General features: G+C 42.5%; 1 protein-coding gene across 1 annotated transcript; it reads left to right on the forward strand.

The window, feature by feature from the left end:
- The first annotated feature begins 8,685 nt into the window (after nucleotides 1-8,685).
- Nucleotides 8,686-34,770, forward strand: LOC146425394 (sorting nexin-2-like). The gene is made up of 8 exons (XM_085041510.1): nucleotides 8,686-8,699; nucleotides 9,427-9,502; nucleotides 10,771-10,884; nucleotides 11,118-11,211; nucleotides 25,070-25,275; nucleotides 30,499-30,642; nucleotides 33,464-33,535; nucleotides 34,304-34,770. The coding sequence occupies exons 1-8, from the start codon at nucleotides 8,686-8,688 to the stop codon at nucleotides 34,352-34,354; spliced, it is 771 nt and encodes a 256-aa protein (XP_084897636.1). The 3' UTR covers nucleotides 34,355-34,770.
- Nucleotides 34,771-72,089: the final 37,319 nt, after the last annotated feature.

Below are 72,089 nucleotides of genomic sequence, written 5' to 3' on the forward strand. Positions count from 1 at the left end.
GAGCCAGCGAAAGAAAGAACTCTAAATCCACCAGGTTTGTCTGCAGTGAGGAGGTGACCAAACCCCCATCTGTTTTCCTGAGCTGCTGCCTGGACTTCTTTTCCTCCCCCCACCCGAGACAAAGGCCGTCCACCATCTTGTCCCTTCTCTCCACATGGCAAAGGGTTTTTTTTTCCTTCCCCTGGCATTTTGGGGTTTGTTTGTTCTGCTGTGGGTGAGTGCATGTGTGTGGGTAAGGTTCTGAAGGTTCAATATCTAACAGTTATTAATTTTTTTTCCCATGTCATGCGGGCACTTTGTCAAATAAACAGTTGGGTTTTCGGGGGTTTTTTGTTTTGGGTTTTTTTTTTTCACTTTCACTGACCCAATATTCATTTCATATCAGAGGGAAGGGATTGCTAAAACCCCTTTTCTTAGAGGAAACACTCATTCCAGAGTGTTTTCTCCCAAAACTTGTCTAAACTGAGACAAAAGGGTTAACAGTAAACACAAAACTACAAAGATTAACAAGAGTACAATTGTGTGTAACATCAAATTCAAAGCTCCAGTTTCTGTTGGTGACCATCCAAGTAGAGTTTCACACCAGTGACATTCTCCACTTTCTTCACTCTTTCTAGGACACGGTATATCTCATCTGTGTCAGGATAGATGGCAATTAGGGTTCTTTGTCCTTTTTTTAAAACTCATTTTAACAATTGACACAGGGCTTCCTGTTGCCACAGTTTGCTTACAAATGTGAGATTGATTCCAATAGGGGTAGGTAATAAATGTTGATACAATGTATAGTTAGATTGTAACAGTTGCTTGGTAGTGACAGGTGCTGAATGCTTAATGACATCCCATAATTTCACTAAAATTGAAAATACAGATATTTGCATATCTACAGTGGTGTTGTCTATGAATAGAAAATAACAAAGGGTTCTGTCCTGCTTTAACCCCAGCTGGCAACTAAGCATCACATAGCTACTCACTCACTCTCCCCTGGTAGGATGGGGGAGAGAATCTGAAGAGTAAAAGGGAGAAAACTCATGGGTTGAAATAAAGATAGTTTAATAGGTAAAGCAGAAGCCACACACACATCAAAGCAAAACAAGGAATTCATTCACTGCTTCCCATGGACAGGCAGGTGTTCAACCAGCTTCAAGAAAGCAGGACTCCATCATGCCTAATGGTGACTTGGGAAGACAAACACTATAACTCCGAATATGCCCCCTTCCTTCTTCTTCCCCCAGCTTTATATGATGAGCATGACATCATATTGTATGGAATTTTCCTTTGGTCCACCAGGATCAACTGTCTTGGCTGTGTCCCCTCCCAACTTCTTGTGCATCCCCAACCTACTCACTGGTGGGGGTGGTGTGAGAAGCAGAAAAGGCCTTGGCTCTGTGTAAGCCCTGCTCAGCAATAAGGAAAACATCTCTCTATTATCAATACTGTTTCAAGCACAAATCCAAAACATAGCCCCATACTAGGTACTGTGAAGAAAATTAACTCTGTCCCAGTCAAAACCAGCACATTCTCTCATACAAACACATCCATTTCCAACATATACCAGTGCAGTTTAAGGGCTTCATCAGGATGTATTTCAAAATAACAAACAATTTGTTCCAATGTCAAGACAAATGTCTTGGGCCTTAATGGTGTTGCTTTCACAAATAAATCCTTGTTGTTTCTGTACAGCACATGTCAACATCATCAGTGTGACGTTTGTTCCCATTTTGTTGGTCCCATACTCTCTGTCCTAACAGTTATAGTTCCATGGTGATTTAATCCTAGTGCAAGGATTGGGTATATAGTATATATCAAAGCATTCTGTATTTATAAAAACAAAACCTATGGCTTTACTTTTGGTAGGGTCATAAGTGAAGTTGATTAGATACCACTAAGACTGGTAATCCTTTTCAAATTGAGTTGCATTTTCCCAAATTAACTTTTGAATCTTAGTGGGTAATGTGCCCTCATTGCCTTCCTTTATAATTGCTGCTCTAGTTGATTACACCCATAAGTGAGCTTGCATGTAGTAACACGGTCCGGGAGGGTGGCACAGGCCGGCTCCCCCCCGGACCGGGTCTCTGGTTCATGTAAATCCCACCGGATCCGGGGCGGGCGGCCCCCGAGGTTCTGCGGCATGGCGGCAGTCTTCCAACTACGTCAATTCAAGCAGGAAATTAGTGAGACTAGGAAAGAACTGGACTTCATCTCTGTTCTGGCAGATTGGTTTATTTGGGGTAACGGGGAAAAGGGGGTTGCAGGGGAGGAGAAGGGGGGAGGAAAGGCAGGGACGGGATAAGGGGTGCCAGCCCAGAGATGCAAAGACCCTGAGGTGATCTGGACATCGCCTTATAAAGGGAAACGAAGGGGAGGGACTGTCTCCCCCAGAGCCAGTCCCGGGGAGTCTGAAGGGAAGACAGGCATAGGGAACCCACCAATAGATTTCGGGGTACAGCAGAGCATACTTCAAATGAACCAATGGTATACAAAGCAGAGGGACAAAGGAGCACATGGAATCCTAAAATCCCACGCTGCTACACTTGCATACAGGTAAGAGCTAGAGAAACATTCTTCTGGGCGATGGTGTCTACAACTAGTTGGTGATTTTTCTCATTCATTCTTTCCCATTTAGGCAATATATCAGCTAACAGCCATTGACTAGTTTCTAGTGCCAGCAAAGATCCTAACAGATGTTCCAATTTATACAAATCACTTGTTTCCAAGCTTAATTTGTTTGCCAAAACTTCACCATCTATGCTGTTTAATACAGCTAATCCTCTTCCCAGGATGCCAATCACATCTCTCCTTGCTCGTTTTGGAGAGGTGAGGGTTTGCCCATGCAACCATGCCAACCACCCTGTACAGGATGCATTTAGGAATGGTGAGCGGGTGGGTTTAATTGCAGAGATATTAACCTGCATTGATAGTTCCACTTTGAGGGACCATGATAGATTAAACAGCACTTGTTGCTACTCTGTGTATTTAATAGCATGGGGTCCAACTTCAGAAATCTATTGGGGATAAGGTTTCAACAGTCTTATCAGGGGTCTCAGAGATAGTTGGATGCATTGTGGGCAGATTGTTCTTTTTTTCCTATCTGATTCGCCATTTTAATAGTTAAAAGGGTGTTCCTGTTTGTGTAGTCTAATAAAGATGGTTCTGCATTGTGAGATAAAAAAGTGACAGTTCCCTTCCACCTTTTCAGATTTTAGCCACTAACTGTATTGTTGACTAATGCTTGTTTTTGTTGATTTTTTTTTTGTATTCCCCAATATTCCTGTATTTCCAACAATCTTAAACATATGATTTAGAAATTACTGCAGTTACCATATTAATTAGTACAAATAAAATAATTGTGAGCTGTCTTTGTTTGAAAGACAGGTGTCTGTTAAGGAAGATGGGAACCTCCCTTAGAATAGAGAATATGACCCCCCTTCCCTCCAAATTATTATAACTTTGAAATCAAGGGCTTTCAGGCAAAGATATGGGAAAAGGAATAACAGGTCTTTACTAGTATCTATAATGAGGCAAACAAGCAACAACAACAGTAGCAACAACAAACAAAACCAGAAACCCAGTGGCAGCCTGCTCTGAGCTGCCACACACCCTTCCCTTTGGTGCAGTTATGGTCACAGCCAGCAGGTGAGCTGTTGAGCTCCCGGCCGGGCAGGGCAGGTGCGATGACTCCCGCGCAGCTGCAGGGGGCGCTGTGGCGCGAGGTCTGGTGAGCCTCCCTCAGCCAGTAATGGCGGACGAGCTGGATGGTGGAGCAGACTGCAGCAGGAAACGTCAGAGCATCAGGCTGGAACAGCAGGTCTGACTCACCCGGCACAGCAAGCAAGAGGTGGTAGAAACTCTGCAGCTGTGGCAGGAGCTGCGGTGTGTCCCCGCAGGCGGGAGGTGCGGGGCCACAATGTAGCAGAAAACAACCCGAGTCAGTGGCAGGAAAGCCACAGGGCTAGGGAGCCATAGCCAGACTCTTCCGTAGGGGGAAGGGTCCTGGGTTTCCCCTGAGGCACCCGAGTGGATGGTAAAGGTCCTCCCCAGTCAAATTTGGTGTTAATAAGGTCCCAGTTCAAACGGCTGCTCTTACACAAAAGCTCACCCAGTAAGGAAGAAATGCAGATGCTGGGCTCTGGCGGTCACAGAGAACCCTCTCGCAGCAAAGCAGGAGCTTGGCTGTCCCCTCCGATGCCCAGCGCTGAAGTGAAGCTACCAGCAGCAAGGTGCTCTCCTCCCCTCTCCCCACCCTGGCTACATCTTTTGTCTCTCTTAATTACCCGATCGTTATTGTTCCCTAGCAAGAGAATGGGGAAAAATTCCCAAACCTCCAACATGAGCTTCCACCCCATGCATTGGACTTGTCGATGTATAAACTGGATCTGATTCATATTGGAGATTATTATTAGTCTTGTGGCAAGGATAAGTATTCTTCATGTTTGACCATCTTCAAGGAAGGCGTTTTGATAGTGTCACCGGTAGTGTTCCTAGAAAGGGAAATAAAAATAACGCAAGTCTCATCAGGGAGACTCTGGACTGGATACCCTTTCCAGTGAGTGCCTAGGGTATATCCACCCAGAGCTAATATGATGTTTAGCTCCACTGTTGTCTTTTGTTTTGTACAGTGCTTGCCAAATGGCAGCAGCAGCTTGTCCAACAATTCAGCTAGAGCTGCATGAGCTATAGTGGGTGAATGTTTATAGCCATGAGGAAGTCTGTTAAAAGTAAATTGCATCCTATCATAGGTAAAAGCAAATCTTTCCTTATCTTCCTCCTGTAGCAACACCATAAAGAGCATATCTTTTACATCTAGTACTGCCATCGAGGGGTGAGCAGCTGCCTGAAGGGTGACAGTTAATGTAGCAATGTTCAGGATGGCAGTCATGAGAGTGTTGCCAAAATTTTGGTAAAATAAAAAAAACTCCTTAACACCAATGAAGCATTAACAAGTGGACATTCCTTATTCAGCTGGGTGCATGAGGGGATAGCTCCTCCTAAAGTCACGCATGCTGAGTACAGGAAAGTTTCTGTTTTTATACTGTATTTTACATACGTATTCATTGATTTTCCTAGAATAAACATACATATGATAATAATTTCCCCAAAACCATTAACATCTGAGTCAAGCGGTATTACAGAAAAAGACATCCTTAAGGTTGAGCACTCTGAACCATTTGTATTCCCCTTTCAGTGCTGTCAAGAGTATGTATGGATTAGCTACTATTAGATGAATATCAGGTACTTTTTATTAATGGCCCTTAAATCTTGTACTGTCGCTGTTGGTCTGCTAGCAGAGTGAAGAGTTGAGACCTTTCGTGTGCATGAAAAGATCTGATTTTATTATTTATTTAACACTTTATATAGACATCAGAGGGCCGTTCGGATTGGACCAATTTAATCTTTCCCCAGGGACTGATTGGTCTAGGCATGAACCACCTGTATCCAAAAGGCCGTTTCAATAACATAAAAACTTTATTTATAAAAACATAGAAGAAGAAAAGTTCCCATGGGAAAGGATCTGTGTTGCCACATTGTACTAATTTATATTCCCCATTTTGCTTTTTAACTGGTAATATAGGGGTGTTATATTCTGATTCACACTCTTTCAATAACCCGTATTCTAAAAAATTTTCTATAAGCTTCTCCAACTTTTTCCTTGCCTCCCACTTAAAAGGATATTGTTTTTGCTTTACCGGTCTGGCTTCAGGTTTGAGAGTAATCCTCACTGGTTTGGCCACCTTTGATCATCCAGGCAGCTCAGTTGCCCATGCCAGTGGGGTTACAGCGTTCTCTACGTCCTCTGGCATTTCTTCCACCTCATTTAATTCCTGTAACATAAATATCTTTGCCTTGACGGATTTTGATTCTGGTATTTGAATTTGTATTTCCCCATCCCAGAAAGTTATTTGAGCATCCAATTTTCCTAATAAATCTCTCCCTAACAAGGGGATTGGGCATTCAGGCATATACAAATTGGTGTGTCCTCCACTGTTTTCTTAATTTAAATAGTAATGGTTGTAAAAAAGGCTTGTTCTCTTTCCTCCCTGTCATACCCATAACACTTATGGGTTCTGTACGTATTCAGTACTGAATAAGTTGCTCCTGTATCAATTAAAAAAGTTTACCTTTTCTTTCCCTAGCAATAATGCCACCAATTGTTATAATATTCAACCAATTGTTTCCAAGTGGGGGGGTCCTGAGTCCTAATTATTGTTTCAAATACTTTAGCAACTCTATTTGGATCTTCCCTATAAACTCCTGTGGCCTTTCTCCATGACATTAAATCCACTATTAAAAATGGGGTTACTGGACCATGATTTCTGACTGCCTGCTGGGGGGGAGCCATATGAACTTCCCTGGCATCTCCCCCAAAATTTCCTTTCTGCCTTCTAGTGCATCCCGCAATCAGACTAAAATCCTCTGATCCCCTAAAACATTCTCTCCATTCCAGTCCACTTTCCCACAACCTACTCATAGTTCTAAACATATTTCCCAGCGATTCATCATTCCACTCCCCCATTCTTTGCCACAGAGTAACCATCAGCTCTAAATCCTCCTCCTCCTCCTCTCACTCGCACTTTAAAAACTTCTGTCCTATGCTGCATGCAGAACATCATCTCTTCAACCCTTTCCCTTTCTTTTAATTTTCAAATGTTAAAATTATTGGATCTTGTGGGGTCCTCCCATATTCCTTTTGCCACTCTGGATGATTTCCTAGGGTGAAAAACAAGTCAACACAAGGAACTTCGTCCCACTTATTCTCCCTTCTACAAAACAACATTAATTGCAATATGGTGTACTGTGATGTTCCATTCTTATGCCACTTCTCTTGATCTTCCAATGTGTAAAGTGGCCACCACTGATTACAATATTTTATATGTTTTTCTTGTGTAAGGGGATCACCCCAAATTTGTTTCTGATGTTTCAAGATACATTCCAGCGGTGACACCTGTGATACCTCGTTTGAGGTTTTGTTTCACATTATAACCAATTACCATTTAGGAGCTCCTTGAAGGGACTCTAACTCCTTTGAAGGGACTCTAACCCTTCCCTGTTCCCACCTTAGGTACCTTTGAACTGAACCCTGCCGTAGCTTTTGCTGCCCCTTACAGGCAGGTTAACAGTTATCACCTTTAAAGAAAAGAATGCCATTATCTTACTAGGGGTCTTGCTCCGATTTCCTTTGGACTGGCCATCAAAGGTTCTCTCCAAGAATCCCTCAGTGATGGCTCAGATCTGTTGAAATTCAGGAGTATGTTTCACCTGGTTTGCCAAAACTGTTACTAAAATTTTGATAAAATAAAAAAAACTCCTTAACACCAAAGTAGCATTAAGAAGCAGGCATTCTTTATTCAGCTGGATGCATGGGGGGATAGCTCCTTCTGTTGCCAAATGTCTGAAATATTGGAATATGACTCTCCAACACTGAAGCTGTGTTAAATTGATGCCTTTTTCTGGTCCTAAAATCACAAGTCAGACACAGTTAGGTGATAAAATGCAGTTACCTTTATAAAGGATCCTTTCTGGTGCACAACACGCCGAGATACACACTGAAAATGTGCCAAAAATGTGCCCCGTGACATAAAGCGGGCACAATTTTATAAGTTTAGCAAATTAGCATAACTGACAAGAATCCCCAATTAGAGACACAGGTGATGAGGTAATTCCCCCCTTGGTTTGACCCTCTTCTGAAACCTCCCTTTAGATACTAACTAAAATTTGTTTATGAGAAAGTATCTCAAGAAGCTGGTTTAACCTTGGTTCTCAGAGGAAGCAAGATTAGGATTGGGGCCTTTAGGAATGTGTTTAGTCTTTCTGTCTAACAGAGTTGGTGAAATGCTAGCTACGAATCTATGTAGTTATACAATAATAGGCTACAGAGCTACAAATATATATGAAGAATATATAAAAGCAAAAAGGCAAAAATCAGTTTGGCATCAAAAGAGGGCATCATTTATTCAGGCCTGAGGTGCATGAAGGAGATTCTAACCCCATGTGGATGCATGATTCTACAAGTGTGTTGCTTATATACAATTGCTACATGCATATTACAATTTACTCATTACCATAAATCCCACCCCAAGTTCCCAGAGATTCAGTCCTTTGTTTTGTCTATCATGGCATTATTGAGCCAGATGTCTTCTTATCTTCCAACTGTCCTTGCTGAAAGCAGCTTTTGCATGCCTTGTTTATCTGCTAAAAGTTTCACAGGAATAGTAAAAATTGAATTAACCCTTTTGGTATCATGGGGAAAGTGGGCAAAACAGCAATTTGCCTTGTTTTTTTTTAATTCATTGAAGTTTATGCCTTAGAATAGTGAACTTATGTACTACAAGCCCGACAGGTGTCTTCAAGCATACCTGTACTTGTCTCCAGTGAAAATGTTGGTTATCACCCTGGCAGTAAGTGCTATTCTCTAGTAGCCAAGTTCAAAAGAAAAAGCGCTTTGCCATGTCAACTAGTACTTGCTATTGACTATCAGAACAAGCAAGGAAAAGTTGAGCAATCTAATGTATGAAATAATTTCACCGCAACTCTTAGCTTCTTTAGGAATAAAACTAAGGATCTGGTGGCCATATCTAATGGAAGATGGAGACAATACATTGTGTTTACAATATTGATGTACTCAAACTTTCAGTTAAGTCCCAGTCCATATAACTTTCTAGGACAGTTTCCAAGCAATTTGTGCCTGTAATGGGGCAGTTTTGGTACTTTACAGCTGAGGCTTGAGCAAAACTAAAGCTCTGCAAAAAATACAAATACTGTTAATTATGTTCTGTTAGCACATCTTAATTGGCAATATTGAATACATTCCCATGCTCCCATGGTATTTTGAGGTATTAAGTTTCTGTAAAGCATTCTTGAAAATGTCAGACACTTTCTGTTAATACATAATATTAAAATCAGTTATGACAAACTTGCAGCAGTTTTTAGTGAATGAAAACTTTAGAAATTTCCCTCTTCAACTCATATTTGTACAATCAATGGTTTTTAGATCCAAGCAGAAATGCAAAAAATTGCAAAAAGATAGACTTGCACTAATTTAACTTCTGGGTGGATGAGTCCTGTAGAACTAATATAGGTAGAAGGCTGTCTAGCCAACGAAGAAATAGTTCATTTAAATTGGTTGTTGTTAGAACAGGAAGCCTTCACCGAGGTGTTAAAAATTTCAAGTATATTATTTTAATACTGTGCAACATAGATTTATGGCAGATTATGACACCTTAAGTTTCATATAAACAAACTGGGTTAGAAACCACTGACAGCAACTTGTTTTTAGAGACAACTACAACTGTTCAAACCCCATTAAATAATGAAAAAAGGTTACATGCTGCCTGCATTGTACCCATTCTTTAGCTAAAGGACACTTTCTAATGCTGTCAGGCACATGAAATCCATTTTGTTATCTAATATTTGAACTTTTTTAAATCATAGGTATCTACAAAGAACAGTAAAACACCCTACCTTGTTGCAAGATCCAGATTTAAGGCTATTCTTGGAAAGTTCTGAGGTATTTACAGTCTTTTAAGTTCTCTATTTGTTTCCAGATGTGGTAATGTACAAAGTAATGCACTCTTTGTATTGAGACCTATTCTCCTAAATTCATATGAAATCAAATTAGATTCTACCCTTCACGGGACAGAATGACAAAAGGGTACTCAGGTAATTGTGTACAAAGCCTACTGCCTCTGCCTCTGATAAATCTTAGGTTAGTAGTGACCAAAAGCTATCTGTTGTTCAATGACTTCTGCCAAGTGAGCTGATCTTTCTGGTTCTGAGTGAAGCTCATCATACACAGAATAAAAATCCATAATCAGTGCTACTGAGGGTTAATTAAGATAATGAATTAAACCGGCTTGGAAACAGTTCTTGCCTCTAGGAGTCAAGCTTGAAGTTTATTGGCATAACGCAAACAGGCATGCAGTACTGCTGGCCACGCTAGATGTTTTGAGGACTTTAGTCACCAATGCTATCAATCTGGCACCTTTCACAAAAATAAATATATTGTGGAACAGATTGTCTGTTATGTCTCCAAAAATATGCCTATAAATGTGCATAGTTGATTTGCTGTAATAGTGGATTGTCTTTTGGTCAATGTCAATATCTTAGCCATGCTAATAAGTCACAGAGGCCTCATTACTGACAGAAACATCATTGATAGATAACTTAAAAGTGTCAGTGCTGCTGACACAAAGTATCAGATATGAAGGGTAAATGGCCTAATATATTTAGACTAATGTTAAAAAGGAATAATATAAATTTCAAGTTTGCTAACTTTTTCATGAGGATTTCTAGGTACCTCAAAAATGCACAGTTCTCTCAATACTCATGAGGTAGGTTTTGAAACCTGGCCTATATTTAAAAGCAAAAAGACATCAACTTTCTATGAACTGTACACAGTGTGAATTGTGCATTATAATGAAGTGGTTTACAGAACTTCTGTATGTAATTATAAATCTAAGCTTTTCTGTTTCTGTAGTGGCAGTTTGTTCTTTGTAGTATATAGTTTACTAGTTATGGCCTTTGGCTAGTTCATAACTTCTGACAAGTAGGTTGTTTGTTCCATTTAATTGTAAAGGTGTAGAAGTAAAGTAAATAGTCTGTATTATTAAGTTCTCCTCTGAGAATGTAAAAATAGTAAAACCGAGAAATTGGATTCCACTATATTGTAACACATAGGAGTAAAGAAAATAGTTTATCCTTTTCTCCCCCTTGTACCCAGTTAAACCTCTAGCCTTTTAACCAGTCTGTTTGCCCTTATTTGTCATTCATTTCCAGTTGCCTAGAGCGGTTAACACCCAGGCTCTGAGTGGAGCAGGAATATTGAGGATGGTAAACAAGGCTGCTGATGCTGTCAATAAAATGACAATTAAGATGGATGAATCAGATACAGTAAGAGCTCATTTTTTTTACTTGAATAATGAATGAATCAAATTAGTGAAGCTCAACAATTGCATTTTAAAGCTGTAAACATAGAAAATAAGATAGTAATCTGCTTTATTCGCTTGGATTCTTAGCTGTATCAGTTGACCATCCTAGCAATAAATGAATCATTTGCTTCTTTAAAACAAGGAATGCTGTTGGTAATCTAAATTATAATGCTAGACTTTTTCCTCTTTTGTCAGTGGTTTGAAGAAAAACAAGAGCAATTTGAGAATCTGGATCAGCAACTTAGGAAACTTCATGCCAATATTGAAGCATTAGTCTGCCACAAAAAAGGTAGCTTGACTTTTATGTGACTGCATGAGTTTAAGTGCTTAGAGCTTTAGAAAATGCTAATGAAACAGGAGCTTAGTATGTTAAAACTCTTAACTAGCAAGTAGTTTTGCAGTAAATTTTAATGCAAAAGTCTTCTAACACTACATTTTTGTTTAAACTGTTCTAGCATTTCTGGTTTATCTGTATATCTGGTTTTAATATTAATTTTATAAAAAATATATATCATACCTTCCATTGAACTTGAAAGTTGCTGCATTGATTAGCATGGGGTTGTTTTCTTGCAGATATTTAATAGCATAACTAGCAAGTTATATGCTACAGTAGGCATTGATAAATGTATCTAGATCACATGGTGTCACCTGCAACCAAGGGGACAGACGTTCTTTTAGGGATCTTTGCCTGAAAGATGACAGCACTAAGTCATAGTTACAATTGAAGACTTATTTTACTTAACAGGATTTTATGATTAGTATAGAATATAATTTATAATCAGAATAATACAAGATTTTTATAAGCAGAATCAGTGTAGTACAATTTTATAAGTAGCATAGTGTTACAAAAAAAATGGTAAAAAGAAAAACTCCTTGATGCCAATGTAGCATTAAGAAGCAGGCATTCTTTATTCAGACGGATGCACAAGGGGATATCTCCTCTGAAATATCGTGCATGCTGAATACAGGAAAGTTCCTGTTTATATACTGTATTTTACATACATATTCATTGATTTTCCCAGAATAAACATACATATGATAATCATCTCCCTGAAATCATTAACATATTGTCCCTCCCCTTTACGCATGCATTCTTCTGTCCTGGGGGTCTGTTTGGTGGTCCGTGGTGGTCAGCGACCCCAAAGTCATACTTGACCATCCAGTGAACTGGTAAAAGTTGGAACAACTGGGCTGGTTGCTTTCCAGTTCTTCTTACACGATGGGCATTGTGCAGTTCCATGGGCCAGTGGGTTTTGAAGAATAAGAATTGTGTTATCTCACCAGGTGTAGACAATTTTTCATCTGGCAACAGTAGTACAGAATTTTATAGCACCACTTAGCTTATGGTTTCTAATCACCTGGATCCTCTGCAGATCAGGTCATATCTTAATACTTGGTTTACTGTATCAACATAACAATCATAATCTAGATTTGAAAAACATATAAAAGAACATGTGTCACTCAGTCCTCGGAGGAGGCAGGTGACAGTGGAGGCACCCCTGGCCACTGGGAGGTCACAGGTCTCACTGTCCATCAGCAGTTCTGGTCCAAGTTCCCACTTAGGACTTGTAACTGCTCTATTATGCTTCCCTATTCCATGATGGAGTCATCAACAACACGTGGTTATCTGGGGCATTCAAGGCCAGTAAGAAAGGGAGTAGTTAGCCTGGCACCCAAGAATCTTGAGGCCAATAGGGAGGGAAAGAAGAAATCTGTTTGATTCATCCACTTAGTTTACAGGACCTTCAGGGCTTGATAATGAGGGGAAAGGGGACTAATACGTGACCAGGTTGGTCACAGAGAATATCTGTTTGCCTTATAAAATCACATTAGTTATACTAACTATATTACCAGGGGTCAGGAGCAGGGGGTACCAGTCACACCCCACCCCCTGACACCATCACAAACAGGGAAGGATGCAAGTGATGGTGGCACCATCACCTCTTGCCCAGGACCTGCAACTTAGTAATTGGGTCATAAAGAGGACTCCACAGCAGTAATGTGCCACTTGTTTTCTGAAGGCTGTTCATTTGAGGAGGGAGGAGAGTATAAAACATTAATTTTTAGTAACCAATATGCAGAAAGATGTAAAGCAAGATATAATACAAAATAACATAATTCCAACAGCCATAGTAAGAGCTAATATTAACAGAACATGACAGGCCCATGCTCTGAAGTCAGGTAACCAAGACCACAGCCAAAACCAGGCACGTGATAGACCTTCTGACAAGGGTTATTCAAGTTATTTGGTGAAAGGTATGAACTTGTCTTTGAATTATGTTTATATGATATTTGATTTGTTTAGATTCATTAGTATAAAAACAAGTGGTGTTTGGCAGTACACATACACCTCCTTGGGATGCTAGAAGATAGTCTATGGCCTAAGGGTTTTGAATAGCTAATTGTGATATAGGTGTAAATAGTTGTTTTTACCAGGGGTTTAATCACAAAATGCTTATGGCATACAGGCTAATGGTTGTATAAAAAGGGAATAGTTAAATTTTTGGTTTGAAATGCACAGGAAAGAAGATGTGCTATGGTACAAGTAGTCCCTTCCTGAAGTTGTAGGGTCCGGAGGGGTCCAGCCGCCTTAGTCCTAATGGCTACCGGGGCTTCGGGAGACCTCGGAGGCCTCACCTGGGCCCAAGCTCTCAGCCCTCCCGGCTGTTCAGCTCTGTCCCAGAGGCGGCTACGGTCAGCCTCAGTGTTCCCAGGCTCGCTCCTTGGAGCGGCAGGGACCACGCGGCGGAGGCGGGTGCCCACCGGGCAGGAACGCCGTGGAGTCGCTGGTCGCTTCCCGTGATAAAGAAAGTACGACGAGCTGAGAGTCGCCAGTGTGCAGTTTATTAAAGGAGAAGCGGCGCGGGGGAGGCACACTGGGGGCTCTCGGGTGGGGCGGTCCACGCAGCTACCGGGTGCAGAGCCCCGCGGGGCTGGGGTCGCGACCACACCACGCCGAGAGAACAAAGGGAGGGGGTTTTTAGGGGGAAATACGGGGTTTCCCGGGGAGGAACAACAGGGGCGGAGCCAACGGGGCTCCGGGACAACATGAGGGACAAGCAGGGGAGCAAATGAAATATAACTAGGGAGGGGATTACAAACAACTCATGGGGGAAGCCCGGCAACAGAACATTCTAGTGAGGGCAAGCAGCGGGGGCGGTGACAGGGGCGGGGAAGCGAACTTTAAACCAATAAACTTAGGAAAAACTTTCCAGGGGAGGGAGAGAGCGGTTTACGGCCCGGCCTCCTCCGAGTCCCAGGCGATGGCATCCTCGGCAGCGTCCCCGTGGATTACGCCGACCGCCGGCCTCGGGGACTCGGGATCCGCAGCATCGGGCCGCCGCACCCCCACACCTTCCCATTTTGGTGGAAGACTTTTATACGTGTTTGTGCTACAGTGCCAGAACTATCCAGGTGCTAGAATGGTTGGCCACCAATTTGATTTCATAAGAATATCTAGGGAAATATTCCTCACACCATTGATAAGTCTTTTCACTGTCAGGATGATGAAATTTGAGTAGGCAAGTGTGGCTCGTTCAAATCGTATGAAAAGGAATTGGCAAATATAGAGCCAGTCATGTTATGCCAGTTACAGGTGGTCCAGTTGTTGTTTGTACTTAACCAACCATTACTCTGTAAAATGTAAAATGTAGAATTAGGACCAGTTAAATTATAGAATTTTGGCAAAATGTACCATTAATATTCCATGCAAGATTCCAGAGTGGTGAAATATTTAAAAGAGCAGTGTTTCATTTTTACAGAACCATGTGGTTCTTAAATTGGAGTAATTACAAACTCTGGTTCAATTACTGCATATCATCTGAAACTGGGTTTGCATCCAGCTGTAGAGCAAAATATAGTCACAAAGGCTTGTTTCTCCCACACTGAATTTATGTGTTCAGGCATTGTAATGCACCATGGGCTTTTATCATATGAATGTGCCTTTAAAAGGCTTTATAAGTTGGAGGGTTGGGAAGGAAGTATACCAATTTAGATTGATACCAAGATGTTTCAGGAACAGATTCAGCTAACCATGCGGAATTAGCATCTGAAGATTGAGGATGGTGTAAACAATACCAACAGTTTGATTCATTACCCATTTGAGATATGATGTTCATTAACTGAATGACATTATTATTGTTTCAGTCAAGAACAGCATCACCCTGAGAAAAGCAACAGGCTCACAGTGGGGGTTTTAAAGGTTTTGTTGTTTGGAAACCAGAAAAATGACCTTATTCCACTGAGCATTTGGTGGGTGTCTGTCAGTTATTTAAGCATCAGTCAGCTTCAGGTAGGGCTTTACACCATTTTTCTGTATATAAATTTAGCTCTAGAGTTAATTTCAGTAGACCATTCCATCTCTTAACCATGACATTACTTTGGGGTCTGTAGGGCAGGTGGAACACTCAGGTAACTCCATTATGTTCACACCACTCTTGTACAATTTTATTTTTTAAATGAGAGCCATTATCAGACTGCAGAGCAGAAGGCATGGGAGTGTCAGCAAACTATCCATTAAGTCCTGCCACAATGGTAAGACCATCAGCTTTCCTGCAAGGAAAAACTTTCCCTGAGCCAAATATTTTTTGAACTTCAGTAAGGATATAACATAATTTCTCAGGTGTTTGAGGGAAAGGTTTAACATAATCAATTTACCAAGTGGACAGGGGACTTATTTCCTATCCCCCATCCTTTCGGTGCTGAAAAAGGTAACAAGCATTTTTTCTTCATCAGTTGTTTCAAAAGCCTGTTTAGTTTTGCCCTGTATCCAGCTTTTGCTTCACAGAATATCCATACACATTATATTTAGGTTTCTTAGCAGCATTCACTATTGGGGGGGAGGGGGCACAGGGATGACGATGGGTGGAAAAAGGAATTTCCAGTTATACCTTAACAATTGAATAAGGAACCACTACTCCATTTAATCCATTCACTAATATTTTCTGATGTTTCCGAGGGGTGACTCCAGGACATGATTCTGCTTTAACCATGGATGATTGTGCTCCAGTATCTCTGAGGAAAACAGTTTTTAATTTATCACTTACTATGACCTCTTCCAGTTCGAATCCCTGGTCTAGTTTCCCCAACACTACTTTCTGATAGGAGACAAATAGAGATGTTTTTGCGGTTTGAAGGTGTTTCCCTGTATGGGAGGAGCACTAGGCAAAGGTGTAGATAACTTTTCCTCCTTTTCTCTTTCTTTCACTAGAAATTTTAGTTTTTGAGAGAAGAAATGTCCATAAGTTTAATATTTTAATCATCTATGTTGCAGTTTTGTCAATACTGCTCTTAATCAGATGATTTTTTAATATAAATTAAATAAATCAAAGTTTGATTTGTAGTACCTGAAAGACCATAAATGTACCTTCTGACACAGATGCATTTTGTTTAAGTATGTGGTCACCTTTTAACTCTGCCCTTTTAAAAGTACATGAAAATGTGTGGCCACATCAGTGAAGGCTCTGAGGCAATCTGCATGAACAGATGTGCTCTGAAGCTGAGGATCGTGCTGAGGGAGGGAGGGAGGTGAGCTTTCCTACCTGGTAAGACCTCGATACCAGAGCAAAGAGAGGCACCCCAACCCCTCATAGATAAGCCACCCCCAGGGAGCAGCAGTTCATGCAGGCAGGCAGGCAGAGCAGGAAGGGCGCTGAGGCGTTGCCATCTCAGTTAGCTCAGTTGGTGGTCATCACCCCCGCAAAGAGAGCTCAGGTATGGTGTACACTCGGACAAAAGTTGTTTCCTCTGCGCATACCAGAAAGGATGTGGCGACTCAGACAGAATGCCCATGAAAGCATGCAGGGGTCCAGGTCTTAGGCTGCAGGGAGTGCCGGAGCCTGGTGCTGCTCTCAGAGGGCAACAGAAAGAACAGCTGTGTGAGGTGCAATCAGGTCAATGATCTACTTAGCCTAGTGGCTGAACTGAGAGGTGAAGTAAAAAGACTAAGAAGTATTAGGGACTCTGAAGAAGAGATTGACTGGTGAAGCCTCACTCTACCAAGCCTCAGACAAACAGACCTGCCATCCACTTCACAAGAAGCAATGGATCCCCTACTCTCTTACTACTAGGCAGACAAAGGGGACCTTAGAGATGGAGGGGAGTAGAAATGGGTTTCTGCTCCAGGTGGCAGGCAAATCCCCTCCCAACCTACCTCACTTCCCCAGGTGCCCTTACACAATAAATATGAGCCCCTGGAATTTGAGGACCAGGGAAATGAGGAAGTAGATGAAGGTCCATCCAGCTTGGACAGGTGACCTAGGGCAGGACAGCCTACCTCCGGCATCATGACCTCCACAGTTAAAAAAAAAAGAAAGGTAGTAGTCATTGGTGACTCCCTTTTAAAAGGAATTGAGGGCCTGACATGCCAACTGGACCCAACCCATAGGGAGATGTGCTGCCTCCCTAGGGTCTGGGTAAGAGACATCACCTAGAAACTTCCCAGCCTGGTACAGCCCACTGACTATTACTCGCTACTGGTTTTCCAGGTGTGTACTGACCAAGTCCGAACAAGAAGGCTGCGGACAATCAAGAGGGACCTCAGGGCCTTGGGACAACTGGCCAAGGGATCTGGAGCCCAAGTTGTGTTCTCTTCTGTTCTGCCAGTTGCAGGGAATGGTGGAGCAAGAAATGGGAAAATCATGCAGATGAATACCTGGCTTTGAGACTGGTGTTACCAGCAGAATTTGGGGGGTTTTGATCATGGGTCAGTTTATATGACACTGAGCCTGCTGACAACAAATTATGTCCACCTGTCTCAAAGAGATAAAAGGATCCTGGCTCAGGACTTAGAAGGGATTGTTGAGAGAGCTTTAAACTAGGTGTGAAGGGGGACAGGGGCATGGCCAGGTTCAACAGGGATAAGGTGCGGGAGGGGGAGAACTATAGCGCACACCCAAGTAGCAAAAGAATGCTTAAGGGGGATACCTCCAGCAAGTGCAAGCAGCCAAAGACATAATCACAAGATAGGACCATGGGGAATTCCTTGCACCCTACTGGGATATTGACACAAAACCCCACTTCTATAAAGTGCCTGTACACCTATGCACGCAGCATGGGGAACAAACAGGAGGAACTAGAGATCTGTGTGCAGTCACAGGGCTTTGACCTCATTGCGATTACAGAGACATGGTGGGATAGCTCGCATAACTGGAATGTTGTCATGAAGGGTGTATTGGATTTGCATGGCCTGGTTTTGGTAGCAGGGAGGGCTACAAGGGTGGCTTCTGTGAGAAGCTGCTAAAAGCTTCCTCCACATCCAGCACAGTCAATCCCTGCCGGTTCCAAAGATGGACACACTGCTGGTCAAGGCTGGGCCAATTAGAAATGGTGGTAACCACTCTGTGATAACATATTTAAGAAGAAAGGAAAAAAAAGTTAGTGCGCAGTTGTAATTGCGGCCAGAGAAGAGCGGGGTGACAACATGTGAGAAGAACAACTATACAGACACCAAAGTCAGTGAAGAAGGTGGGGGAGGAGGTGCTCCAGGCACCAGAGCTGGAATTCCTCTACAGCCCATGGTGAAGACCATGCTGAAGCAGGATGTCCTCCTGCAACCTATGGAGGTCCATAGAGATGCAGAGATCCACCTGCAGCCTGTGAAGGAGACCCATGCCAGAGCAGGTGGATGCCTGAGAGGAGGCTGTGATCCTGTGAGAGACCCATGGAGAGAGGGGCCCATGCTGGAGCAACCTGTCCTTGAAGGACTGCACCCTGTGGAAGAGTGACCCACGCTGCAGCAGTTTGAGGAGGACTGCTGCCCGTGGCATGGACTCACGTTGGAGAAGTTCATGGAGAACTGTCTCCCATGGGAGGGACCCCACAGTGAAGCAGGGGAACAACTCCTCTCCCTGAGCAGCTGGAAAAGCTACGGGTGATGAACTGACCATAACCCCCATTCCCTGTCTTCTTGCACCGCTGAGATAGGAGGTAGAGCTGGGAAGGAGGGAGGGGTGGGGGGAAGGTGTTTTTAAAGGTTAATTTTACTTCTCATTATCCTGCTCTGATTTTGTTAGCAATAAATTCAACTCGTATTGTCGCTGTTGAGCAGCTAGCAGAGTAATGAATGCATCAGTTCTCAGTGGCAAGAAGGAATGACCTTTATTGTTTTGATTTCATCACATATATAGAGTTCTCAAAAGTCACCCAGATTGGTCAGTCAGAAGCCTTCCCCCAGGCCTGATTGGCCAGGCCTGCACTGCCCAAGTTCTGGGACACTGTTCCAAAAACATCCAAACTTTATCTTTATTTACAAAACACAAGAAAACTTCTCATGGGAAAAACTGTGCTAGCCACACGTATCTCTAATTTCAAGCCTGTTTTGCTTGTGAGAGTATTTGGTGAGTAATCTCTCCTGGTCCTTATCTCAAGTCATGAACCCTTCATTATATATTCTCTCCCCTGTCCAGCTGGGAAGAGGAGTGAGTGAGCAGCTTTCGTGGTTGCCTGGCATCTGGTCTGCATCAACCCACTACAAAGGGCTACACTGTTTAGGAATGACAGACCAGGAAGGTGTGGTGGTGGAGTTGTCCTTTATGAGGCAACACTTGGAATGTATCAAGCTCTGTCTTGGGGTAGATGACAAGCAAGTTGAGTGCTTATGGGTTAGGATAAAAGGGCAGACTAGTAAGGGTGACACTGTCATGGGTGTTTGATATAGGCCACCCAATCAGGAGGAAGAAGTGGATGAGGCCTTCTACAGGCAGCTAGAAGCAGCGTTCCAGTCATAGGCCCTGCTTCTCGTGGGGGACTTTAACTACCCTGACATCTGCTGGAGAAGCAACACAGTGAAGCACAAACAGTCCAGGAGGTTTCTGGAAACCATTGATGACAACTTCCTGTCACAGGTAGTGGAGGATCCCACAAGGAATGGTGTGCTGCTTGACCTCATACTAACAAAAAGGGAAGGCCTTGTTGGAGATGTAAAGGTTGGGGGCAGACTTGGCTGCAGTGACCATGAGGTTGTGGAGTTCAGTATCTGTCGAGGGGGAAGCAAGGCAGCAAGTAAGATTGCAACCATGGACTTCAGGAGAGTTAACTTTAGCCTCTTCAGGGATCTTCTTGAAAGAATCCCATGAGAAGAGACCCTGCAGGAAAGAGAGAGCTGCTTCAAGCACCATTTCCTCCAGGCTCAAGAACAGTGTATCCCATTGAGCAAGAAATCAGGTAAAAGGGACAAGAGATGCGTGGGTGAACAAGAAGCTCCTGTCAATACTCAAGCACAAGCAGGAAATACACAGGAGATGGAAGCCTGGACAGGTCACTTGGAGTGATTATAGAGGTTGTCAGAGTAAGTTAGAATGAGATAAGGAAGGCCAAGGCCCATCTGGAATTAAATCTGCCCAAAGATGTCAAGGACTTCAAGATGGGTTTCTTCAAATACATCAATAACAAAAGGAAAACAAAAGATTATATGGACCTGTTATTAAATGGAGGTGGGACCCTGGTAACAGAGGACGCAGAGAAGGCAGAGTTACTGAATGCCTTCTTTGCATCAGCCATCACTGACAAAACCAGCCCTCAGGGATCTCTGACCCAGGAGACCAGGGTAAAAGAATCTTGGAAGGAAGACTTTTCCTTGGTCAAGGAGGATTGTGTCAGAGAACACCTAGGCAAACTTGACATCCACAAGTCCATGAACCCTGACAGGATGCATCCAAGAGTGCTGAGCGAGCTGATGGACATCATAGCAAGGCCACTCATGATCATCTTTGGAAGGTGCCTGAGGACTGGAAGAAAAGCAAATGTCTCTCCAGTCTTCCAAAAGGGCAAGAAGGAGAACACAGGGAACAACCATCCAGTCAGCCTCACCTCAATTCCTGGAAAGGTGATGGAGCACCTCATTCTGGAGGCAATCTGTCTCCACATGGATGACAAGAATGTGAATCCATGCTGACTACTCCTGATCACCAAATGTAAATCATGCTAGACCAGCCTGATTGCCTTCTACGATGATATGACTACCTGGATGGATAAGGGGAGAGCAGTGGATATTGTCTACCTTGAGCTTGGCAAGGCTTTCAACACTGTCTGTCATGACTTCCTCAGAGGCAAACTCAGGATGTGTGGACTGGATTGAGAATGGGCTGAATGGCAAATAACAGAGGGTTGTAATCAGTGACACAGGCTCTAATTGGAGGCCTTTCACTACTGGTGTCGCCCAAGGTTCAATGCCAGGCCCAGTATTAACTTATTCATCAGTGACTTGGACAAAGGGGCAGATGCCTCCACAGCATTCACCATTCACCACCATTCTCTGGGTCCAGACATCCAGCCAGTTCTTAACCCAGCAAAGAGTGCACCTGTCCAAGCCGTGGGCTGCCAGCTTTTCCAGGAGGATGCTGTGGGAAACAGTATCAAAGGCTTTGCTGAAACCCAGATAGACTACATCCACAGCCTTTCCCTCATCCACTAGGCGTGTCACTGGTCAAAAGGAGATCAGGTTGGTCAGGCAGGACCTGCCTTTCCTAAACCCATGCTGGCTGGGCCGGATCCCCTGGTCGTCCTGTATGTGCCATGTGATTGCACTCAAGATGATCTACTCCATAACCTTCCTGGACATCAAGGTCAGGTTGACAGGCCTGTAGTTTCCCAGATCCTCCTCCTAGCCCTTCTTGTGGATGGGTGTCACATTGACCAGCTTCCAGTCATCTGGAACCTCCCTGGTTAACCAGGACTGATGATAAATGATGGAGAGTGGCTTGGCAAGCTCTGTCAGCACACTTGGATGAATCCCATCTGGTCCCATAGACGTGTGTCTAAGTGGCACAGCAGGTAACTAACTGCCTCCTCCTGGATTGCAGGGGGTCTATTCTGCTCCCCATCCCTGTCTACCAGCTCAGGGGGCTGGTTGCCCTGAGGATAACAAGTCGTACTGTTGAGGACTGAGGCAAAGAAGCATAAAATACTTCAGCCTTGGTGACAATATTCCCCTCACACACATCCAATAAAGAATGAAGGTATTCCTTGGCCCTCCTTTTGTTGTTAATGTATTTATAAAAACGCTTTTTATTATCTTTCGCAGTGGTGGCCAGATTGAGGTCTAGTTGAGCTTTCACCTTTCTAATTTTCTTTCTACTCGACCTAATGACATCCTTGTACTCTTCCTGAGTTGCCTGCTCCTTTTTCCAAAGGTGATACACCCTCTTTTTTCCCTGAGTTCCTGAGAAAGCTCCCTATTCAGCGAGGCCTATCTTCTTCCCCAACAGTTCATCTTTCAGCATATAGGGATGGCCTGCTCCTGTGCCTTCAAGATTTCTTCCTTAAAGTATGTCCAGCCTTCCTGGACCCCTTTGTTTTTAAGGGCTTTTTCCCAGGGGACTTTGAACCTGTGTCCTAAGTAGGCCAAAGTCAGCCCTCCAGAAGTCCAAGGCAAAGGTTTTGTTGACCCCCTTCCTTACTTCACTGAGTATTGCAAACTCTATCATTTCATGGTCCCTGTGCCCAAGACAGCCTCCGATCACCTCATCTCCCACCAGCCCTTCTCTGTTTGTAAACAACAGGTCTAGTGGGCCACCATCCCTAGTAGGCTAATTCCCCACCTGTGTCAGGAATGTGAGTAGATGTGTTGGTTTTGCTTGGCCCAGTTTTTGGTAGTGGGAGGGGGGCCACAAAGATGGCTCCTGTGTGTCCTGTGTGAAGGTTCTGGAAGTTTTCACCATGTCCAGCAGAGCCAATCTCTGATGACTCTGAAGATGATGGACATGCTGCTGGCCAAGCCTGGGACAATTAGAGATGGTGGTTACGCCTCTGTGATAACGTACTTAAGAATAAATCAAAACAATGTGGGCACACACTTCTTTTTATCCAGAGGAGGGGGAGGAGGTGAGAATATGTGAGGGGAAAACAACATGGAGACACCAAGGTCAATGGACAAGGAGGGGGAGGAGGTGCTCCAGGCGCCAGAGCCGACAATCCTCTGCTGGCCGTGGTGAGGACCATGGTGAAGCAGGTTGTCCCCCTGTAGCCCAGGGGGTCCACGGGGGGTTGCAGTGGTTCACCCACAGCCCGTAGGGAGGTGCCCACGCCAGAGTGGGTGGATGCCTGGAGGAAGCTGAGATCCAGTGGGAGTCCCAGTGGAGACAAAGGCCATGCTACTGAGATGGAACAGCCTGGCCTCAGAGGTCTGCACCCCATGGATGAGGGGCCCATGTCATAGCAGCTCTTGGAGGACTGTCTGCCCATGGGATGGACTCATGTTGCAGCAGATTTGGGCAGATTGCTGCTCGTGAGATTTGGACCCACGCCGGAGAAGTTCGCAGAGGACTGTCTCCTGTGGGACGGACCCACGGCAATGTAGAGGACTCCTCTCCCTGTGCAGTGGAAGAAGATCTCGGTGCTGGACTGACCAAACCCCCATACCCTGTCCGCCTGTGCCGCTGGTGGGGAGGAGGGAGGGGGGTGAGCAGAGAAACGCTGTCTTAAGAGCTTATTTTTACTTCTCATTATCTTCCTCTGACTCTGTTAGGTTAATAAATCACTTTGCAACTTTAAGTTTCAGCCTATTTTGCCCTCAGTGCGTCTTCTGGTTCCTTATCTCAAAACATGAGTCCTTTGTGTATGTATGTTAACTTTTTTTCCTCTCCTCTGCCCAGCTGTGGCAGGGGCGAGGAGAGAGAGCAGATATCATAAGTGCCTTGCATTTGGCCAGGGTCAAACCACGACAGTAGATGCTCTCAGAGGTTTTTTCAACCTAAATGATTCTGTGATTTTTATGAGGATAGGCTGAGAGAGTTGGGCCTGTTCAGCCTCAAGAAGAGATGACTGAGAGAGCACCTCATCAATGTCTATAAGTATCTGAAGGGTGGGTGTCAAGAAGATGGAGCCAGGCTCTTCCCGGTGGTGCCAAGAAATAGGACAAGAGGCAGAAGGCAGAAACTGATGCACAGGAAGTTCCACCTGAATATGAAAAAGAACTTCTTTACTGTGCAGGTGATGGGACACTGGAACAGATTGTCCAGAGAGGTTGTGGAGTCTCCCTTACTGGACATATTCAAGAACCATGTGGATGCAATTCTGTGCAATGCGCTCCAGTATGACCTTGCTTGAGCAGGGAGGTTGGACCAGATGACCCAATGTGGTCTCTTCCAACCTGACACATTCTGTGATTCTGTGTCTTAAGTTGCTTTCTCATACCTCTACCAGGAATTATTCTCTGTAGAGACAGATGTCTCTGATATCAGATGTCCTCAAGGTTAAAAAGTATTTTAAGAAATAATGAAAATGGGAATATATCCAATTACTGCTGATTTGACACCTGATCTTAGATTTCAAGTTATGCTTTTTTTTTTTAAAGAGTGGTATTTAAATTGTGATAGTTTTAAATATCTGAAGACTTTTCTACAAAATTTATGGTGTTCTGATGATTCAGTAAAAGCAGCAGAGTTATAAACAAACCTATGCTTTTAATCCTTAACTAAGTTGTTGGATTACAATGATATTTTGTTCAAAGGTTCTTCAGAGGAGTTGACATTGTACACAACTTGAAGTTTGATAACACAGTTGCCTAGGTGTTTGTTAATGAATAAGCTCAAAACTTCAGCTTCATGGATGCCAGGCACAAATTCACATGTCTTTTTTTAAGGCATATCAAAACACGACAATATATTACAGTACAAGCAGTCTTGTTAAGTATACTTCAGTCAATGGAACAGTAAAATGGAAGCAAATTCTACTCTAGTGTTGATGCTCTCATTGAATAATTTTCTTCCTTTTCTCTCCCCCCCCCTCCCCCCACCCCAGCTGCATGGAACAACTTCACTACAGACCAGTTAAGATTGTCTTAAATGTGCTGTATAGGACACGACTTTTGGTTTGTGGGCTTGGACTTTTTCTGAACTAAGCAGTTGGACAATACTTAAGTGAAAGTTTCTTCCATGTGTTTTGCAAGACACAATAGGCATCACATAACAGGGTCAACAAATCATTTACTGATTTTGGAGAGTTTTGGGTTCACTATATTCTCCTAAATGGTTTTTCATTGTGATGTCCTTGTGTATTTTATCATGAGCTTTGGAAAATATAATTTATATTTTTCAGTTGATAAACTTAGAGTTGCTGTAGGACAGAGGTCTGCTTGCTTGATTGATCTATCTTGAAGAGTAACATAATAAATTAACTTCATTGTATTGGATGTCACTCCTGTATTTCAGAGCTTTCAGCCAACACAGCTGCCTTTGCTAAAAGCACTGCCATGTTAGGTAATTCTGAGGACCACACTGCTCTATCTAGAGCTTTGACTCAACTTGCAGAGGTTGAGGAGAAGATAGATCAGTTGCATCAAGAACAAGTTTTTGCTGATTTTTATGTCTTCTCAGAACTACTTGGTGACTACATTCGTCTTATTGCTGCAGTAAAAGTAAGTGTTGCTAGGAAAAATGCATAATTTTTGTGTTTAGTGTCACACTTTGCAGTTTGTATATTTAAGGTAAATCACCAAGTTGGATGGGGCTTTGAGTAACCTAATCTAGTGAAAGGTGTCCCTGCCCATGGCAGAGGGGGTTGGAACTAGATGATCCTTAGGTGCCTTCCAATTCAAACTATTCTATGATTCCATTAATGTTTGTATGCATTTGCACACTTCATTATGCAGTTAAGACTTCCTGAGTTTTTGCTTGGAATTCCAATAAAGTAAAATAAATGAATTCATGATCAGTTATTCCCATGTTAAAAATTGTTGTGACAAAAAATGGGCATGGATTAATAGGATCCAAACAAAATTTAAATGGTGAATATCTTCTAATTAGATCAATGTTAATACCACACTAGTTAGCATGTTGTGCATGTTTCTTTCAGGTAACTGATTTTTACATTATACTCATAAAATGTTTTCAATAACATAATTTGGCTATATTAGATAACCAATAGTTTCAGTAAATAAGCAACAAATATTGCTTGAGGATTTACATCTCACTAAAGAAAGTATTCAATTTTGATGTACAGTATAATTAGATTTTGACATGGGGAGGGGTTGCATTGGGTTTATGTGGCAAGGTTTTGGTAGCAGGGGACTGCAGGTGTGACCTCTGTGAGAAGAGGCCAGGCACAGCTGGTTCCAGACAGCTCCCCAATGGACCCACTGCTGGTCAAAATAAAGCCAACCAGTAAAGGTGGTGATACCTTTGTGAAAACATATTTAAGAAAGGACAAATTGTTGTTCAGCAGAGTGTGTGTGCGTGTGTGCGTGTGTGCGCGTGTGCGCGTGTTGGAAAACACAGTTTTTCCAGCAAAACTCATGCTAACCGAACAGAGCTGAGCAAGGTTTCAGTGTTCCCAGGCCTCAGTGAAATTCCGACAAGCTGCAGTGGTTGTTTGTCTGAGAATGTTTTGCGGGAAGAATGCCATGAGAAAGATTAGGAGTCAGGAGTGTTATGAGAAAAGAATAAGGGAGTTAACAAGAGAATTCCTGAGTGTGTGAGAACAGCTGCAGGTGTACGTGTGTATCTATGAATAGAAACTTCTGTAACGGTATATAAGTCTCTCGTTTAGCGAAATAAAGTTGGAGCTTACTTTATATCTCATATTGAGAGTGCTGTGAGATTTCCCTCGCGCCGCATCTCGTTAAATGATGACCTCCGACGTGATACGGAGCGAGCAACGGACCCTGACAACGGAGTTTTACGACCCGGCTTCTGAGAGCGGCGTGAACGGAGAGGTGCTAGAGGAGTGCAGCCTCAGCGTGTCGTGTCTTTGCCCGAATTGGGAAAGGTCGGAAGACACAGGTGATTACCTGCCTACCGTGAGGGCTATACTCGGTAAACTGCACAACTCTGGCAACTTGCGAGCCTCGATCGAGTGCTTAGACGGTGTTGACCAGGACCCTGAAAACCAGCTGGACCCAAAATGGAATCAGAGGTAGCCCGAATTTTATTGTTATGCTTTTTAGAAAAGCACGAACTCAGTAGCCTGTTTCATTTGGCTGGCCTGATGGCAGTAGGACAAGGTTATGGATTTTTTACAAATCCTATTACAGTATTCAGTGTAACAGAATGGTTGAATTACGGAGCTGTTTTGCTTTTGGACTGTGATAAAATTGCAAGAAAGCTTGGCAAATCATGGAGTAAAGTGGTAGCCTGCTTACAAATACATGCCACACAGCAAAACTTTACGTGGCTCACGGCGCAGGTGAATTACTGTGCTGCTTTTGATATGCGTAATACTTCGGCAGCCACGGCACAGCTGCCAGGGAAACCCCCCCCGCCGGGGAGGGGGGGGGAGAGACTGCTAGTAACTGAAAATACAAAGTTGCTCGATTGGATGAAAAGTCTGTTCATGTCTCAATATATCACAGAGTATGGCAATGTTACAACGAAAAACATCTTAGCTGCTTTGTTTGAGAGAGTCACTGTTGGACTTTTGCCAGAACAACTGAACATTTTGTTAGAACGAGCTCCGATATCGCGGGTAAAGAAACAGAGTAACCAGAACTCATCCCGATGTTACCGAAGTGGGAGTGAGAGACGCATGCAGAAAAACTGTAGCAGAAAAAGTTGGTGTTTCTACTGTAACAAAGATACTCACAGCACAGAAGCTTGCAAAAACAAAAAGAACAAACAGAGGGTGACCAGTGACCCGGGAGCAGCGGCGGCCCCTGCCCTGCCCTGCGGCACGCCTGTGGAGGAAGTTGTTCCAGCCGTGGCTTCTGGCCGAATGACAACCAGAGCGGAAGTCCCAGAGGGTACCCCGGTGGGCGGAGCCGCGAGCCATCCACGCCTCCTTCACTGCCCAACTGTGATGTCTGTGATGAAACTCTAAACTCTACTGATTGACAGCTTCAGCAGCGAACCAGAACTAACCAACAGCGTTGCCAGCAGAAACAGCCTGAGCAGAATGGAGCAGATCGGCTCTTCCTTCAGCCTGGCTGCACTGACACCGAGACCAAAGCAATTTACTAATAAAAAAGCATTGTAACAAGATATTATCCTGATAAAAAAGTAATAACACCTTGAATACTAAAAGCCTTAAATGAAAATTGAATTTTGCTAAAGTATTTGTGTGTATGTGTGAATGTTGTAGGCCTACTGAGAGTGTTTGTTTTTTGAATGCTTTAATGTGTAGATGAAGCCTGATTGATGAGAGTGTGATTTTAATTTCTTGAGAGTTTTAATGTGTGAATGAAAACCTGTGAGTGAAGTTATACTGAATAGTTTAAATTACCTATTAAGTATCTTTTGATTAAGCATAGATTCTGTTAAAGTTAAGTAATAGTGAATTTAAATTCTATTAAGCTGTAAGTTCTGCTAAAGTTAAAATTCTGTTAAGTAATATTAAGTGATGTTAATTTTAAATTCTGTTAAGTTTAAATCTTGTTAGAGTTAAGTTGTTAATATCAATTTTAAATTCCATTATAGTTAAGTCCTAATTGTTGGTTTAAGATAAGAGTTATTAAGTTTTATTAATTTTAGTGATATTAATTTTAAGTTTTAAATTTGTTAGTTTATATTATTATTCACAAAAACTTTGCAGTTTTATCTTTATAGTTAAAGTCAAGTAATAATATCTACTGCTTTCGAATATTTCATCTCACCTTATATAGCTATCTACAAAGTGGTAACATGTTAAGATACTCTTCTTATTGATATTAATCAAAGCTTGTTTATAAGATGTTCTAAGAAAACCCTTCCACTTAGCACCTAAGCTCTGGCCAAGCTTTGGTTCTAACTGGCTGGGAAACATGCCATGAGTCCAAAGTGTTCTACATCAAAATGTGATCAATTAATTTTCATTTACCAAATTGAGTTTATAAAAGCTAAACCTTCTTCCAAGTAAACTTAGAGCCCTTGTCCGGAAAAGGTTCTCTAAGCTTTACCTGTGAAGTGAATGTTTTCAGCAATGACAATTTCTAGACCATGGCAACATATCTAACTAGTGAAATTTCCTTAGGTAAATTTATAGCAATTCTAATAATAACAATTACTTACAGCAAAGCAAATTAATCTGATAACAAGACATCTGTTCTCACAACAGAAACGGGGGAATTGTTGGAAAACACAGTTTTTCCAGCAAAACTCATGCTAACCGAACAGAGCTGAGCAAGGTTTCAGTGTTCCCAGGCCTCAGTGAAATTCCGACAAGCTGCAGTGGTTGTTTGTCTGAGAATGTTTTGCAGGAAGAATGCCATGAGAAAGATTAGGAGTCAGGAGTGTTATGAGAAAAGAATAAGGGAGTTAACAAGAGAATTCCTGAGTGTGTGAGAACAGCTGCAGGTGTACGTGTGTATCTATGAATAGAAACTTCTGTAACGGTATATAAGTCTCTCGTTTAGCGAAATAAAGTTGGAGCTTACTTTATATCTCATATTGAGAGTGCTGTGAGATTTCCCTCGCGCCGCATCTCGTTATGCGCGTGCGCGTGTGCGTGTGCGTGTGCGTGTGTGTGTGTGTGTGTGTGTGTAAGGAGGAAGTCTAAGAAACAATCCTGCAGACACCAAGGTCAGAGAAGAAGGAGAGGGAGGAGGTGCTCCAGGTACTTGCAGGTGTTTCCCTGCAGCCTGTGGAGAGGACCACTCCTGAGCAAGTGGATATGCCCTGAAGAAAGCTTCAGTCCTGGAGAACCCACATGGGAGTAGGCTCCAGACAGGAACTTTGGCCTGTGGAGAAGAGCCCACGCAGGAGCAGTCCTTGAAGAACTGCAGCCTGGGGAAAGGACTCATGCTGGAACAGGGAAAAAGTGTAAGGAGGAAGGAATGTCATAGAGGAACTGTTGTGAACTGACTGCACCTCTTCATCCTTCCTGTGCTGCTCAGGCAGAGGGGAGGTAGAGGAGTTGGGAATCAAGGAGTGAAGTTGAGCCTGGGAAGAAGGAGGGAGGGGAGAGGTGTTTTAGTTTTTGCCTTTGTTTCTAATCATTCTATTCTGGTTTTAATTGTCAATAAAATAATCTTCCCCAAGTTGAGTCAGTTTTGCCTGTAATGGTGATTGGTAAGTGATCTCCCTGTCTTTATATTGATTCATGAACTTCTTTTCATCTTGTTTTCTCCCCATCCTGTTGAGGAGAGGGAATGAGAGAGCAGCTGTGGGTGAGAGTCTGGCAGCCAGCCAAGTGTCAACCCAGGGATGTCTTAGAATTTTATCCAGAAATATCTTTGAACTTGTCAAACTGTTGGGAAAACATTTTTATATTTTATATATTTTCACTCGCATTATATATATAGTTAGAGTCTATCAAATACACAATAAATAAAAAATGTATACTTTGATTCTACTACCTCCATCCATTGTTAACAAAATATACTTTCAGTTATGTGTATAGTCAATGAAAAGGTTTGCTAGAATCTGTATTTAGAGAAGCATTTGGGTATTATAGCATTTTACAGCGGTTGCTTTGGTAGTATTTTGATGGGCCAAGGAATACAAAATGGTTTGGAGCATCAAGGTGTTTGCTCTAAAGAGGCTTCTTGAACTTCCTCTGTTATTTTTAGATGGTATTTAGCTGTGCAAGGATGATGTCAAATTAAATCTAAGACACAGTGAAGTTTCTTTTGAGTACACTTGTTCCAGTTTTATCCAGAAATAACTTTTTCTAATAGGAATTTAGACAGCTTTAACAATTGCAATTGCTTAATAAATGCCCATACTTACAGGGAGTGTTTGATCATCGAATAAAATCCTGGCAGAAATGGCAAGATGCTCAGGTCATTTTACAAAAAAAACGTGAAGCTGAAGCAAAGCTCCAACTTGCCAACAGACCTGATAAACTGCAGCAAGCTAAAGATGATATAAAAGAGGTAATGTCAAGTATTGATATTATTCTGGCAGACAGACTTTTTTATTGATTTATTCCTCATTACTGTACTATTTTATAATTTTTTTTTTACAAATCATATATTAGCTATTTTCCATATTTACTGACATTGTTAAATGAAATTTGTTTAAAATATGAGATGGGCATAATTGTTACCCATTTTGAGATATGTAAGACAGTCAAGTACTTTCTCTAAAGAGTCTGGGAGATGGGAAGAGGGTAACATGAACAAGTTTAAAAATGCTTTTAACTGTTGCAGATGACTTGAGTAGTCAGAAGAACATCTCTTGGTTTCTAAGGCTAAAATCTAGCTAAAAGGACTAATGGAGAACTGTTCTCATGTTTTGCTTACATATATATTTTATTTTTTTAAAATATACACATATTATAATTTCAGTAAAAATCCAAAATGTTGACGTTTCATAGATCATACATTTGTTTTAACATGCTTCACTAAGGAGATTGAAGAGGTAGGACAGCTTAATTATTTAACATTATTGTATTCTAGTTATGAGCCACTATTTTCTCATTAAATAATGGAGAACATCTTTGCAGATTTCAACCTCTTATGCACTTTATTTGGTTGCCTCATTTGTCACTAACTCAAGTTGCTTTGTTCTTTCTGCACTTCAATATATTTTGCATACAGTGTTGAAGTTGCTCATTAACATGGCTTTCTTATTTTCTTTAAAAAGGCCCTTGTTGACTAGGAAGAAAAACAGTCACTCTTGTGACCACATTCTTGCTGGTTGGCTCTCTTGATGTCATCCATCCACCATGCACAAGTGAGCTGAAACTCATTGGGAAAACCAATTCCTGTTTGGAGCAGTAGGAAATACTAAATGACCCTTTCTCACCCTTAATATAAAAAGAATTAGTGATTTTGTTCTTGAAATATATTTTTCCTACTTTATTGTGTGTTTAGAGAAGGTTGTTAAGTAAAGCCAGAATTTGAATATGCTGGCAGAAAATTATTGCTTCCACTGAAATATATTCAGAGTTGCTGAATTCTTTAATACTAGTCCTTTTGACAGAGATATTGAAAAGTGGAAGCCTATCCAGCTTGAGCTTCATCTGTGACTCAGTTCCTTTGTGCAGATAAAAGGTAAAAGAGTAGTCCTCAAAACAGCATATAAAACAAGGCGGTGATTTTTCCTTGTCAGAAACTGTAAGATGGCAAAATCTCTGAAGTCTTGGGCACCTCTAAGATGCTGTAATATGAAGGCACAAGTTATTTCAAAGCAGTCAATCTCTCTTTCCTAGACTGAATTTTATATAGTTTTAGTTATTAGCTAACTCTCTAGGCTGTGCACATATTAATGTTTCCCTGAAGCAGATCCTGTTATGACTTATTGCATAACTCCATAAGTATACATCTGAAAAGACATTAAGGGAATTTTGAATAAATACAGACTAAATACATAAATATCTCAAGATATTTATTTGAATAGATATTCATTACATATCACAACAGTAAGATAACACTGCACCACAAAATGCTCTTGTGATTAAATAGCACCACTAGATTGCTAGCAGGAATATATTATATTGGTGCATGTTGCTTCCTGGCTGCTTTTATTCTGAGGAAGATAGCTGTTACCAGATCTATTAGCTCCCATAATTCAGTTAGTATATTGAGATTAACAGATACAGTTGCATTTTTATAATTTCTGTTAGCATGCATATGTCTGAAGTGTCAAGATTATAGCTTTTTTCATAATATGCTTACACAGACGGTTTAAATTTAGCAATATAATAGTTACATAAAAGCAGGACCAAAGGAAGGTCTAGTAATAAGATAATACAGCTGGTGATGCTTTCTTAATTGTGTAGCTGGATGTCTTTTAACATAAAATAAGGATAAACATGACCAAGTGTTTTGTAGTATTGATATTAATGCCTTGTTCCCAGTATGGCAAAACCCTACAAGCAACTTCACTTCCTCTGAATTTTTCTTCTGTGCTCTAACCTGCATTTCTTTCTTTCTATTTTTTTTTTTAATTCCTGCTGTCTCTTAAACAATCCCCACTGAGCAAGAGAGCTTGTGTTTTGGCTTGCCTAAACAACATACATTCTGACCAATAAATACATCCCCATTAGCTTGTCACCTGCAGCAGAAATATGGCAAAAATAATCATTTACTTGACCATAGGCAGGGATGAAGATTTAATAATCTCTTTTGTGGATAGGAAAGTACAGACAACTATTTTTTGAGACTTTTTCAGGTAAGAACAGGTAAGAAAGCTTAAAAGTTTAGGTTCCTTTCATAGCAGTGCTTGTAAAGGGAATAGCTAATAAAGATTTAGAGATATTTTCACTAAATAATCTTTAAATTTCTTGTTTATTAATATTGCTAATAACAATATTAAGATATTTTTATATTTGGTGTGCAGATAATATTTCCTGAGATATAATTGTTTTATCTGATGGCATTCTTCTCTATAAATTGTTTTGAAATTACTGTACTGAAACTTTCCCTGAAGTATGTAAAAAAACAAATTGGTGCTTTTCAATTCTTGAATGACTATCCCTACTATACTAAAAAAAAGTTCAGATACCGATAGACTGAACATTGAATGCAGTCTTCTTTCTGCATGTTTTTCCTTTGCCAGTGGGAGACAAAAGTTCAGCAAGGGGAAAAAGATTTTGAACAGATCTCCAAAACCATTCGTGAAGAAGTGAAAAGATTTGAGGCATGTATAATTTTGTCCAAATAAATTATAGTTTTGCTTTAGATAATATTGATATTCCAAGAAAACTTTGTTAAGAGGTTAATTTGCCATAATTATTTACTTTATTAACAGAGGGAACGATTGAAAGACTTTAAAACTGTTATTATCAAGTACCTAGAATCGTTAGTGCAAACACAACAGCAGGTAAGAAATTTTGAAATTTTTGTACAAGTTAATATGTTCCATATTAGGTTAGTTTAAAAAGGCAGGCTTTAAGTATAGCATTTTCTAAAACATGGAGAATTAACTCTAGTCTGTAATCTATTGCAGAAGAACATCATGGTTGCTATTTTCCGGCTATTACTGTTCTTGCATAGCCCTAATTCAGGGAGATGGGAAGGGAGTGGAGGACTTATTTAAGTAATACTTTTACTTGTAGGTTGGAGTAAAATGCATTAAATACATGCCTAGGCTTACTGAAGAGACTTGAATACTCAAATGTTTATCTGCTTAAAAAAAAAAAAGAAAAGAAATACTGAATATTGTACAGCAATAAAACAACCTTTGGTGACTCGGAAGTAGGCCTGGTTCCCAAACTAATGTCTTTTTTTTACAATCTGGGAGTATAACCCTCTAGCTTTGATTTAAAAAAAAAATAAAATTAAAGAAACCCCAAACATCTTTAGAGGTAAGAATGGCAAACTCACCATGCAAACAAATTCTGTATAGCTATATTCTGTACTCAGTGGGTAAGAATAATTGTTTGCATGAGCAGATCTGTGTGTTTATTACTTCTGTTTTTCTTGCATAATATGATAATGTGAATGGATAATTAATGAATGGACAATGGATAAGCATCTGTGTTCTCACTTTGTCCAGTGAAGACAAGGTCATTACAAGAGGAGGAGTATGTGTGGGTTTTTCCAACATTCAGTACTTAAAGTAAGGTAGCTTTTTTTCCTTCTCTACAAGCTAATAAAATACTGGGAGGCATTCCTACCTGAAGCTAAATCCATCGCCTAAAAGAAGACTATTCCAAATAACAAGAGACTCTGGCTGTTTCTCCTGGATAAAAACTAAATTCCACACTGAAATCACTTCAAAATAATTCAAATAAACCACTATATATTTTATTAATTAACACATGGTGGTTTTATATACCACAGCATTTTATCAAAAAACTGCATGTTGTGACCCTCTTTGAAGTAGACTGTGGCATGATGTTCTGCAATACAATGCTGAATTGAACACTATTGCATCTTAATACTTGCACCAAAAGCAGATATTTTTATTCTTTACAATACAATGTTCTGTAGTATGTTTACCTGATCTTTGAAACAAAATTAATTGCATTGATTAATGTTCACCTACACATTCCTGTACAAAATCATGTTTCTGTGATTATGATAATAAAGAAATGGATCTTGTGAAGCATTAAACTTTTGTTTCTCTAGATATTTTCTAGCATTTTGAAAGTAGCATTTATAACAGATTGAGATTATATCAAAGGCAGCAACACATAGAATTATAGAATGGTTTGGGTTGCAAGGGATCTTTTAGAGATCACCTAGTGTCATAGTTTAAGCCCAGCTGGCTACTAAGTACTGTCACCTAAAATCAGTAAAAAGAAAAACTCCTTGACACCGATGTAGCATTAAGAAGCAGGCATTCTTTATTCAGACGGATGCACAAGGGGATATCTCCTCTGAAATATCGTGCATGCTGAATACAGGAAAGTTCCTGTTTATATACTATATTTTACATACATATTCATTGATTTTCCCAGAATAAACATACATGTGATAATAATTTCCCTGAAGTCCTTAATATATGTTCCCTTCCCTTTATGCATGTGTTCTTCTGTCCTGGGGGTCTGTTTGGTGGTGCCTGGTGCTCAGTGACCCCAAAGTCATACTTGACCACTCGGTGAACTAGTAAAAGTTGGAACAACTGGGCTGGTTGCTTTCCAGTTCTTCTTCCTACAGAATAAGCATTGTGTGGTTCCATAAGACAGTGTTTTTTGAAGAATAAGCATTGTATTAGCTTATTGTATTATTAACAATTTTTCATCTGGCAACATCCCCCCCCTTTGAGGCTTGTGAAGCTTGTCTTCCCTTCAATCTTTCATAAACCTCACTTTGCTTTTGTACTAACATCACATAAGTTCCTCACATTGCATTAGTGATCATGTTTTTTATATACCTTAAAGCAAGTGTCATAATCAAAATTATTACTATGATCGCAATTATATCTTGCAAAAGTGAGGCCAACCAACCAGTCAGAGAAAATCCAAATCCTCTAAATATTTTATTTAATTAGTTACTTTCTAATCTTGCCCTTAATTTTCTGCTAGATGCAGCAACCAATTTTATCCTATCTGATCATCCAATTTAGCAATCACATTTGGAATGTGCACACAAAAAATATTGTTGTTTAAATTCACATAACCACATACTCCATGTTCATATAACAGCAATAGGTCTAAAGCAAATCTGTTTTGTAAGTTCATTTTAGTCATGGCTTACAATTGTTCATTTATTTCAGTAAACCCCAAGTGAGTTGCATTCGCTAAATTTTCCATTTGTAGAGTCAAATTGCATATGGCTAGTTTGTTCCTAAAGATAGATGTTTGAGGAGTAAAGATGGATTCTAAAATCCATCCCACTATATGACAGAATCACAGAATCAACTAGGTTGGAAAAGATGGGGGAGATCATCAAGTCCAACTCATGACCTAAGACCACCTTATCAACTAAACCATGGCACTAAGTGCCATGTCCAGTCTTTTTTTAAATACCTCCAGGGACGGTGACTCCACCACCTCCCTGGGCAGCCCATTCCAATGCCCAATCACTCTTTCTGTAAAGAATTTTTTTCTACTGTCTAGCCTAAACTTCTCCTGGTGCAGTTTAAGACTGTGTCCTCTTGTCCTGTTGCTGGTTCCCTGGGAGAAGAGACTGACCCCCACCTGGCTACAACTTCCTTTCAGGTAGTTGTAGAGAGTGATAAGGTCTTCCCTAAGCCTCCTTTTTTCTCCAGGCTAAACAACCCCAGCTCCCTCAGCCGGTCTTCATAAGGCTTGTGTTCTAGATCCCTCACCAGCCTTGTTGCCCTTCTCTGGACACGTTCAAGCATCTCAACATCCTTCCTAAATTGAGGGCCCCAGAACTGAATGCAGTACTCAAGGTATGGCCTCACCAGTGCTGAGTATAGAGGAAGAATGACTTCCCTGGTCCTGCTGGACACACTATTCTTGATACAGGCCAAGATTCCATTGGCCTTCTTGGCCACCTGGGCACACTGCTGGCTCATGTTCAGTCGGCTGTCAACCAGTACCCCCAGGTCCCTTTTTGCCTGGCTACTGTCCAGCCACACTGTACCCAGCCTGTAGTGCTGCAGGGGGTTGTTGTGGTCAAAGTGCAGGACTTGGCACTGGGACTTGTTGAACCTCATATTGTTGGATTCAGCCCATCAATCCAGCCTGTCCAGGTCCCTCTGCAGAGCCCTCATACCCTCCAAAAGATCAACACTCACTCCCAGCATGGTGTCATCTGCAAATTTACTGATGGTGGACTCAATCCCCTCATTCAGATCATCAATAAAGATATTAAACAGGACTGGCCCCAGTACAGATCCCTGGGGGACACCACTAGGGACAGACCACCAACTGGATTCAATACCATTCACCACCACTCTCTGGGCCAAGCCATCCAGCCAGTTCTTTACCCAGTGAAGAGTGCACCTGCCCAAGCAGTGGGATGCCAGCTTTTCCAGGAGGATGCTGTGGGAGACGGTGTCAAAGGCCTTGTTGAAGTCCAGGTAGACAACATCCATAGCCTTTCCTGCACCCACTAGGTGGGTCACTTGATCATAAAAGGAGATCAGGTTGGTCAGGTGATGCCTTAAAAGCTGGTAAAAGTAAGATGCAGACACTACAGTATAGGGAAAAAGGGTATTACCTTGGTTTTAATAGGATCCCAGGTGCCCGCTCGTCGAAGGTGGAACCACGCCAATGAAGCACACCGGGTACCATGCGTATACAATTTTATGGACCTCACAAATTAGCATATCTATCTAAAATCCCCCAATAAGAAACTTAACAAATGAAGCAATTGTCCCCCTATTTTAATTACACCCCCCCCCCCAAATGAAGCTACGATCTAGTTTACAAAAACATTCCAGAGAGGAGGCTCCATCCAAGGTTGGAGCCTCTTGTTCTGAGATAGTAGGGATGTTTTGTCTTCCCCAAAGAACCTCGAAGTTCTCTAAATATCAGAGTACAAGGGTTATAAACATGTAGGGGTAAGGTACAGGGAATACTAGGTATAGGGAATGGGAAAGGGTATAACATATATAAAAAGGGTATAAAAAGAGTATAAAGAGAAAGGACAAAAAACCATCAGGCATCACAGGCATGACCTGCCCCTCCTAAACCCATGCTGGCTGGGCCGGATCCCCTGGCCATCCTGTATGTGCAGTGTGATGGCACTCAAGATAATCTGTTCCATAATCTTGCCAGGCACTGAGGTTAGATTGACTGGCCTGTAGTTTCCCAGATCCTCCTTCCAGCCCTTCTTGTGGGTGGGCGTCACATTGGCCAGCTTCCAGTCATCTGGGACCTCCCCACTGAGCCAGGACTGATGGTAAATGATGGAGAGCGGCTTTGCAAGCTCATCTGCCATCTCCCTCATCACCTGGGGATGGATCCCATCTGGTCCCATAGATTTGTGAACATCTAAGTGGCTCAGCAGGTCTCTGACTGCTTCCTCCTGGATAACAGGGGGGCCATCCTGCTCCCTGACACCATCTACCAGCCCAGGAGGACAGTTCTCTTGAGGACAACCGGTCTTTCTGTTGAGAATTGAGGCAAGGAAGGTGTTAAGTACCTCTGCCTTTTCCTCATCTTTAGTTACTAATTTCCCTTCCTCATCCAATGGAGGTTATCCCTGCCCTTCCTTTTGCCATTAATGTATTTATTAAAATATTTTTTATTATTCTTTACAGAAGTGGCCAGATTGAGTTCTGACTGGGCTTTTGCCTCTCTAACTTTTTTCTTCATGCCCTAGCAACTCCCTTAAACATTTCCTGAGACACCTGACCCTCCTTCCAAAGGTGATACACCCTCTTTTTTTTCCTTGGTTCCTTCAAAAGCTCCTTGCCCATCCAGGCTGGTTGTTTTCCTCATTGGCTCATCTTTCAGCACGTAGAGGCAGTCTGTTCCTGTGCCTTCAAGATTTCTGTTTTGAAGCAAGCCCATCCTTCCTGGACTCCTTTGTTTTTAAGGGCTGCTTCCCAAGGAACTCTCTGAATAAATCTCTTGAATAGGCCAAAGTCTGCCCTCTGGAAGTCCTGTGTGGAAGCTTTATTGATGCCCCTCCTTGTTTCACCAAATATTGAAAACTCTATTATTTCATGATCACTTTGCCCCAGATGACCTCTGACCACCCACATCTCCCACTAGCCCTTCTCTGTTTGCAAACAGCAGGTCTAGCATAGTCCCTTCCTTGCTAGGCTCACTCACCAGCTGTGACAGGAAGTTGTCCTCCATACGTTCTAAGAACCTCCTAGACTGCCTCTTCTCTCCTGTGTTGAGTTCCCAGTAGATATCTGGCAGGTTAAAGTCACCTACAAGAACAAGGGCTGGTGATATTGAAAAATCCTCCAGCTGCTTATAGAATAATATATCCACCTCCTCATCCTGGTTAGGTGGTCTATAACAGACTCTCACCAGGATGTCAGCCTTGTTGGCCTTCCCCTTAATTTTTACCCATAGGCACTCGACCTTATCATCGTTAATCTCAATTTCCACAGCATCAAGAGCCTCCCTAATATACAGAGCCACCCCTCCACCTTTTCTCCCTCACCTGTCTCTTCTGAAGAGCTTGTAGCCATCCATTACAGCACTCTAGTTATGGGAGTCATCCCGCCACATTTCTGTGATGGCGACTATGTGATAGCTTTCTTGCTGTACCCTGTACCATGGCTTCCAGCTCTTCTTGTTTGTTACCCATGCTGCGTGCATTAGTATACATACACTTCAGCTGGGCTGCTGATTTCACCCCTGACTCTGGCTTAACCCCCTTGGGCTTGTTTCTGGAGAGCCTGGTTGCATCCCCTTCCCCCTTTGAACCTAGTTTAAAGCCCTCTCAGTCAGCCCTGCCAATTCATGGGCTAGAATCCTTTTGCCCTTGTTAGTTAGATGGAGCCCATCTGGCTCTAGCAAGCCAGGTGCCATAAAAGTTGCCCCATGATCAAAGAACCCAAAGTTCTGCCAATGGCACCAGCCCTTAAACCACTTGTTGATAATGTGGCTTCTCCTGTTCCTTTCATCATTTGTCCCTGCTACTGAAGGGACTGAGCAGAACACCACCTGTGCTCCTGCCCCATCAACCAATTGACCCAGAGCCTTGAAGTCCCTTTTAATTGCCCTGCTTCTTTTCAGTCTCGTCACTGCCAGCCTGGAGTATCAGCAGTGGGTAATAATCAGAGGGTTGAATCAGCTCACGGAGTCTCCTGGTGATATCCCAAACCCAGGCCCCAGGGAGGCAGCAGACTTCCCTGTGGGATGGGTCCAGTCGACATACAGGGCCCTCTGTTCCCCTCAGAAGGAAGTCACCTACTACAACTATCCTTCTTTTCTTTTTAATGCTAGAGGTAGTGATCTGTCTGACAGACAAAGTGTAATTGGGAGGCTCTCCAGGCAGAATATTTTCTTCGATGTCATTGGGCTGGCCCTCTGGATCCAGGGCCTCAAACCTATTCTGAAGTGGTACCTGGGTAGGTGATGGGGGTTGAGAGGAATTTTTATTAACTCTCTGAATAGGGACCCATTTCCACTCCCCTTCCTCTACTAGGTCTTCTCCTTCTGCCTGATGGTAAGAGGCATGGGAGTCCTCTGACTCCTGGTGGGGTTTTCTCAGGGATGGAAGGGTGAAATTCCACCAGTCTATTTCCCTTTCACTTTCCCTAATACTCTGTATTGGGTCTGACTGAGGTAAAGCTTGCAGCCCTCCCAGTGCTGTGCTTTGCATTAGTAGCTGGCAGGATGTTGATAACAGACCACTCTTTTGGCTACTGCTGAGCAGCACTGTCCCTCTGACATTCCTTCCCCCATCAAAGGGATGGGAGTGGGCAAGATCCTAGGGGGGGACACAACCAGGCCAGCTGACCCAAATCAACCAAAGGGATATTCCATACCATATGACGTCAGCTCAGATATATAAACTAAGGGAGAGAGGAGGAAGGGGGGGTGTTCATGAGTTTTCAATGTTTGCTTTCTGGAGCAACCATTATGTGTGCTGAAGCCCTTCTTCCCAGGAAGTGCCTGAACATCGCTGCTAATGGGAAGTAGAGATTGACCTTTTTTCCCTTTAGCTTTTGTGCACGCAAATCTCTGCTTATTCCTTTTCTTTTACTGTAATAAAACTGCTTTATCTCACCCTGCTGACTGTTGTCCATCTTACTCTCTCCCCTGTCCCAAAGGGGAAAGGGAGTGATAGAGCGACTTAGTGGGCACCCGGCACCCAGCCAGGGTCAACCCGCTACATACTCCTTAGTCTTTTCACTTCCTCCTTAAGTTCCACCACCAGACAAAGCAGATCATTCATCTGTTCGCACCGCACGCAGGCGTCTTTTGTACCCTCCCCTGGTATTACTGACAGTCTCAAACACTCCTTACAGGAAGGGGTCTGGACAGATGCGTCCTTCTTGGGGGGTTCTGTTTGGGTTGGTACACTTTTACTAGCTACAACTTTTGATTTTGGAGACCACTGATGAAAAGAAAACCCAAAAGCAAACGAATGAACAAAAACCCAACACAAAATAAAGACCCCACTACCAGGAGGAGAGCTGCAACTCTTCTAGTTTGCCCTGCCTGTTTGCCCTGCCTGCGCGAACTGCCGTGCCATGCCCCGTTTGCCTGCTCCGGGTCGCCGCGTTCCCTAGAGCCTTCTTTACAGCACCTCCGATGGCCGGAGGAAGCCCCTCCCTGCGCCTGAGTGGCTCAGGAGTGGAAGGGAACCGCCTGCTCAAGTCCCTTTTGAAAGCACCTCCGATGGCCAGAGGAAGCCCTTCCCTGCACCTGAGTGGCTAACGAGAATTCCTAAAAGACTATTCCTTTCTCCACTGACTGAAATACTCGGATGCTGATGGAGTGCAGGATCAGGCTCAAAATAATGGGTAAGTGGGCTACGTGTGTAATTGAACTCCACTATCTGTGTTTAAACTGGACAATCATGCCTTTTATCAACCTCATTTTTAGCAAACTGTGCTGCCTCTTTATGACATTAGTGTATTTTAGTTTTTTTCACTTTTACACAGGGTTTATTATCTCAATTTTTAATTCAAAATTGAAACTTTGAATTTGTTTAGGGATTCATTAATTCCTGTCAAGTGAAGTATTTACAGAGGGTTTCAAATCCATATGACAGACAGGTATAGACTTCACATTCATTTTGCACGGAGGATCTGCATGCTTGGTGATCCAAACAAATATTTAATATGCCAACACTAAACAATGTAAGGATCTTTTATTTCCAGCTCCTATAACTGGAAGAGATTAAAATTAAAATTCTATTCTGCAGGTTTTCCAAGGAATGGGTTTATCCCTCAAAACTGGTATAAATTGATGGGGACGATCTTACAAGCTTGGTAAGAGTACAAAAAGGGTGATAATAAATTACTTTAATTATTAATGATTATAAAGGTATTTCAAAAGACTTTTCAAGAAATTCTCCTATAGGGGAATTTCCCAGCCAATGGAGACAGATTGCTGAAGAGACCTGCAAGCTAAAAACCCAGCACAAAGACTTTGCAGGCTTTTGAGAGATTTTGACTAATGCTTACATTTATCCTTGACTCTACAAGTCAAAATCTTCACTGGTCCAGGAGCAGTTGGCAAGTGGAGAGGGGCTACATCTCCCCTCCATGTGGCACTCGGATGGGGCAGGACAATGTGTGTGCCTGGGGCAATCTGCAGTGTCCATCCCATGAGCTCCTGGCTGCTCTCTTGTCCCTTGACTGGAATTTGGTTTACCAGTTTTCATGGTGGGTCTTCACTTGAGCTTCGCAATAGACACGTGTGACTTTCATCCCCCTTCTTTCCCAGGCTACACCCTAAAGGTAGTGGCCATCCAATGCCTATTGCACACAGCAGGAGTTGGGGTTTGACTTACATTGGGGATCTGCCCCTAAAAGCTTAAAGTTCATAGATTTCAGTAGAAATCAAAATAACCTAGTTTTTACATGATTACAAACAGAATTCACTGCACAGATGTCATAGATTTTGGCCAGGACACAAATGTGAACCTCTGTGTCAACCTCCAAAGCAAATCCTTGTTTCACTAAATGTGCATTTTAATCACAACAGTGTTATCAGGTCAGGTTGACCATAACTTCATAACTTCTATGTTTTTTCCTCTTCATGCCCAGGGAAGTGTGCTGAGCTCAGTGTGACCCAAGCACTACCCTGCCCTGTCCCCACGCACATGTGCTCCCCTAGCAGTGCTTTGTAACGGATGAACGATATGAACTCCCCTTAGCAGTTGTAAAGAGGAATCGCTTTATTGCAAAAACACGGGATTTTTAAACAGTTAGTTTGTTATAAGTTTACATTCTTGTGAAGCACAACAAATGTGTTTTAACCAACCACCATAAACCACAATATGAACACACGCTGGTTATAACCAACCACCATACACCATGGTGTGAGCACTCACTGGTTCCATCACTTGTTTTCCAGGGTTATGTAACTTGTTTTTCATCTCTAGTTTAGCTGAGTCATTCCCAGAATGCTTTTCTGGTTAGCTGAAGTAACAGGAGTGAGCATGGATTTTACAAGGGTAACAAGGACCTCATTATGTAAGGTTTTTCTTATCCACAGCAGTGCTTGCCATTGTTTTGCTTATTAATGCAATTAGCAAAGGGATTGGAAGAAAACAATGACTTATTTAGAGATAAGCTAATTTTTTACATGGATAATAAGCAGATAATAGAAATAAGCATAGAAAGGCAATGCATCAAATCATTACTACAGATTACAGCTAGTAATTAAGAAAATATTAATCTCCAATTACCCTAATATGTTACCATCATCCTGGTCTGTGCTTCAGCTGGGAAGCCCCATTGCAGAGAAGGACAGGAGAAACCCTCCTGTTAATTGAAAAATCTTACACAGCGCATCCACTCGTAGGTGAGGCCCCCAACCTTGCTGCAAGTTGGTCTCACTTTTATATTGTTACTTGTATAGGGGTACATGACCGGATGTTTCTTTTGGAACTTTTTGGTCTGGCACACCCGTCCGCTGGCCGGGCGCTCGGGTATGCCTGAACACGTAGCTCCTGTTTTCCTAAAATTGCATATGTTGTTTTGAAAATGTACATATGTTTGAAAGTTCATACAGTGATCAACTTGAGAGTTTACATAGTGGTCACCTTTGATTCAGGCTCCACATAGGGCCTACCCCATCAGCCATGCTCCTTCCTCTCCTTGTGCACAAGGGTGGTCTTCATGTCCACTTTAGAGGTTCTGCAAACAGCTAGATCTTGCCTGGGGTTTGAGTTCAATCCTGGATGCCACCTAGGAGGAAACTGTCGCACTGGGATAGGACATGGGGTAATGGTTTTAAGTGGAAGGAGGGTAGATTAGGATTAGATATAAGGAACAAGATTTTTACAATGAGCATGGTAAAACCCTGGCACAGCTTGCCCAGAGAGGTGGTGGATGCCTGTACCGGGTTTGCATGGCCTGGTTTTGGTAGCAGGGGGGCTACAGGGGTGGCTTCTGTGAGAAGCTGCTAAAAGCTTTCTTCATGTCTGGCAGAGCCAATCCCTGGCGGCTCTTAAGATGGACGTGCCGCTGGTCAAGGCTGGGCCAATTAGAAATGGTAGTAACACCTCTGTGATAACATATTTAAGAAGAAAGAAAAAAAAGTTGTGCAGTTGCAATTGCAGCCAGAGAAGAGCGGGGCAAGAACATGTGAGAAGAACAACTCTGCAGACACCAAAGTCAGCAAAGAAGGTGGGGGAGGAGGTGCTCCAGGCACAGGACCCAAGATTCCTCTGCTGCTCATGGTGAAGACCATGGAGCCCATGGAGGTCCATGGGGATGCAGAGATCCACCTGCAGCCTGTGAAGGAGACCCATGCCGGAGCAGGTGGATGCCTGAGAGGAGGCTGTGATCCTGTGGGAGACCCGTGGAGAGAGGGGCCTTGTTCCCATGCTGGAGCAACCTGTCCTTGAAGGACTGTACCCTGTGGAAGAGTGACCCACACTGCAGCAGTTTGACAGGTACTGTTGCCCATGGGATGGATTGATATGATGCCTGAACAGGGCTTACTTGAAACAGAGGCTAGACAAAGTTAGGAGAATAAAAAGCAGATAAATTTATTGAAGGCCTTCAGGTGCATTCAGGGCAGACAAAGCCTACTCAAGAGGCTACACCCAAAATGGACAACGAGTCATGAGTTCTTCACATTTTATAAGTTCTGTCCATTAACATATTGGGCCTTAATCCTCCAATTAAACCTTCAGGTGATGATTTCAGTTACCCCAAGCTTGCTCCCCCCAATTCACTGTTGTTTACATATTTTGATGCTCTGAGGCAGCAAAGTGTCCTTGGATTTTCCAACTGAGGGGAATTGTTTTGTCTAAAATGCTGGGAACAGCAGCTTTAGCACCCTGTATGGAGTCCACTAAAATTACAGATACATGAAAAATATAGAAGCTAAAAATCTTAAGGCATCAGATGGACTCATGTAGCAGCAGTGTACAGAGAGCTGTTGCTTGTGAGATGGACTCACATTGGAGAAGTACACAGAGAACTGTCTCCTGTGGCAGGGACCCCACAGTGAAGCAGGGGAACAACTCCTCTCCCTGAGCAGTGGGAGAACCCACGGGTGATGAATTTTCCATAACCCTCATTCCCTGTCTCCTTGCTTCACTGGGGGAGCAGTGTTGCGGTTGTTTGGGTTGCTTTCTGCGGTGTTATGGTGAGCCGCAGGCCTTACCGGAAAGTGTCTCAGCCCGGCCTGGGTCAGCACCTCAGTGCCCCAAACCTTCCTTCTGAAGGCTGGTTACTGCGCTTACACCGGCTGGGGAGCCAAAAGCTAGCTCTGGTTTTGTCTGCTCTTCGTAACACAGCAGCAGTAAAGGAGGAGAGAAGGATCTCTGCATGGTGACCACAGAAGATGTTTATTCACATGATCACCCAAGGCCAAAGACCTTCCAGCGGCAAAGACGCCTCATGGGCAAAGACACCTAATGGCGAAGGATCAGGGGTTTTCTATAGAGATGGGGGGTCAGGGACAGCACATGGTCCAGTGGTCTCTGGACACAGGGGCGGTACATGGGTGGAGTTGGAGTACAGGAACCAATAGGGAAAACCCGAGGGAGTGGCCAAGACCAGGTGTTGAGAGGATAGCCAACCGGGACGCAGGGGATACAGACTGACAAGGGCTTCAGGGAATGGGGGTACAAGGAGGGAAGATACAGAACTTTTGAAAACCAATAATAACACTGCGGGTAAAGAACTTTCTAGCTATTAACTAAACATGGGATAAAGAGGAGGAGAACTTCAGGAGCCAATACCTCTGATTCCTGGCCCATATTCATGGGGCCAGCCTCAAAGCTTGTCGGGGGGACGATTTTCTGTCACCCTAACCAGAAGGTTTCTTTAAACCCAGGGGGGTTTGCTGGTTATTTCAGGCTCTAAGCTCACCTGAGTGGATCTCACTGCTACAACCAGGGGCGGGAAAAACAGGACAATGTGAGAAGAGTAGACATATAAGGAAGAAAAGGGATGGGGAAACTGCAGCTTGTATCACAACAGAGCAGGTAGAGCTGGGAAGGATGGAAGGGTGGGGGGAAGGTATTTTAAGGTTTTATTTTACTTCTCATTATTCTGCTCTGATTTTGTTAGTAATAAATTCAATTAATATCTCAAATTCTAGCCTGTTTTGCCTGTGAGGCATTTGGTGAGTGATCTCTCCCAGTCCTTGTCTAAACTCATGAACCCTTCATTATATTTTCTCTCTCCTGTCCAGCTGCAGAGGGGAGTGTGAGAGCAGCTTTGGTGGGTGTCTGGCATCTAGCCAGCATCAACCCACTACAGTGCCCCATCCCAGTAAACATTCAAGGCCAGGTTGGACAGGTTTCTGAGAAACCTGGTCTAATTGAAGATGTCCCTGCTCATTGCAGGGGAGTTGGACTAGATGGCCTTCAAATGTCCTTTCCAACCCAAATGATTCTGTGATTTTTTGATTCTATGGCCACAACATTGTATGGCCATGCCAGAAGGGGTTGTCCAAATCTCACTTGACTAGTGGCTCTATGGCAGGGCCTGCTGCAATGTTTGGTGTGGAGGAATAAGGGGATTTCTTCTGGCATCTGGATCAGTGAGTGTTGCATTTCTTACCATCCCTTGCTTGGGCCACCCACAGAACTGAAAACACCCCATGTCTTTAGAAATACATATCATTAAATAGCAGTTTATTTCTATTTGTCTTTGTCTTAGGGATGTCTTTTTTATCCCATACAATTTTTAGGGTTTTGTTTTGTGTCTGGGATGGTAGCTGTCGGAGGTTGGGGGACATTGGAATTTTTTCTCCATCCCTGTTACTAAGCAACAAATATCTGGGTGATTAGAGCCATCAAATCTTTTGTAAGAAACAAAAGGGTGTGCTAGGTGGGGCAAGGGGATGAGGCAGCCAGCCGTTGGGACTGGCATTCGTTCCTGGGACACCAGGAGGAAAGGGACTGCTCTTTGCTTCTGGCTGTGACCGCAGGAGATCCAACTGTGCTCTGTCTTCTCCTTCTGGCTGGGTGAGTTTTGATTCAACCTTTTTCCCACTGGGAGTGCATGTTTTCCCGGCTGCGTTTTTCGCAGCAGCTGCAGGGGAGTCCGGCTATCCCTGCCGCCCGCCCCGCTTTCGCTGCACGAGACCGCGGCGTCTGCTGTGACTGCACAGTCCCTGTCACCTCGCTGGCCAGCCCGGGAGAGCCAGTCCCCTGCCCCTGCGGCTCCGCTCGCTGCTCTGAGCTGCCTGCATGCTTCTCAGCTCTCTGTCATTACCAGCTGTGTGAGGCTGACCTGACCCTGCGCCACAGCGCCACCTGCAGCCGCTTGGGAGTCATCACACCTGCCCTGCCTGGCCGGGAGCTCAACAGCGCCCCTGCTGCTTTCGACCGTAATTACACCACACGGGAAAGTGCTCACCAGCTCAAAGGACATCTGTTACTGGTTTTTTCTCTGGTTCTATTTGTTGTTGTTATTCTTGTTATTGCTTGTTTACTCTGCTGTAGATACTAGTAAAGAACTGTTATTCCTTTTCCCATACCTTTGCCTGAAAGCCCTTGATTTCAAAATTAAAATAATTCAGAGGGAAGGGAAATCACATTCTCTTTTCTAAGGGAGGGTTCCACCTCTCTTAGCAGGCACCTGTCTTTCAAACCAAGACAGTAGCTTACCCCCCCCCTCCGGCTCCAGGAATATCGCGATGAGCTACCTAGGGGAGCGATTACCCACCCAGCCCCACCGTTCTCTGCCGCTGCTTCAGGGCTTCTTGCTACACTGTAACCTGACACCCGGACATCCCATGGCTTCAGGCACGGCCCTGGAATTTCTGCTACATTTGTTTGCTGCTCCTGGGGGTCTGCTCGCCTCTGCCGTTCCAGCTTTCTGCTTCTGAGGTTCCTGCTACAGCTCATTTCGCTATCCGGAGGAGCACCGGGACTGACTGCCCCCGCCCCGTGAGTTTGTAAAGGAAGCCCCTTTTCCATCTCTTCCGCCGGCTGCACCCGCCATTACCCACGTGAGAGAGATGGCCGAGCTCATGCCACAGCCCCCCCTGCAGCCGCAGGAGAATCATTGCACCTGCCCTGCTAGGCCAGAAGCCAACAGTGCCTCTACCAGCTGTGACTGTAACTACACCAAAGGGGAAATAGCTTGACAGCTGAGAGCAGGCTGTTACTGGGTTTCTGGCTTTTGTTTTGTGTTGCTGCCATTGTTGTTGTTTGTTTGCCTTGTTATACATATACATACTAGTAAAGAACTGTTATTCCTTCTTCCATATCTTTACCTGAAAGCCCCTTAATTTCAAAGTTATAATAATTCAGAGGGAAGGGGCTCATATTTTCCATTCCAAGGGAGGTTCCTACCTTCCTTGGCAGACAACTGTCTTTCAAATCAAGACAGTCTTTACAGAATAGTTGAAGACAAGGAGACAGGCAGCCTGAGAGAGAGTTGGTGCCTCATAGACCCAGATAAGCTCTTTCCCTGCTTTTTTATAATACTTCATTGGAAGTGACACATTGATACCCACAATTTTTCTAGGAAGTGACCTTTGTGCTGCCCATTGATTCCCAGTGGCCATCAACTCCTTGCAATTGGAATGACAGGCCAGGTTAAAGGTCAGTCCTTAAATAAAGGTTCTGGATTAGTAAACACCTGAAGTTCAAATGAAAATGGAAATCTGCACCTAATTTTTTGTGACGTTACTGCTAATGACACTTCAGGATCTTAAATGCCTCCTGCTCTTTAACTCATGAATGTTTCACTTGATATTCTTAAACCAGCTCCTCTTGCAGGGCAGGCAGCAAGGGAAAGCAATCTCTCTGGGGTACATGGCTTCTGGGGAAAAAAAGATTTTGCAGGAAAAGACATCAGAACAATTAAAATATTTGCCTTTTAAGTGATGGCCAGAAACAATCATTCCCTTAACTAAGATTCACAGTAAAATTATTTTATTTACATGAGCTGTGGCATTAAAAAGGCCTAAATCATACAGTTGTGCCAGGGAAGTCAGATGTGTTTTGCTTGCCTGTGCAGAGTAGGGCAGCACTGAACCCCTCGACTGTGCCTGGCTATGGGGATGGGTGGTGGGGTGTTTTTACAGGGAAGAGGAGAGGGTTTCTGTCTCCTTATGCCTTACAAAGCTGCTGCTTCAGCCATTCTCACACTGAACCATGGTCCCACAGCCAGGTGCCCTCAGCCTTGGTGGGACCCAGTTCACTGTCTGCAGGGCACCCAGAGTTCCCCAGGGTTCCCAGCACCTTCCCCTGCCCCAAGAGACCCCCAGGCCCCCTGAGGGTGGTGGGTTCAAATTTACCTCTTTATCTTCTCTGAATTTGTATTCATTTTCTGTCCCATGAGTTAAGTGGGAAACATTGGGAGACAGCACAGTAAACTTGCTGTTGCATCTTCAAGAGTATTTATACTTATTGTATAGCTTTTGAAAAATAATACTTTGACAAACTCTGCTAATTTATTTCTATGCTATTATAACATCCGTAGTTCCAGCTGAGATGAGCATACCCTTGTGCCAGATGCAGTATATACTCCCCGTACCTGTCCCAAAAATCGCACTGTCTAGATAATAATATGAAGCTATTTGCCTCCTGGTAGGTTCATCTTCTTCTGCAGTGTCAGGACAGCAGGTGCCAGAATCTGGTGAGCATGGCACCAGATTCTTATATCTTGATCCAGAGTCCCTAGTGTTTAATAAATGACCATATAGTAAGTTAAATGTGGCCAGGGCTGCTTGCTGAGCTCAGTGTAGTGCCTCCAGGCAGCAGGTGTAGTGATACCTTAATAATAAAAAACCCCTCGAAATTATTAAGGTATCATTATCCCCCTTCAGAGGCCTGACAAGGCCTCTACTTTGTCAGGTCTCTATCTTAAATACCCATTAATAATATACATTTAATAGCAATATATTTCTAACAAGAGTAAGTGTCTAACAGTAGTAACGTTTTATACAGCCAGCTATTACGTGAAAATTTTGATTACAACTACTATGAACAGTTTTAATTCCAGGCGAGTTTGGTAAACATGATGTGAGGGTGTGGAAGAAAAACTCAAGGCTTAGTACGCTATATCTTTAGACGCTATCTGATGTAAAATTTGAGTTTTGGATGCACTTTGGACCCAAATCTCATGCAGATCCTGGTTCCAAACCTGGGCCATGGTTACCAATCGTGTATATAACAAGCATAGAAAAAAACCTTTGAATCACATCATCCCTGTTTGCATCAGTCTCTATTTTTAGTTGCTTCAGGAGCAGAGGCCTTCTTAACTCGGGAGTAGTGAATCCAGGGTCCTTTGCCGGTGACTTTAACGGCAGTATCAGTAGTCATCAGGACTTGGAATGGTCTTTTTCACTTGGCCTGTAAAGGATCACCATCTCACCACTTATAGACGCAGTCTCCAGGTTTAAAAGGATGTGCAGGTGTGTCCAGTCCTAAGGGCCTGGATGACACTACGTAATTCTGGAGTTTCTGCAAAGTGGAGCTCAGAGTCATTAGATATCTTTGCAAATCAAGCTTCTCCCTCATATGAATTTCTCCCAGAACACACGGGATTTGATATGGCCTGCCATACAATATTTCATAGGGACTGATGTTATCCCTTCACCTCGGTTGTATGTGGATCCTTAGTAAAGCTATAGGCAAGGCCTGAACCCATGTCATAGATGTCTCTTGACAAATTTTGCTAATTTCAGTCTTAAGAGTTCCATTCATACTCTCGACCTTACCACTTGCTTGGGGTCTATATGGTGTATGCAAATTCTAATTAATTCCCAGAATCTTGCTGATTTCTCCCACCACTCTTGCAACAAAATGTGGTCCCCTATCTGATGACATTCCTAAAGGAACTCCAAATCTTGAAATTATATGATTGAGCAAAACTTTCACCACCTCCCTCTCTGTATTGGAACGACAGGGGTAAGCTTCAAGCCAGCTACTGAATGTGTCAACCAATACCAATATGTATTTGTATCTTTTTTTGTGTGGTAACTCAGCAAAATCTACCTGCCAGTAATCTCCAGGAAGATCCCCTGTTTTTGTTACTCTTAACACAACTCTTTTTCTTGTATCAAGGTTGTTCTTACAGCAGAAATCACATTTGCTTATGACTGATTGTGCAATGTCAGCTATTCCCTTACTTATTACTACCTTTTCCAGATGTTTTAAAAGATTTTCAACCCCAAAGTGCGTGCTTTCATGTTATCTCTGAGCTATCTCCTGAAGGATCAGAGGAGGGACTGCAACCTGGTTCATTGGTGTAACAGCCCATTCACTTTCTGTGATCTCAGCCTTGAGGAACTTAAATAACTTGTGATCTGCCTGATCATACTTTGGGGTGAACTCTGGCAGATCAATCTCTTTTTGTGGTATTACCGCAAGAATGCCTCCTTCTGCAATCCTTCTTGCTGTCTCATCAGCAAAGCGATTTCCTAGTTCTGGAGTGGTTTTCTCTTTCTGGTGGCCCCTACAAAGCATGATAGCTACTTCTGTAGGTTTCTTGATACTTTCCAAGAGGGCAAGGATCTGTTCAGCATGTTTGATTACATTACCTTGAGCATTCAACAGTTCTCTTTCTTTCCAGATGGCTCCATGGGCATGGACAACACTAAATGCATATTTCGAATCAGTCCATATATTTGCTTTCTTTCCTTCGCTGAGGTCTAGGGCCTTCGTGAGCGCAATCAACTCGGCTTTCTGTGATGACACTTCTGAAGGCAAGGCTTTTGCCTCAATTACTTTATCTATGGTGGTTACTGCATAGCCTGTCATCTTCTTATCCTTTTTCATGAAGCTGCTACTATCCGTGAATAGTTCCCAATTTGAATTTCCTAGCGGGGTATCTCTCAGGTCCAGTCTGCTGGAATAGACCTCCTCAATTGTCTGCAAACAGTCATGCTCAGGCACATTATCGATCAAGGTGGAGGACAGAAACATAGCAGGGTTAACAACAGAGGTTGTTTTCAGGGTAACATCATCTTGCTCCAACAATACAGATTGGTAGTTAAGCATTCTGCTAGGGAATAGTCAGTGTCCCCCCTTTTGTTCTAGTATGGATATCACTGTGGGGTACATATATGATGATGTGCCACCCAAGGGTGAATTTACGAGTGTCCTGTATTAGGAGGACAGTGGCTGTCACAGCTTTCAAACACCCAGGCCACCCTTGACTAACATTGTCTAGCTGTTTTGAAAAATAGGCCACAGCTCTTCGTTGTTCTCCAAGGTACTGTGCCAGTACCCCCAGAGCAACATTCTGTTGCTTGTATGCAAAAAGTTCAAAAGGTTTGGTTAAGTCTGGCAGCCCCAAAGCTGGGGCTAACATTAGGGAACGTTTCAGTTGTTTGAATGCAGCCCTTGCACTCTCTGTCCATATAATGGTTCCCCTTTCAGTTGCTTTAAGGGCGTCATACAGAAGTTTTACCAGTGATCCATAGTTCGCGACCCAGAGTCGGCACCAGCCTACTATTCCAAGGAAGGCTTGCATCTCTCTCACGGTGTCAGGCTTTGGAAGGCAGCAGATGCCCTCCTTCCATTCTTTGTTGAGTTGTTGATGGTCACGGAAAATTTCCAGCCCCAAGTAAACCACTGTTTCCTTGGCGACTTGTGCCTTTCCTTTAGAGACACGATACTAGCCTGATCCTAGATAGTTTAAAAGACTTGCAGTGAGTTGGATGCAGTCATCTTGCGTTTTGGCTGCAATTAGGATGTGATCAACATATTGAAGAACTTCTCCCCCTGGTTCTTGTTTCCTCCAGTCTCCTAGTTCCTTTGACAGCTGGTGGCCGAATATAGTTGGGCTGTTCTTGAATCCTTGGTCCAAGACTGTCCAGGTGAGTTGCATCTTCCTTTCTTCCTGTTTCAGGGTTTTCCCACTCAAAGGCAAAGAATTCTTGACTATCTTTGTGGATTGGAATACAGAAGAAGGCATCCTTGAGATCTAAAACTGTGAACCACCCTAGTTCATTCGTCAGTGTGGTTAAAAGAGTGTAGGGGTTCGATACAACTGAATGTATGTCTTCTGTGATCTTGTTAATTGCCCTTAAATTCTGCACTAATCTATAACTTTTGCCATCAGCTTTCCTTACCAGCAGGATTCACATTCTACCAACAACCCAAATTTAAGGAACTTTTCAATTATAGGTGCTAGTCCCTTACGGCTTTCTAGTTTTAAAGGGTATTGGTTTTGTCTCACCTGTGTTGCTCCAGGTTTAAGTGCAATACTCACAAATTCGCTCGTTTGGATCTTCCTGGAACATCACTAGCCCACACTATTGGATTGACAGTATTTTCAATTTCAGCGGGGATTTCACTACATTTCTCTTGTATAAAAAGCGCAGCAACTTCAACAAATTTAGACTCAGGAATTATGACTTGTACTCCCCGTCTTTTTTAAAATATAATTTTGGCATCCAATTTCTCTAGTAAATCCTTCCTGAGCAATGGTTTAGGGGAGTTAAGCATATAAAGAAATTGATGAGTTACCCAGTGCTTCTCCAGTTTGAATTTTAAAGGTTTGAAGAAAGGCAGCGTTTCAGTTACCTCTGTAGCTCAAATAATTTTTACAGTATCTTGACTTAATTTCCCCTCTAAAGTATTTAGCACAAAATATGTTGCCCCAGAATCTACTAAAAATTCAACATTGTCTTTCTCCAGCTTAGCTATAACCAAAAGCTGTGCTGGGGGAGAGGCCTTCGGTCCCCTTCATTCCAAATATGATCTTGATTCCAAATCTGATCTCAATCCCGGTTCCACAGCCAGTTGGGGGACTGAGGATTTCTTCTTCAACTTGGGACAGTCCTTCTTCCAATGTCCCTTTTCTTTGCAAAAGTCACATTGATCTTTGTCTGGAGAAGGAGAGGTGCTTTGGATGACTTTTCCTGGCTACTTTTCTCACTGGATTGTTTAACTTTGCCACTAGGGCTTCTATTTCAATATACTTTCCAAGCTACATTTAACAACCTGCTGAGGTTATGTTCCCTGTGGCAGGACGTTCCCCCCCTCCCCTCTCTCTTTCTGCTCTGTTGCAGAAGATAGATGACTTCAGTTGGGTCAACAGTCTGGCAGGGGTTATCTCTTGGCGCCCGAAAGTCTAAGGCCTCTAACCGTAACTCATATTTTGGAATGAAGAGAAAATGTGGAGAAACAAACAAAACCATACTTGCTGAACACACAAGGCACACTTTTATCCTATAAAAATCTCACAGGTTTTCACAAAAGGTAGAAGCTTTTTCTACATGGACACTGGAGCGTGAAAAAAGCCTCTCCCCAGAGTCTGGACGCAGCTCTGCGGTAACTTCTTGCAGGATTGAGGGAGGATTCTGATGTATCCCAGCACCAAAATTGGATTTTGGTAAGATCATTGGTTTCCTAAATTGTATTTTTCTTGCTAGCAATAATAACAATAATAATAGGTACCTTTTGCGTGCTGTATTTTTTGGCTATTCATAGTCTCCCTATTTTGGGCAATATATATATGTGTTTAGCTATGATTAGTTTTCATATATTGTGTAGTATGTAAATTGTTTGGCTCCTTGTTCTGTTCTCTCTTGTGTCTAATAAACAGTAATCCATTTTACATTAGACCTAATCGGCCATCATTATAAGAACTTGCAAGCGAGACTGGGTTTCTGGGGTGCTGGTGGCTCTAAATAGGTTAACTGCCAGTTGTCACAGGCCTAGGCAACTGGTAAAAAATCTATCAACCCTCTGTCTTCACTCATAACATCCCCTTCTAGCTTCTGCAGTTTTCTCCTTATATCACTGCCAGCTTTGCCCACAAATAGGAGACTTAGATGTGCTCTTCCATTACTTGAATCAGGATCTAGGTTCGTGTATTTGATTGCAGCTTCTCTTAGCCTATTTAGGAATTCAGTGGGGGATTCATCTAGATCTTGTCTTATACAACTTTGACAAATTTAAAGCCTTTGGGATACCATGTCTTAACCCATATACTGTGAGATTCTGGAATCATTGTAGCTTAGCCATGTGGTGTAGTTCACACCCAAGTCCACTTTTGATATGGGAATGATTTCTCTTCTCCCTCCTCCAGCTTTCATTCACCTTGTAAGGCCTCATAGCTTGCTCAACGAGTCTCTTAAACATGACAATATTTTATGGTTTGAGCAGCTTTCCCAAATTAATCTACATTGGCTCTGCATAATGGAAGAGGTTGTTCAGAGAGGTGGTGGATGCACCATCCCTAGAAACATTCAAGGTCAGGTTGGATGGGGCTTTGAGCAACCTGACCTAGTGAAAGATGTCCCTGCTCATGGCAGGGGGGTTGGACTAGATGATCTTCAAAGGTCCCTTTCAACCCAAACTGTTCTATAATTCTATAATTCTATAATGCAAAGTAGTTGATAAATAAAGAGGAAAGCGGATGTCCTCAGAACTGGGGTTTTCCAGGCTGAAGGCAAGGACGGTACAACAAAGACCCAGGCAGGTCAGCTGAAACAGTCATTGAGTTCCCTTTCAGAGCTTGAATCTACAGATGTCAGACACAGAAGGACAACTCCAAAATATTCTCCAAAACTGGCCCCAAGTGGTGTGATATCTTGATTCACTTCACTTCCAGCAATTCCCATGGCTGTAGAAGGAAGGTGTTTTTTTTTTTTTATTTTCTTAATTAAATTTTACTGATCTTGATGGAATTATTAGTGAGGAAATTATTCCAGGAACAAAGTAAAAAGGTCAGAGTCTTTCCCCAAATTTTCTTTTTTAGTAGGAAATAAATGCAGAAACCTAAAGCAGTGCCTTGGAGAATCAAACCCCTCCTAAGCTCAGTTTAATCCCCTCACTTCAATGATGCTAGTCATGCTGCACTGCAGCCTCAGAAAGCAGTCGTGCTCCACGTTTCTCTGTGAAATTGCATTTAAATCTTCATTGCTTCCATGCATGCTTCAGTGTTATTTATATTGGTTTAATGATCCATTGAACAAATATTGTACTTTGGGAAGTGCTACTTTGTTTATTAACAATTACCATTTCTCCAGTGTTCAGTGATGCTAACCACAAGAAAGAGGACTACAGTGCAGAGCTGGCTTGGAGTAGGGGTGTGGGGCTTTTAGGGGTGTGGGAAAGGGCTTTTAGCAATATTAACATAACCCTTTCCAGTTTTGTGTATTAAAAAAATATTTTGATGACATTTAGAAGGTTTTTTTGTTTGTTTGTTTATTTTAAAAAATAACTTTCTGTAGGAACCCAAATTAATTGCAACTGATCGCACTCAAGAGGGGATCCTACCTGGTAGGATTTACTCAACTGGAGCCCAATACTGCAAATACTTCTAGAGTTTTGGTGCTGTGGACAGGCTCCAGGCAGTGACACAAATTCCATGAGCCGACCTCACCTTCCTCATCACAGACACTGCATATCCAGTTGTGCACATTGAAGCACATCCCATGATGACCATGTGTTTGGCCAAGAAAGGAAGATGAGACCCTGGCCACTGTGCCAAATAGCCTGGTTCTCAGTTGTCCTCATCCCTGGGATGGCCATGTGGTGGGAAGGAGCCAACAAATGCCTTCCCAGAAAACTGGAGTTGCACCAGGACCTTGGGAATGGGGAGCAACAGGTTTACCCAAATAGGGTCTTTGCAGTCAAGAGGCACAGTGGAAGAAATCCCAGTGCAAGGGAAGAGATGAGATTTGCTACCCTTCAAAGGCAGATTTCAGCTAGATTAGCAATGAGATGTAATGAGCAAGGTGGTGCCTTGCAAGCCCATCATTTCAGCCCACAATTAATTTAAATAATTTTTACTAATTCAGTTGGGCAGTTGAGCTTATTTTATCCTTCCAGATTGCTATATGCATGAGGTGAACCAGACGGTATTGGTGGGCAGGGACCATCCCATGGTAAAATGGTGCACAGGGAGGATTTAAGGCCATCAGGGGGACCACAGAGACTTCCCCTGATCCTGGCAACATTTGGAGCTGTGAGACACCACAAGTGCTGGCAGAAGTTCAGGTCTGCATGAGTGGGAGGACAGTTTTGTGTTCCATCTAGTTAGGGTAGCTGGATCTGCCAGAAATGTGTGCTGGCTTTTTCATGTGCCCAGTCAGCCTTTACTCCTTTCCAAAGGGATCTCTTGTGTCTTAAGACCTATCTTTTTGTGCTTAGTTGGGCAGAGTGGAAAATTTAATCTTAACCTAATTAGTTCCTAGTTGCCAAATATCCTCAAACTACCAGGCATCACCTTTTCCAAAGGGAAAGAACAACATAACTCATCTGTATCCAACACTTGACACTACTGGAGTCAAGAGCAGGGAAACAAAGGATCACAAATTGCTTATTGTTTTGGCTTGAAGGTCAAGAGTCGATTATGACAAAGCTCTAATTAATAGTTTATTACCTGTAACTGACCATAGTCTCTCTTGTTATCATTTAATATTTTTAGCTAAAGGTTTGTTTTGAATGCAGAATGTGGTTATCTTTGAAATCAACTTGTTCAGCTTTCCTTGGTTTTCAAACAAGGCTGCCCTCCAGCCTATCACTGCTGTGTTCCCTGAGCATAGGCCTATTGGTGTCAGTGGCTTTTCACCTGACACCAAATCATTGCCATACTGTTGCTCTGATTACTTGGTCACTGAAAGGTCATATGGATATAAATACCATTTTCCAATTTTCATAAATAGGTCATTAATCATGTAAAGATCAGCAAGCTCTTTAAAGCTAGCAATTACCATCCAAATTTACTTTTTCAAGTTTATACAACATCTGTATTACTCTGCCAGCATAGAATCACAGAATCATTTAGGTTGGAAAAACCATCTAAGATCGAGTCCAACCGTTAACCCAGCACTGCCAAGCCCACCACTAAACCATGTCCTCAAGTGCCACATCTACACATCTTTTAAATACCTCCAGGGATGGTGACTCCGCCATTTCTCTGGGCAGCCTGTTCCAGTGCTTGACAACCCTTTCTGTGAATAAATTTTTCCTAATAGCTTTCAAAAAATTCTATAGCTTTCCAAATATTATGTTGTGTTCTGTTCCTTCTTGGTTTTTTCCTTTGGTCCTTTGAAAGGCACTGAAAGGAGAGCCCAGGCATCAGGGTGTGGACACAGCATCTACCTTCAGGATGATGACAAGCTTCCACCCTGTGGTTGGTTTTAGAAGGAGCTTTGGGTTGAGGTGGCACCCTGTTTTCATGGCACTAGCCCAAGGCATCCTCTCTCCTGGCTGGTGGCCTGAGCTGATAGCAACAGTGGGGAATTTGTGGAGAAGCTTCGCACTGAGCAGTGTAGCACCCAGCAGATGCCTTTTAACTTCCTTATGTCTCTGCAGAGTCATTCAAGAGTTTTATGTACTTACAGATTAATGTTATATGTTATAGGTTGGCAGAGATTCTGTTGATTCCCACTTGAGATCTCGTGCCACCATCACAGCATGTTGTGTGAAAAAGTTGTGTGGGAAGGGGCTGGGCAGAGCAGGCTTGGGGGGTAGTCCCTGCCCCAGAGCTCCGACCAATCCATTGCTGCCTTGATGCCATTTCTGCATGTGGGATCTGCACAGGGTAAGAGGAGAAAAAAATTATTCTAAGCAAATAAATAAACAATATCATTCTGTGTTCCCCCATCACCCTTTTTCATGTCACTTCATCTCACTTCTAGCCACAATATCCATTTGCTTAGTGTTGAATATGCCACAAGGTCCCAGCAACAACACTAATCCCTGCAGATGTACAGCAGATTTTTTCCATTCTTTGGCAATTAGAAAATATAATATAACTGGGGTAAAAAACCAAAAAGTATTAGTAAGTGTAAGAATTAAACTGGGGGTCAAACTTTTTTCAACTGGAGCATTTAAAAGTATATTTTTCCCAACAGAATTAAATTGAAATTTAAAAATATTTTGAATCAAGTTATTTTGCTTTGAGAGTGTTCCTTTGAAACATTCTTTAAAGATTTTCTTAAATCCTGTGACCCAAACAGTTTGGTAGAACAATGTTAAAAATCACAGAATTATGGTTATTACTCAACAAGAGTTTCCTTCAATGCAATGTGCCATGGATGGCCAATACTCCATGGCTCATGGGAAAATCCACATCCTTGCCTGTTCCAGCAAGCCCTAGAAAGATGCTGGCGGTATGGCCAGAAAATTACATTTGTGCTCTGCAGGTAAGTTCTTGTTCCAAATTGTGGTCACTGGTGGATCTCAACCCTTTCCCTGAGACATGGTTTGGTACCAACCCTTCTCCTGCCATTGAGTACTTCTGTCCCTTGTAAAACAGCTCCCTCGGTTTTGCTTCAGTTCTCACACTTGAGCATCCCATAGTAAGCTCCAATAATTCCCATTATATCCATCCATGTCCCATTTTCATGCTCCTCCTGATATTTCCAGCCACCACCAGAAGTAGTACCCAAGGCTGAAGGGACCACAGCCAGATCCAGCATCACTTGCAAGGGCAGCCATGGACACCCAGCCTGCATCCTCACCATCTCAGCCCTCAGCACCTGGTTTTTGGAGATGCTGATGCTTGGCAAAAGCCATCCTCCAAGGACACTGGGCTCTTCATGCTGCTCAGTGCATTTTGGCATCCTCAAAAGCAATATCGAAACCCTGTGTGGCTTTTTCCTCTCCAGAAAGACACAGAGATACTGTTGGTGAGCTCTCCCCAGGACAGGGGTCATCAGTTCTCACTGTGGGAAGGCCAAACCACGCTCCACATGTTAGAAATCCCCAGTGTATGTTCAGCTCTGGCTAGCCAGCCAGGCCGGCCACTGCTCACCTGGCCCAGGCTTTCCCTGTTCCCCATTCTCTGCTGCCATCTGGTGGATATTTGATTTTATTCAGCTTAAAGCTGCAAAATCCCAGTGTGTTTTCCTTAGGTTTATCCATCTTGGCCATGGGCGGTTGATTACTTGGCCTTTGGTCACACAGGCAAAGCCGTGGGAGCCTGAAGACATGGAAAGGTCCCAGATGTTTTCCCCCTTCTCCGGAACAAGCAGAGTTTGGACACCACAAAGAGCTGGTGAGACCCTACAGGCAGCACTGTTGGATTTTGGTCTTGTCACCAAGTCAGTGCACTGGATCAAACTCCACATGGGAGACTGGCATTATTCATTGCTCCCATTAGTCAGCATGTCCCTTGCAAATCCCAGCCCAGGAGAGGCAAGATTTTAAGCAGTGGCAGGATTTAGCACTAGCATCAAATTTGGCATGACCCCAGGGCCAGATTTCCTGCACACCTTTGCTCAGGAGCCAGCAGTCTCCGTGTAAAAAGTTTGCCCCTGTGTTTCTTCTAAGCCTCATTTAAGTACTGAAAGGCTGCAAGAAGGCCTCCTTAGAGCCTTCTCTTCTCCAGGCTGAACAACCCCAACTCTCTCAGCCTGTCTCCACGGCAGAGATGTTCCAGCCCTCTGAGCATCTTCGCAGCCTCCTCTGGACTCACTCCAACAGGTGGATGTGCTTCCTGTGTGTCCTGGTTTGAAAGACAGGTGTCTGCCAAGGAAGACAGAAACCTCCCTTAGAATAGAGAATATTACCCCCCTTACCCCCCTTCCCTCCGAATTATAACTTTGAAATCAAGGGGTTTTCAGGCAAAGATATGGGAAAAGGAATGACAGTTCTTTACTAGTATTTATAACAAGGCAATAATACAGAAAGAACAGTTTAAACTGACAAAGTCAGAATACAGCCTGCCACCCTGTTAGTCAGGGTGGTGGTAGCAGTCCAGTTAAATGGTGGCTGCAGTCCCATTGGGATGATGGATGTGGTCTGTTGAAGCGGTGATCCTGCAGAAAGGTCTGGTCGGTCTCTGGAGGTCCAGTGGTGACTCTCGAGCTCTTCTCTGTGAATCCAGTGGGAGTCCTGCCTCAGTGTTTCAGAGTCTCAGCTTAAATGCAGGTAGGAATGTTCAGTTTCTCCCCTCTGTGCAGGGCATCTCACAATGGGTTGATGTAATCTTATGAGTCATTCCTGGCAAACTTGATAGCCCATCAGCGGAGATGGCCCCGGGAGAGTGTTATCAAGGCTGAATCATGCTGAAGATAAAGCACACTGTCCCACCTGTTTTTAACAGCTCATGAAGATGGTAATAGAATACATACTTTTGGTTACACCCTACATGTAACCTAAGACACTGTGCTGAGGACTCCAGAGCTTGATGCCATACTTCAGGTGAGGTCTCACCAAAGCAGAGTAGAATTCCAAAAATTGCTTCAAACTGCAGCATTTGTAAAGATTTTCTGTGGGAAATAAGTAAAATCTTATAGAATAACTAAGGATTTTTTTTGCTCACTTTTGCTAACTGAATAAGCACTTTGGGAAAAGTACAGATGACATGCAGGCAAGCAACAAGTTATGTAAACTTCACATGAGCACTGTTGTCGCTGTTGAGCAGCTAGCAGAGTAATGAAGGCATCAGTTCTCAGTGGCAAGAAGGAATGACCTTTACTGTTTTGATTTCATCATATATATAGAGTTTTCAAAAGTCACCCAGATTGGTCGGTCAGAAGCCTTCCCCCAGGCCTGATTGGCCAGGCTTGCACCGTCCAAGTTCTGGGACACTGTTCCAATAACATCCAAACTTTATCTTTATTTATAAAACACAAGAAAATTCTCATGGGAAAAGCCTGTGCTAGCCACACACTGTGTGATCGGAACACTGATTGGTTGGGAAGACGTGGACAACAGCACATCAGGTGGTGTGCAGCCAATGTGTGCTTGTTTAAGTTAAGAATGCTAACCAGTATAATTTTAGCTGGAATATTTTTTGCACAGTATAAAAGTTTTACCTAGCTGTATAGTATAAAAGAGTGTCTGTAGCTGCCTTAAATGATTCTCTTCAAGCAAGCAAGAATGTCCTGTCTTCACTCACTGCAGTTTTCCACACTGTTTTGCACTTCCTGTGGAAAGTGGTAGCTAATTTAAAAGGTGTAAATCACTATTTTTCATGCCAAAGCAGCAGCACCAAATGTACAGAGCATGATCTTGTGAAAAACACGCTTCACTCTCCTGTTGAAATTTAAAAGGTTTAATAAAAGACAATAGGGGACACCAAACAATAAAGCAAAGAAACAGCGCTGGGTGCTTGGCCCTGGGCCAAGAAGCACACCTGCCATTGAGGGAGTCGTCTTAAATACTCTTTGTATTGCGTCAGCCTCATGCCTATTCATAAGCATTCATGCATATTCAAACTTTTCTCAAAACTATTTTGCATGTTCCAAGAACTATTTTGCATGGCTCCTCCTTGGTCCCGCCTTTTTAGAGCATGTGCTTTTTCGGCTGTGGTTTCTTCCAGTCTTAGTTATCGTCTCCCAGTTTGGGCTTGGGTCCGTAGTCCTTGCATCTGTTTATAGGCTGATAGGTATCAGTGGCAGGTCTTCTTTTTGGGTGTTATCCAGTCAAGCAGGTAGTGTGGTTAGTAAAGAAAAGTCTTTTAAACTACTTTTGTTAGTTTTTTACTACAATATCGAAATCTAGTTCATAACAGAAATTAAAGCATTGGTTATATACCTCTATCTTTATGACAAGACTACTTCTGTAAAAAAGAATAAAACCATACACACAATGAATATCTACAAAAAGCCAACAATATATTAATATATATTTATCACAATCTCAGTACTGAAATTTGGACAGATAGCATTCCCGTGCAGAAAAACTTTGGTAGTTTTGTCGGAAAACAATATAACTTTAGAAATTTTATTGTATCTCTCTAGTTAGTTTTGACTTTACCTAGGGAAAAGGAGCTTTCTTTAGTTTTTTAAAGAGATATAGTATCACCCTACGTAGATGGGATTAACATACTACGGAGTGGGAGTGACCCCGAAGATAACCAGAAAGATAAAGACCATTAACAGAACATCTGTAGGGCATTGTGGCCACCCACCGAACATCCGCAGGTCATGGGGTTATCTCAAACATTTACCAGATGCCACCTCCAGCAGGGATGAAGGCATCTGATCTGAAACAGGAATGATAAGAAAAACTGAAGAATGAAATACCTAATTAGCATCAGAAGCGAAGATATTCAGATCCAATAAGAAACCTGAATATCGGATGTTACTCAACTCTGGTCCAATGAAACTTTAAACAATGTATCTCTATGGGGTTTTGACTGTATAAAATTCGGGAGAAAATTCTCTGATGTTATATGTTCTTGGAATATTTTCCTAGGCACATCCTGGCCAGCAAATAAAGTAATGCCTGATTCTCTATCACTTCAAATACAGTGTTAGAGGGTTTTTCTTATTTTCCCGCAGATTCGGTGACACTGACACAGTATGATGTGAAGTGTCACCTATAACCTGGGGCAATGTGTTATTACACCTCTGAGTGTCCACCTCTGGTGCTTTATTCCATTGCATTTCAACCCTTTCCATTGCTGAAGAAGTCACCAAAGAAGAGTTTTCCCACCGAGAGCATCTCCTCTTGCCAGGCTGCACTCTTGCTCCCTAGCTGGCCAGTGGTGGACCAAACAGGAGAAATATCAAGGTAATGTTGCAGCGGGGTAGTGGTGTGGATCTTCTTTCAGGTGGTCCTAGAAGATCTGACAAAACTAAGCATCGTCTGTTAAACATGACCTAAACTGGTGGGTTCAAAAGGTCATGGGAGGGGAGAACCCAGACTGACAACAGTACAGGCACAATTGTGCCAACTGAAAAAACAAAGTGAGAAAGGAGTGGTCAAATAGATAACCCAAATCTATTATTTCTTTGATCTTTTGCCCCTTCCACTAGCACGGCGCCCATCCAGGACTGAAGGCTGATAACAGTTCTGGCCTTGTGGATTCCCTTAATCTTATCAAGATAAAAGGGGGCAAAAGGAATCCTTTTGAAATTGAGCACAAGAAATCACTAATAACATTAATGACTTATGAAAAGTAATTTGTATAACCACTCCTATCCTGGGGAATGTAATGAATATTTATGAATTTTACCTATAACACTGTGCCTTTGGAGGTACTGAGGTGTGTGTGTTTGGTGGAGACAATTCCCCACACATCTGATGCATCGAATAAAGCAAATACCCACTTCTCTGACTTGGTCTCTGAAGTGTCTCCAGGCTCGATTGAGGCAAATCAAAAGGAGACATTCTCAAGTTAGGCAGAAATGCACACAACAACAAATCAGCATATTGAAGAAAGCATCTTAATTTTTTTTTCAGTAGATTTTGATCATCTATGAGTTGTCAAGCACTTCCCATCTTGGTGGAAAGAGGAGCTGGCACAGGTTGCCCAGAGAAGCTGTGGCTGCCCCATCCCTGGAAGTGTTCAAGGACAGGTTGGATGGGGTTTGGAGCAATCTGGTCTAGTGGAAGGTGTCCCTGCCCATGGCAGGGGGGGTTGGAACAAGATGATCTTTAAGGTCCCTTCCAACCCAAATCATTCTAGGATTCTGTGATTCTATGAAAGCAAAGCAACCATGGTGCAGGAGCCAGAATCATTTCTTGAAGCACCAGCAGCACCTCTGCTGAGCCACAGAGTGTGTCAAAGGCAACAGGAGAAAGAGAAGCAGACGCAGAAACTGGCTGCTGCTTTCCAGGTACACAAAGTGCTCATGGCCTGAAAGTCCTCTGGCAGCTCCTATTTTTCCTCTGCCCCTAAATAGGATGCTCAGGCATTGACAAAAGACTATCAGCAGAAAGCAAGGTTAAAAAAGCAATAATTCAGCCAACTAACTGCCATTGCTGTTCCTTCCTATCTCTGTGTTCTTGATAAACAAATTCATAACAAGATTTTTTTGCTCCATTCCCTGGAGCAGTCTACTAGTCTGTCGTTCAACATACATTGCCAGTCAAAGCCAAGTTTCCGCAATACAATATCCCTTAAGATTATCTCCTTTGCATTCACTATTATGTGATTATGCTAATTATCCAGCCAGCTTTAATATCCTCATATTTTCCCTGCCATCAGAGCCGGGGAGTTCTGATGCGCTCTGCTACACATACATTTCTCTGTGGGCTGTTGCAGCTTGTCAAGGCCAAAGGAAACTTAGACATAACTTTGCCCCAACTGACAAGAATTTTAAAAATCTTATCCTAACTAGCATTTAGCTAATGTTTGATGGCTTCTCCTATCTATAACATTACACTGATAATGCCTGTGCATTTCAAGGTTTCATACTTTTTTTTTTTTAATCTTGCAGTGTAGTTAATTTCCTGGGAAGGCTTCACATATTTACCCTTCCACTTGAAAGCCCTGCCTGTTAGAGTAACATTTATCTGTTAAAAAAAACCCCCGAAACCCAAACCCAAGAAATTTTGGAGACGGGATCCTTACAGCTTGTATAAAACCAGTGCATATTATAAAACTGATGTGACTACTAATGTCAGAAACAATATAACTTTAGAAATTTTATTGTATCTCTCTAGCTAGCTTTAATTGACTTTACCTAGGGAAAGGAGCTTTTCTTTAGTTTTTTTAAGAGATATAGTATCACCCTATGGAGATGGGATTAACATACCACGGATTGGGAGTAACCCCGAAGATAACCAGAAAGATAAAGACCATTAACAGAACATCTGCAGGACACTGTGGCCACCCACCGAACATCCGCAGGTCATGGGGTTATCTCAGACATTCACCAGACACCATCTCCAGGAGGGGTTTTGACTGTATAAAATTCGGGAGAAAATTCTCTGATGTTATGTGTTCTTGGAATACTTTCCTAGGCACATCCTGGCCAGCAAATAAAGTAATGCATGATTCTCTATCACTTCAAATACAGTGTTAGAGGGTTTTTCTTATTTTCCCGCAGATTTCGGTGACACTAAGAAGCTGGACTTTTGATGTTTGGAATTAATTGCTTTAAGTAATATATATGAAAAATATAATCTGACATAAAAATCTCATTATCTTCATGACTGCCTGAAATATAGCATGGTTCAAGCCCTACCAGAGTCAATGCTAGAGAGTCCTCTTCATTCAAGTATAAGCTTACTTAATATTTTCTTTCCTGTTTTTAAAGTTTCGGTGCAAGTACTCATCAGGATATGGGTTTCATTAGCTTTTTCATTTCAAGTTTTGCTGTGTGCTTTCTTTTTTAAAAAAAATGAAATAAAATCTGAATTTTCATGTCTCTGGGCTACCGTAAATTGTTCTCCCCATAAAATGTGATTTAAATAGCAAGAAGAGTTGGCTGTAATCATAATAAAATAACCAAACATGACTCAGATCAATTTTCTAGAGGGCTTTTGGTGTGCATAATTTCCATAAATTCCTGGTGTGTTTGGTAGCCTTTAGTACTTTGCAATTTGAAAATGTTTTCACAAACTATTTCCTGTTTTTTCCCCCCTTCATTACTATTTAGCTGATATGCCTCATAAAATCATAGAACGCTTTGGGTTGGAAGAGACCTTTAAAGCTCATCTAGTTCCCCCTGCCATGAGCAGGAACACCTTCCACAAGACCAGGTTGCTCTGAGCCCTATCCAGTCTGGCCTTGAACACTTCCAGGGAATTTATTCATGGGGTCTGCAAAGGGTTTGTGTCACAAGCTCTTGTCTCCCCCTGCAACAACCTCAGAGCAGCCCTGGAAATGACACAGTAACTTCTGCAGAGTCTGGAACAGCAGCAGTTACCCACAACTCAGTGCATGGATGGATGGAGTTCCATCACACCTCTTTAATTTTTCTCTCAGATACAGAAATACAGCTCAAATGGACTCCACACATGCAGGTGGGGACAGGCTAATCAGCTTGTTTCCTGTGTACAGTTGCTTTTCACCCATGCTGGATCTTATCCCCACTTGATCCCAGCCATTTCCCTACATTGCTAATTCAAAGGGCAGAGGGTCCATCCTCCATGTCAAAATGCAACCATGAAGCTGCTCAGCTTAACAGAGCAGCTGCCCTCAGGGCTTCAAAGACAGGACACTGCTTGGAGAAAATATGGAAGATGACCCATAATCCATGTGAGAGAAGGAAGCACCTTGATTCCTTCAACTTGAACAAGAGGACTTGGCAGCTGAGTCTGGTAGTGGAGACATCTCAGCAATACAGCACAAAGTCTCAATGCACTCCTCTCACCTTTGCTTGGAATTGCCAAATTCTGACCTTGTAGCAACAGTTGCCAATGACCCACCAGAGAGTCTTTCAAATGGAAGAACTTTCCTGACATGACTGGTGTGAAAGACAGCGTCTTAGAGGTGTGAGGCTTGGCGTAGGGAAACAAGGTCAATCTCTTGGCTGAATTAGAAACAGGCTTAGAGGGTAGACTCTGAAGGAACACTCTTTGAGAGCTAAGCAGTGCCAGCCATGAGTCGTCAGGTTTCCTCCATCATCCCACCACAGGCTAAGAAAGCAGATGCCCAACCCCACAACCAGACATGGGGACAAAATGGATCTTTAAAGAGCCTGTCTTCAGAGCTTCACAGAGAAATAGTGAAGCTCAAGATATGAACTCCTGGAGAGTTCAAGCCATGCAACCTGAAATATTTCAGAGAGACCTTGGGCATGAACCTACTCAAAAGCAGAAGCATCAATGTTTTCTGGTCCCATGGGAAATAGGCTGGTGATGCCAAACTGATTTTTGCTTTTATATATTCTTCACAAATACTTGTAGCTCTGTAGCCTATTGTTCTATAAGTATATAGATTCATAGCTAGCATTTTACCTACTCTGTTAGACAGAAAGATAAAACACATTCCTAAAGGCCCCTATCCTATCTTGCTTCTTCTGGGAATCAAGGATGAACTACCCTTCCCAGACACTTTCCCATAAACAACTAGCAGAAGGGGGGCTCCAGAAGAGGTTGAAGCAAGAGGGGGAATTACCTCATTAACTGTGCTTCTAATCGAGGATTCCTGTCAATTATGCTAATTTGCTAAACTTATAAAACTGCATTCGTCCTATGTGACGTCCTCCTACATGAGCATTTTTCCATACTTGACCCTGGAGACCTCCAATTAAAGACCAGCTTTTATATGACTTCCTATATTAATATTGTCTCGAAAGTGTGTTGTTTTATTTCTAGATCTTTAAGGCATCACTGGGCTTATTTAAATTGGTCTAACTCCACATCACGTGCCTTTGAAATAATTTCAAAATAGATCTATCTGGGGGGTAGCAAAACTCCACTCAATTCATCTCCTAGAGATGAATGAGACCACACCGTCTTACATCTGCAACCACTGTAGGATGTCTTCAAAACATGTTTTGTGGCTTTTTTCCCAGATTTTAGTTATCCTAGGCTTGCTAAGGCCTAGGGTTTTACACAAACCAACTTGAGAGAGAAAATGACACCTCTCAATGAAGCAGATCAAGATATTGCTTCCCCAGGTTGTAAGATAATGAGGCTGGAGAGTTAAATAACAGAATAGCATAGACAACTTTTGAAAGACAAGATAGTCCTAACTGGAGGTAGAGAGAGGGGTAAAAACCATGAAGGGGTTTAGAAGTGGCCTGAATTCATACAGCAGTTTTGAGAAACGCTCACATGCAAACAGAAGTTATTGTGCCATATATAATGACAGCTTGATGAAGTTTAGAACTTAATGCCCAACCCTGCATTGAGAGTCAGATAATTTTCATGCTATATGGAAAAGGAAAATTCAAAGTGAGAAATATTCAGTAGAAGGCTTGCCAGAAAAAAAGAAAATTTTAAATAGCTAGAGATACATGAGGTGATATCAGCTGAGGCAGGTTGCCTGGCTGGAAAGATGACCAAAAGACCAAATTGTCTGCTTTGCTTTTATTCCATAGTCCTATGTAATCAACACTTTTCCATGTAACATTTCAACTCTCAAAAGTGCCTGACTATTGGAATTTTTTTTCCCTTTTTTAATCCAAAGCTAATGAAATTTGGTTGCTTCTCTAGTGTAGATTGAAAACTATTACCTAGCACTGCTCAACAAAGGCTTTCTCAATATTTTAAGTTCCTTGAAACATTTTAATCAACAAAGATACCCCCTCATTATGCTTTTTTAAAGGAGTAGCAATTTTTGAAAGATTGAGTTATTTTCAATGCAACACCAAAGCCAAGGTGCTAATCTGCTTTTGTACTTTCAACTTCTTCACTCTTACAAGCACCCGGTTATATTTAAAACCCTGCTAGCAGTGAAATAGCATGTGTCACTGGTCATTCTCACCCACCTTTTCTGTAAGGTGAAAAATGCACAGATTGTTTTATCAGATTACTTTGGAAACATGCATTGGATTGATGCCCAAGATCAAACGAGCTTCTCCTACATAAAGAATCAAGGTTAGTGAGGGTCCTCAGGCTTTGTGCAAAGTAGTTTTACCCTTACAATGAGCAAGGGCATCTTGTAGTAGTTTCACATCTGCAAATTCCAAGACTACTAAGAACAAAAATAGTTGGTCAACTGATGTACAATTAGTTTCATAAATATCAACATCTATTTCTCATTATTTTGCCTCTTTGAAGATGATACTTTCCCATTTCATCTGATCAGAATGCCAACCCCATCTTGAATTAGTCTGGTCATAGCACTTCCACCACTATCTCATTAACCAAGGACAAGAGAGCCACCCTGATGGGTCTCATTGTGCTGAAACCAGACCAATTCAACAAGCCAAATGAAGGAGGACACAAAGCAAAACATGTCTCTGTCATCATACACAAGTAATTTCAAAGTTTCCAGGAGTCAGAGCTATGGGCTGCCAACAGTGGTAGCCTATCAAAAAAATATTGTGGCTTAGTGAAATCAGCCTGAGACTGAAAGGTGGGAATATGTGGGTTTTAATACTGGTTCTGCAGATACATCTTTAGGTAATGGCAGCCAAGAAATTCCCCAGGAGTTTAAATTTATTTGAAAGTATGTAGGGTTGACATACGAGAAGTACCTGAAGACTCCAGCAAAACAAGGGCATAAAATACTACCCAGTGACTGTACTTATCTGCTTTCCATCTGCATATATGTACACCATTAATCATACTCTGTCTCCCTTGGCACTCCTCCACACAATCTTTTAACAGGTCATTTTCCCTCCCATAGCTGTGGAAGTTTGATGCCTGCATTGAGACAATCTGATGCCTCTGCTGTATAAAGCAACCTATGCAAGCACCTTTTAAGGGAGTGAGGCTGAGATCTCTTTTTTTTTAACTTCTGAAATTATGATCATGTTGCCCCTATCATATTCAATATCAGCATTTCATCCCTTTTTAATTTGCATACTTAGTAAGTTCTTTTCTGAGGAAAAGAGGCTCTAGGGCACTTGGCTTGTCATATACTCGACATTTTCTTGACCACATGGATAACAAGAACACAAAATACCAAACAGATCCCACACTGCTCAGTGAAAGGCTAGATTTCATCAATGCCAGCTGGAGCATAGGACATTAAAGAATATCAAGAGGAGGAATAGCTCCCGTACACCTCAAAAGGCATATCTTTCAAATCAGTAGTTTTGGAATTAACTCAGTCATGGTTGGGGAAAGGTCTTATAGCCAAAGTTCTATGGCTGCAGACACACCAATGTTAGGATCTAATACATTAATTTTGGGTTGAACTGGAACTGCCACTTAAACATCCCATGCCATGGGAAGAAGTCCACCAATTCCTCCCTGCTGCTCTGTTGTTTCAATTCAGCTACACGTTTCCTTAACTAGATTTCTTTCAATGATTTGACCTAATATTAAAAAATATGAATGCATTTCAATACCTAGCTAACTCATTGAAATGGCTTTTGACAGGGTCCTAGCAAATTTAGCCTACCAGCAGCCTCTGCAAGCAGACTGGAGCTCCTCAAGTTAGCATCTGAACCACTGTCAAAAAAGTCAGTTAATCCCTTGCCATCTGTCTTTATTTTTTTAGTCACCCAGTTGGACACAACAGTCCCAGTGTTAGTACTGGCCAGTGCTACCTCTTGCAGTGTTAATTAACAGGACATTAGTTTTTTAAAATGTACCGAGATCTTGTGACATGGGAGATTGGGGGAAGGCAGGGAGAGAAGCATCTTTCCTTATCCTAGGGCAGGGATTAAACTTCCTAAAATTCTGCTCATCCTCTCAATATCAGAATAAATCATTCTTTGTGCTCATTCAAGTGTCTCAGCCCTCAGAGCATGCCTGGGAGAAGCACTGGGAACAAACCGCTCAAGGAACTTTACAGTCACCTTTTGGCTTCATAACAAAAACAATGCTCAAGGGTTTTGACCTCAAAGTGTCTGCTCATGTGTAAACTGGTCACAGCAGATAGAGTTCAGAGAGAACAAATTATGTTAATTATAATGTAATTATGATATTATACAGCAGCAAAGCCTCTCATTAGTCCTCCTTGATTTCAATCAGATGATCAGAAATAAGGTCCGAGTGGGTACGTGTGAATGCTCAAATGAGAACAGGGAGTACTGAGCTTTAGCTTGTGCCCTTGGAATGGTACTGAGATCAGAACTGCCTTGCACGATGCACCGAGTTCATTTCTTACATCACACAAAATCAGTAATTCAACTGATGGCTGACCTGTTTTCCAGTGTCTTCTTCACTAGACAGAGGATACCTTTGGGATACTGCTTGCCAGACCAAACAAATCTACATAAAATAACAATGCCTGTTGACACAGCAACTAAAATATAATACACATTTGTGACCAAGTATCCCATACTTGAAATCGAGCCTCTTTGAGCTTGACTTCAACTAGTCTTCAGTCTATCATCCAGGCAAGTTCCAACCCAGTGCTCTCAATCCAAACACAATTGAAATATTCAGAATGTTACTTGGACACTGATTCTTTTCCTGCCTCCACCTCTTTTTTAAGCAGATAATTTTGAAGCTGTTTTCTCTCCCTCTTTCTAATAGGACTTCTTGCTATTGGCAAATAAGTATTTTGGAAAAAATCCTCTTTAATATTCTTCCTCAGGGCCTCAGAAGAGCATAGTGTTTTCTCTACATTTAACAAATATGGCTGCTATTTTTCATGCAAAACTCCACTAACTTTGGATTTAAGCATTTTTAGAATAAAATCAGGAGACAAAGAAGTCTTGCAGAGTTTCAGTAAGTCAAACTCTGCTAAGTCCCTAAAAATTACCTCCCTCTTCTCAAAAACTCACAACAAA

The sequence above is a fragment of the Lichenostomus cassidix genome, chromosome W, assembly GCF_008360975.1.
Source record: "Lichenostomus cassidix isolate B80296 chromosome W, HeHo_3.0, whole genome shotgun sequence".
In the NCBI taxonomy this organism is placed as follows: Eukaryota; Metazoa; Chordata; class Aves; order Passeriformes; family Meliphagidae; genus Lichenostomus; species Lichenostomus cassidix.

Excerpts from the sequence above, each read along its gene's own strand:
- LOC146425394 (XM_085041510.1), top strand. Across the intron at positions 11,212-25,069 it reads ATTAGTCTGCCACAAAAAAG|AGCTTTCAGCCAACACAGCT; the intron begins GTAGCTTGACTT and ends CCTGTATTTCAG. Across the intron at positions 33,536-34,303 it reads TAGTGCAAACACAACAGCAG|CTAATAAAATACTGGGAGGC; the intron begins GTAAGAAATTTT and ends CTTCTCTACAAG.